General features: G+C 46.4%; 2 long non-coding RNA genes and 1 pseudogene across 8 annotated transcripts; 1 reads left to right on the top strand and 2 right to left on the bottom strand.

The window, feature by feature from the left end:
* Nucleotides 1-6,785: 6,785 nt before the first annotated feature.
* LOC309654024 lies at nt 6,786-28,409 on the bottom strand. Of its 6 annotated transcripts, none has more exons than XR_014259741.1 (5): nt 28,012-28,409; nt 27,516-27,647; nt 26,449-26,670; nt 11,610-11,826; nt 6,786-10,748 (listed from the first exon to the last, which is right to left on the bottom strand). It is a non-coding gene; the product is annotated as an uncharacterized lncRNA (long non-coding RNA). The 6 variants fall into 6 exon arrangements; XR_014259742.1 differs by having other exon boundaries at nt 11,610-12,448; XR_014259743.1 differs by having other exon boundaries at nt 11,610-12,448; nt 27,478-27,647.
* LOC309654023 (dipeptidase 2-like) lies at nt 20,967-25,396 on the top strand (annotated as a pseudogene). Its single transcript has 4 exons — nt 20,967-21,680; nt 21,982-22,051; nt 22,172-22,347; nt 23,467-25,396. The product of its transcript is annotated as a dipeptidase 2-like (transcript).
* A 1,174-nt stretch (nt 28,410-29,583) lies between the features above and the next one.
* On the bottom strand, nt 29,584-32,303 carry LOC309654021. The gene is made up of 2 exons (XR_014259737.1): nt 30,900-32,303; nt 29,584-30,783 (listed from the first exon to the last, which is right to left on the bottom strand). It is a non-coding gene; the product is annotated as an uncharacterized lncRNA (long non-coding RNA).
* Nucleotides 32,304-64,438: the final 32,135 nt, after the last annotated feature.

Here is a 64,438-nt window from a genome sequence, read left to right on the forward strand (position 1 = left end):
AGCCTCAGTAAATTTAAGAAAATTGAAATCATACCAAGCATCTTTTCTGACCACAACGCTATGAGATTAGAAATGAATTACAGGGGAAAAAACGTAAAAAAGACAAACACATGGAGGCTAAACAATACGTTACTAAATAACCAAGAGATCACTGAAGAAATCAAAGAGGAAATAAAAAAATACCTAGAGACAAATGACAATGAAAACACGACGACCCAAAACCTATGGGATGCAGCAAAAGCAGTTCTAAGAGGGAAGTTTATAGCTATACAAGCCTACCTAAAGAAACAAGAAAAATCTCAAGTAAACAATCTAACCTTACACCTAAAGAAACTAGAGAAAGAAGAACAAACAAAACCCAAAGTTAGCAGAAGGAAAGAAATCATAAAGATCAGAGCAGAAATAAATGAAATAGAAACAAAGAAAACAATAGCAAAGATCAATAAAACTAAAAGTTGGTTCTTTGAGAAGATAAACAAAATTGATAAGCCATTAGCCAGACTCATCAAGAAAAAGAGGGAGAGGACTCAAATCAATAAAATCAGAAATGAAAAAGGAGAAGTTACAACAGACACTGCAGAAATACAAAACATCCTAAGAGACTACTATAAGCAACTTTATGCCAATAAAATGGACAACCTGGAAGAAATGGACAAATTCTTAGAAAGGTATAACCTTCCAAGACTGAATCAGGAAGAAACAGAAAATATGAACAGACCAATCACAAGTAATGAAATTGAAACTGTGATTAAAAATCTTCCAACAAACAAAAGTCCAGGACCAGATGGCTTCACAGGTGAATTCTATCAAACATTTAGAGAAGAGCTAACACCCATCCTTCTCAAACTCTTCCAAAAAATTGCAGAGGAAGGAACACTCCCTAACTCATTCTATGAGGCCACCATCACCCTGATACCAAAACCAGACAAAGACACTACAAAAAAAGAAAATTACAGACCAATATCACTGATGAACATAGATGCAAAAATCCTCAACAAAATACTAGCAAACAGAATCCAACAACACATTAAAAGGATCATACACCACGATCAAGTGGGATTTATCCCAGGGATGCAAGGATTCTTCAATATACGCAAATCAATCAATGTGATACACCATATTAACAAATTGAAGAATAAAAACCATATGATCATCTCAATAGATGCAGAAAAAGCTTTTGACAAAATTCAGCACCCATTTCTGATAAAAACTCTCCAGAAAGTGGGCATAGAGGGAACCTACTTCAACATAATAAAGGCCATATATGACAAACCCACAGCAAACATCATTCTCAATGGTGAAAAACTGAAAGCATTTCCTCTAACATCAGGAACGAGACAAGGATGTCCACTCTCACCACTATTATTCAACATAGTTCTGGAAGTCCTAGCCACGGCAATCAGAGAAGAAAAAGAAATAAAAGGAATACAAATTGGAAAAGAGGAAGTAAAACTGTCACTGTTTGCGGGTGACATGATACTATACATAGAGAATCCTAAAACTGCCACCAGAAAACTGCTAGAGCTAATTAATGAATATGGTAAAGTTGCAGGATACAAAATTAATGCACAGAAATCTCTTGCATTCCTATACACTAATGATGAAAAATCTGAAAGAGAAATTATGGAAACACTCCCATTTACCATTGCAACAAAAAGAATAAAATACCTAGGAATAAACCTACCTAGGGAGACAAAAGACCTGTATGCAGAAAACTATAAGACACTGATGAAAGAAATTAAAGATGATACCAACAGATGGAGAGATATACCATGTTCTTGGATTGGAAGAATCAACATTGTGAAAATGAGTATACTACCCAAAGCAATCTACAGATTCAATGCAATCCCTATCAAATTACCAATGGCATTTTTTACGGAGCTAGAACTAATCATCTTAAAATTTGTATGGAGACACAAAAGACCCCGAATAGCCAAAGCAGTCTTGAGGCAAAAAAATGGAGCTGGAGGAATCAGACTCCCTGACTTCAGACTATACTACAAAGCTACAGTAATCAAGACAATATGATACTGGCACAAAAACAGAAACATAGATCAATGGAACAAGATAGAAAGCCCAGAGATTAACCCACGCACCTATGGTCAACTAATCTATGACAAAGGAGGCAAAGATATACAATGGAGAAAAGACAGTCTCTTCAATAAGTGGTGCTGGGAAAACTGGACAGCTACATGTAAAAGAATGAAATTAGAATACTCCCTAACACCATACACAAAAATAAACTCAAAATGGATTAGAGACCTAAATATAAGACTGGACACTATAAAACTCTTAGAGGAAAACATAGGAAGAACACTCTTTGACATAAATCACAGCAAGATCTTTTTTGATCCACCTCCTAGAGTAATGGAAATAAAAGCAAAAATAAACAAGTGGGACCTAATGAAACTTCAAAGCTTTTGCACAGCAAAGGAGACCATAAACAAGACGAAAAGACAACCCTCAGAATGGGAGAAAATATTTGCAAATGAATCAACGGACAAAGGATTAATCTCCAAAATATATAAACAGCTCATTCAGCTCAATATCAAAGAAACAAACACCCCAATCCAAAAATGGGCAGAAGACCTAAATAGACATTTCTCCAAAGAAGACATACAGACGGCCATGAAGCACATGAAAAGATGCTCAACATCACTAATTATTAGAGAAATGCAAATCAAAACTACAATGAGGTATCACCTCACTCCTGTTAGAATGGGCATCATCAGAAAATCTACAAACAACAAATGCTGGAGAGGGTGTGGAGAAAAGGGAACCCTCTTGCACTGTTGGTGGGAATGTAAATTGATACAGCCACTATGGAGAACAATATGGAGGTTCCTTAAAAAACTAAAAATAGAATTACCATATGACCCAGCAATCCCACTACTGGGCATATACCCAGAGAAAACCGTAATTCAAAAAGACACATGCACCCGAATGTTCATTGCAGCGCTATTTACAATAGCCAGGTCATGGAAGCAACCTAAATGCCCCTCAACAGACGAATGGATAAAGAAGATGTGGTACATATATACAATGGAATATTACTCAGCCATAAAAAGGAACGAAATTGAGTCATTTGTTGAGACGTGGATGGATCTAGAGACTGTCATACAGAGTGAAGTAAGTCAGAAAGAGAAAAACAAATATCATATATTAATGCATGTATATGGAACCTAGAAAAATGGTACAGATGAGCCAGTTTGCAGGGCAGAAGTTGAGACACAGATGTAGAGAATGGACATATGGACACCAAGGGGGGAAAACTGCGGTGAGGTGGGGATGGTGGTGTGCTGAATTGGGCGATTGGGATTGACATGTATACACTGATGTGTACAAAATTGATGCCTAATAAGAACCTGCAGTATAAAAAAACAAACAAAACAACTAATACTAAACTTTCATTGGGTTATTTGTATGGAAATATGTTAATATAAATGTTTCAGACATTACATGAAATTTCTAAAAATCTTATATTTGTATTTGTATGGAAATATGTATGGAAATATGTTAATATAAATGTTTCAGACATTACATGAAATTTCTAAAAATCTTATATTTGTATTTGTATGGAAATATGTATGGAAATATGTTAATATAAAAGTTTCAGACATTACATGAAATTTCTAAAAATCTTATATGTTCTGGTATAATGTTATAAGTAATAATCCTAGTTATTACTTTAAAATGTATATCTCAGAAATAACTAATTTTCTTGTCAACTGCATTATTATGAACTTTCATCAAATCTTTAACCGTGGTCATTTTTAAGTCTTTTGTCATTTACAGACAGTTCTGGGTGTACTCTGATGCTTTTGCAAATATGTTCCTATAAAAGGGTTTCATCTTCAAGAAATTCATGGTAAAGACTCTGACAAGTACAGGTTTCTGGTAACTGACTGTACTGCTGAACTGAATGAATAAGCATTTTCAGGACTCTGATGAAAAACTGATGAACTCATAAAAGTGCTAACAAAAGATCAAGATGAAAAAAAACAATTAATTACATGGGACTGAGTGAACTGATGAGGATGAGTATAATTTTTGTGACTTTCTGTCTGAATTAAAAAAAAAAAAAATCCCACAAGGACTCAGAGGCAAAGAATATACAAATCAATTTTCACTGCAAAGTAAAGGAGCTGTTACAGTGGAGGATTACTGGACTGAATGTCAATATTATGACATAGTATGAGTGTGTTTCATGTTTGGTAATTGCAATCATTTTTGCTTTTGTTGTGGTCATCCATGTACTATGCTTGGTGTCAGTCTATTTATCTCTTGTAAAAATAAAATGCAGTGTGTGTGTGTGTGAAAAAAAAATAAAATAAAATAAAATATAGTCAAATAAAAAACAAACAAACAAACAAACAAACAAAAAAAAGAAATAGAAGCTTAAGAAGGAAATAAGTCCTAAAAAGTGAATATATATCGCTGTCTACAGATCTCATTCCAAATGTAAATGACTGCTTATAGATTAACCATAGGTCTAATATAACATGGCATGTCTAATATTCTTAAAATTACAAAAATTCAGTTTTATTACTTTGGAGAGGAAGCATGATGCTACATGAAAGGCATCAAATTTGGTGTTAGAAATCCTATATTTGGGGATAAATGACTTCTGACAAGTCTTTTTTTGTTTCTTTGTTTATGTTTTATTTTTGGCTGCGTTGGGTCATCGTTGCTGCACGTGGGCTTTCTCTAGTTGCGGCGGGCAGGGGTTACTCCTCGTTGCGGTGCACGGGCTTCTCATTGCAGTGGCTTCTCTTGTTGCAGAGCACAGGCTCTAGGCACGTGGGCTCAGTAGTTGTGGCTCGCGGGCTCTAGAGCGCAGGCTCAGTAGTTGTGGCGCATGGGCTCAGTGGCTCCGCGGCATGTGGGATCTTCCCGGACCAGGGCTCGAACCCGTGTCTCCTGAATTGGCAGGCGATTCCTAACCACTATACCACCAGGGAAGTCCAGACATTTTCTTCCTACGTAAAAAAGGAGCAGTAGGGACTTCCCTGGTGGCACAGTGGTTAGGAATCGCCTGCCAGTGCAGGAGACACGGGTTCGAGCCCTGGTCCGGGAAGATCCCACATGCCGCGGAGCCACTGAGCCCATGCGCCACAACTACTGAGCCTGTGTGCCACAGCTACGGAAGCCCGCGCGCCTAGAGCCCGTGCTCCGCAACAAGAGAAGCCAGCGCAACGAGAAGCCCGCGCACCGCAAGAAGAGTAGCCCCCACCCGCCTCAACTAGAGAAAGCCCACGCGCAGCAACGACCCAACGCAGCCAAAAATAAATAAATATAAAATTAATTTATTTTTTTTTTAAAAGGAGCAGTAATTCCCCACAGAGATGTGAGGATCAAAAGGGATCATATTTGTGAAAGTGTTTGGTCAATTATAACTCACTTTTTCAATTATAAGGTGTTAGGACTACTTCGGGGAGTAACACGTTTTATACAAGCTGTTACTAGATGTGCACTGTATTCAAGTTTAGGGTGCATATTAACGTCCAGTGTCATTTATACACAAGAGATGCCTTCTAGGCTCAAGAGACAAAAGTTACAAGTGATAATCAGGCATTCATGACGCTGGGATTTGATAACGTTTCTCCCAGTCTAAATGCAGTGGGAAACATCCAGAACTGAAAGTGGACACAAACTACTTAGTATTTTAGGAAAGCAGGAGAGACACAACAGGATTGGGGAGAAGTATCAAGTCTATCAGAGGCTCTCAGGGACGCCTGGTGTCTACCTACAGAGGCTGCAACCAGCATATTCTTAGGACAAAACCCTAAGGTAGTGGGTGGTTTTTTGTTTGGTTTTTTGTTGCCTGAGAGTGAGCTACTGTCCCGCTATCTCACTCTAAAACCTATAGAAAGAGAAGGGCTGTGTTCCTCCAGCTGTGGCACCTCAGGGTAGGGTCCTCTACCTAAGGCTCTGAAAAAGTAAGGAGGGCACAGTGCTACCTCATAGTACAAAAAGGTACATGAAAGACCTATGTTCTCCTTCCTCTGCTGCTGGCAGGCACTAAGATGAGGAAGAGATGCTCAGAAGGCCATGGCATGGTGATGGAGGAGTCCAGTCTGGCTGCGGCACCTTCACGACCTTAGGAAAACTGTCGGCAAGCTTTCATTAGAGTAGGTTCAGGCCACAACGTGCATATTCATCTTTCATCTGTTTAAACAAGGCACTAAATAGTAGGTGTCACTGGTCACTTCCTATTGAACAAAGCCTACAAGATTTTAGGTAAGCATCAAGACACTGATGTTGGGTCAGGCGAAGATTTCTTAGCTATGACACCAAAAAGTATATTGATAAAAGAAAAAAATAAGCTGGGCTTCATTCAGATAAAAAATAACGCATTTCAAAAGACACCATTAAAAAAGTAAAGACGTGCCATGAACTAGGAAAAAATATTTGAAAATCATATATCCAATAAAGGACTTGTATCCAATAATAACAAGTGTTGGCAAGGATATGGAGAAACTGGAACCCTCATGCATTGCTGGTGGAATTGTCAAATTCGAAACTGCTACTTTGAAACACTGATTCATCATATGACCCAGGTAATTACCCCTAGGTAACCACCCAAGTGAAATTAAAACTACATGCACACATCAGCCAGAGCGGCCAAAACGTGGAAACAAACCAAATGTCCATTAATTGGTGGATGGATAAATAAAATGTAGTATATCCATACTATAGAATATTCTTTGGCAATATGATACAGGCTACTGCATAACCTCAAAAACATTACGCCAGATAAAAGAAGCTAGACACAAGAGACCACATACGGTATGATCCCATTTATATGAAATGTCTACAAAAGGCAAATCTATAGAGGTAAGAAGTAAATTATCGGTTGAATGGGTCTGGGGGTGGGAATGAGAGTGATTCCAAATAGGCACAAGGTTTCTTTTGGAGGGTGATGGAAATGTTCAAAAATTAGATTACATGATAGGTGCATACAACTCTATAAATTCACAGATTTTACTAAAAACCACTGAATTGCATATACTTCAAAAGAGTCAATTGTATGGCATGTGAATTATACATCAATAAAACTGTTTAAAACATAAAGAAATTTAAAAGAGAAGTCAGGGACAGCCCTGACCCCAAACCTCACTATGAAATGTGAACATATTTACACAGAAATCTGCCGCTTATCCTGATGTCGCCCTTCCAGAAACTTGACTCTTAGGATGACAAAGAACACGAACAAAGAGTAAGAGACCTCCAAACAGGGTCTAAGATAGCCGTGGCTCATTTATGCACTTTAGACTACAGGAGAAAATGGAAGTCCTCCCCTCGCCCCTACCCAGCCTGAGATGAAAACTTAATGACTCATAGGTACAAATGCAGGGCACCTAATTTTAAGCTCGATTATCTGGTTTTCCTCAGCAGCTACATTAACTAAGTGACAGTTAATACTGAGGATGGGATCAGAAGCAAACTATCAAAGCACAGGCCTCTGGGTCTGGTCAGCCCCTTACAACTTCACACCACTGAGGGCAGGGCAGCAACGGTACCCTGGTGGCCAAAAATGGTTATGACATCTGTTATCTGAGGCTGGAAAGAGAATCAGTTTCTCAAAATGAGGTCATCAAAATGGCCATGGGTATGCACCCATTTATGATACAGGTTCTCTTGCCTCACTCAAACCAACTGAATCAGAACCTCCAACAATGATACCTAAGAATCTGCATTTTTAACAAGCCCCCTCGATGATTCTTATGTTTTCAATTTTATTGTGCACAAGAGCCCTTTACTTAGAGAATATTAGAGATGGAAGGAACCTTGATGATCATCTAACCCAAAGTTCACCTACTGTAGATGAAAACACCGGGGACCAACGATGTAACATGATTTTCAAAGATCAAATAGTTCTTTAAACTCTTAAAAAAAAAACAAAAACAAAACTATGTCTCTAGTCCTAAAAATTGTCAAGAATACTACTGACAAAAGAGAATATAAAATGTACCTTGGAAATATTTTCTTCAAAGATTGATGAAGATAACATGCTTAATCATTTAAAGGGATATGTTTCTGCTCTCAGGAAAATTCATCCAGAGCACCTCATTACCTGAAGCTGCCAACTAAATGAGTCATCATAACAGTTAAGTTATTTTTTCCTTGTTGGTATGTTCAGTTTAATTATTGCCTTTTTTCCTCAAACCTACCTCCCTTGAGAAAATGCATAGGTTATTTGACCCAAAACACCAACATTCTTACAGATCACAAGCATTAAGTCATCATTTCCGCTGAAGCCACATCTCCAGGGCTGCAAGTCATATTTTTATATTAATGCAGCCTGAATTCTCCTGTGCGTGGGTCCTAAATCATGAGCTAGCAAGAGGGAGGAGATATGGGGATATATGTATATGTATAGCTGATTCACTTTGTTATAAAGCAGAAACTAACACCACTGTAAAGCAATTATACTCCAATAAAGATGTTTAAAAAAAAAAAGATTACATTCTATTGGAGGAAAACAGTCAATAAACAAATATACAAATTAATTAAAAAAAAAAAAAGTGGGTCTGTTTCCAGGGGCCTATTTAGCCAGTGGGTTCATCACCCGAAACCTCAGGCTCCCTTTCATTATTCCTGCTTGATCCTGCCTTTTGATAATTTCCAGTAAAGCACTGTTGTCTTATTTTCTGCTTTAGACAAGCTTAAGGGAGAGTTTCTTAAGTCACTTGACCAAAATATATTTTGGAGCACGGAAAGAACATAGTTTCTTTGTTTTGGGGGGGGTTTTGTTTTCACAAAAGGATTACTTGGATTCAAAATCTTGTTCACTGACTTGTTAATCGTGATGTAGTGACATGACAAATTTCTCAGCCTGTTAGAGGCTTTAATTTCTTTTTCACAAAATGTAAAGAATAACACCTACCTTGCAAGGTTTTTTGCAAAGATTCTAAAAAACACGTAGCACGTAAAGTAGATAATATATGTAACACGAACAGTGTCTATTGTATATATATAATTGTCAATGAAAAAATGTTGCCTGCCATATCAGTAAACAAAGGATGTTGCAGCCATCAAGCCATCACGTTATAGCCGCCCCAAGAGTGAACCCTGAGGAAACTCAGGATGGAAACAGGATGCCCACCATCTAGCAGTCAACCGCCACAGCCTCCCCTGATGGTGCACCCCGAGGGAACTCAGGATGAGAAAGCACAGGATACTGGCCCACATAGCTGAGGTGCATATCAAAGGAAGGACTTCAGTGAGCCCAGACTTTTGCATCTTCCCATACACAGAAAAACACTAAAAATTCATTAACTCGAGATGTCTGGTTTTCTTTAATTAACAAGAATCTTTCGATGTTCCGATTACCTGGTCTTTGTTGCAAAAACTCCTATAGTTGATGGTTCCTCCCTCTCCTTTTTGGATCAGTCCCTCAGAGAGAGCTGAGAGGCTGTGTCCCAGGCTTAAGTCCTCAGTTTTGCCCACCCAATAAAACATATTTCTCAACTTTGAGGTTGTGCATTTTTTTCAGTCAACATCATATATATGTTAAATATACATATATAGAATATATATACACAAATATACATATATATTAGTGTAGGGGGTAAAAACATGGACTTTTCCTTGTTATTTAACCACTCTGAACCTCAGTTGCCATTTCAGCAAAAGAGACATATTAACAGGTCCTAAATCACAGTGTTGTCAGAAGGGCTAAACACACATAAAGCCTGTACCCGCTGTCTGGCAAACAGTAGGAGCTCAACAAATGTTGTCCAATGGCAAGGCAGCCCTCAAGAGACCAGCGGTCAGTACGTGGTGGGTATTATGATTATTGTTCATTTCTTTCAGGGGCAATCTGGAAGCGCAGAGGCAGAGGTCTGGAGGAATTTTAGGGGTCCACACAATACACCCAGGTGGGAACAACACAGATCCCCTGAGTGGGGTTCAGGGAGCACCTCAGCAGCCCTGGCCCTTCCTGCTCTCTCAGTTGGGAGGGTCTCAATGCTGGACTTTGTATTTTCAAAAGATGGCCCGGGCCTTCTTCAGAGAAGAGGAGGTGACAGACAGCATGATGGCGGCTGATGAAGGTGTGGGATGATGAGCGGAGAGTCAGCTTGTACCAGAAACATCAACACTCAACCAATGCCTGGCTCTACTTCCTCACCTGTTGATTGATGACTAGGCTTTATCTAGTTTCAGGACGAGAGTAAAACACAAGGATTCGAAATAGAGTCACAGGTGTAGAAAACAAACTTATGGTTACCAGGGGGGGAAAGTGGGGAGGGGAGCGGGATAAATTGGGAGATTGGGGTTGACACATACACAACACTACCTATAAACTAGATTACTAATCAGGACCTATTGTATAGCACAGGGAACTCTACTCAGTACTCTGTAATGACCTGTATGGGAAAAGAGTCTAAAAAAGAGTGGATTATATGTATATGTATAACTGCTTCACTTTGCTGTACACCCGGAACTAACACAACATTGTAAATCAACTATACTCCAATAAAAATTTTAAAAAAACACACGCAAGGATTCTCCAAAGATCTTATGTTTGGACCTGATTCCTAGATCTTCTTCTGGGAATTGGGGGTGGGAGGAGAGAGAGTAAAGGAAACGGTGGGGTGGGGCGGGGGGACGTGCATAGGGAAATGAGCGCTTCATGGTGGAAGCACTGAAGCACCACAAAAGGAGTTCCATCGATCCTGGAGAAATCCCCTCACGTCCCCTCCAGGAAAACTTCAAAACTCAGGACTGTCGATTCAGCGCACCTGAAAAAAACAAAGCAGATGGACGTCAGGACCCCGTTGGGATCCTGCAGCTCCATGGCTGCGGCCCCAGCAGTTTTGAGGGCAAACAGCTTACTCCAGAGTATTGATCCAGCCACAGCAAGGTGCAATCTGCTTAAAAAAAAAAAAAAAAAAGCCCGTTTGAGAAATAGACCCACAGACACAGAAAACAAAATTTCGGTTACCGAAGGGGAAAGGGTGAGGGGAGGGATAAATTAGGAGTGTGGAATTAACAGAGACACACAGATATATGATATATGTAAAATAGATGAACAACAGGGTCCTACTGTAGAGCACAGTATTACTGTGCTCAATATTACTCAATATCTTGCAATAAACGATAATGAAAAAGAATCTGGAAAAGAATATATATATGTATGTATGTATACGTATGTATGTGTGTATGCATAACTGAATCACTTTGCTGTACACCTGAAACCACCAACAATGTAAATCAACCATTCTTCAGTTTCAAAAAATAATTTAAAAATAATTTTAAAGTCTGTGTATGTACAGCAACCCTACCCCGTCAAGCCGGGAAGACGAACAGCAGTTACGTGTAGACAGAGGCAACCCACCACATTGTCCCCAGCACGCAACTCCAGACATGGTCAGAAACCTTTTACTGCCTGAGAGTTTTAGCACATGAGGGGGAAGCTTTTCAACTCAATTAGCATTCAATGGTCCTGATGCTCAATCACAGGGATCAGCTGGGAAGTTACTAAAGCCATTACCGGGGGCTGGAGTCGCCAGTTGAGTTTGAAATGTCAGTGCCTTTCCCCTGACACCACCTCCCCTCTTCCCACTGTCCCTCCCAAGCAGAGGTCCTGATAATTTGGTAACCTTTCACAACAGCAGGGAGTCACCCTTCAGTCTTGGGATCAGGGACTTTGAAATGCCCAAGGAGTCAATTACAGCTTGGCTCTGTCCCTGGGAAAAGAAAGCAGCATCCGAGAGGTGGAAGGAATTGGGGTCCTGGGCAACGCGGGCAAGTGAGTTCCCAGGCGCCTTCTCCCAGATGCTGCCTGCATCCCACCAAAGCTTCCGAGGAGACCACAGCCTGTAGGGGTAGAAAGAAGAGCCTGGGAAGACCCAGCTCAAGGTTGCTCTAAGCAAAAGAGAATATGAATGGAGAATTGTCTCGAATTAGAGGAGGATTGCAGGAATGTAACCCTTTGTATTCTAAAGATCTGACAGTGAATTGGTAGGTAGGTAGGACCTTGGCTAGTTGTTAATCAATACCCATTGGCCCTTTCCCTTTGCTGCATCCAGATTCCCTTCGACAGCCCCCTTGCCTCTGGGTGAGGCCCTGGGACGAGCCCTGACCAGTGGACCATGCGCAGAAGTGGCTCTGTCCTCTCTGGGCAGAAGAGGCCAAGAGCGTGCGTGCCTTCTCCAAGCTCCCTTCTTCCAGCGTCGGGGCTCTGAGGACCCGAGGAAGGTGACGCCACAATGTTGAAGGACCCTGAGTCCCTCACATCTGCAAAGAACAGAGTCTCCCACTCCAACCCTAGCCAGTAAATCGAGCAAGAAAGAAAACTTGAACCTGTATGGATGAAGAATGTCGCCTGCCCTATCAGTCAACAGAGTGTTGCAGCCATCAAGCCATCATCAGCCATGGCAGCCATCCCCGATGGTGCACCCGGAGGGGATTCAGGATGGAGAAAAGCAGGATGCTGGCTCTAGATAGTTCAAATGCACATCAAAGGAAGGATTCCAATGAGCCCAGACTCCTGCCTCTTCCCATACATAGAAAAATGCTAAATTCATTAACTTGAGATGTCTGGTTTTTCTTTAATTAACAGTAATCCTTTGATCTTCCGACTACCTGGTTGTTTTGGGGTTTAATGTTTTGTTTTGTTTTGTTTTTTGCAAAACTCCTATATGTCCTGGTTCCTCCCTTCCCTCTTCAGTGCAATCTCTCAGAGCGATCTGACACTGCCTCCCGGGCTTAAGTCCTCAGCAAGTCCACCAAAAAAAAGATGATTCTCAACTTTTAGTTGTGCATTTTTTTCAGTCAACACCTGCTAAGCCACTGAGATTTTAGGTTGTTTGTTAGTACAGCTACCATCAGTTATCCTGACTGACAAAATGACATAATCAGAATTACAAACAAAAATATCCATCATATATATATATATATATATATATATATATATATTTATAAACAACAAAATAACGGAATTAACTGTCCAAAAAAGGGAGCTGGTTAAATAAAGGATGGTACACGATACAGCCGTTAAGACACGTCTTTAAAATGATGCTAATGACATAGGGATACGATAAAAAGTGAACTTATTGTTTTTTATACTGCAGAGTAGTAACCAAAAAGTAATTGTAAAATAATTTAAGTACTTTGCTTAGAGTCTTTGAAGGGGATTTATGGATCACAGATTTTTTTTTTAAATTCTCCCTTTCCCGTCTTACCACAGCACTTGCTCCCACACTTCCTTCTTCAAATATTCGTGCACAAAATCCCCGCCACTAGCCTACTTACCTCTAGCCTCCCCTTCCTTTTTTCCCCAATACTGTACCCCCAAAACTAAAGGACAGTCCACCATGCAGAAAAGGAAGAATAGGTGGAAGGAAGGTAAGACTGCTAACAGTCATACATCAACAATGCTCACCCAGAACCTCTGGCAAAAGGAACTTCATTTTCCTACATCTTTCCAGAATCAGAATCTTGCTCACCTCTGGCCCAGGCTCAAAGGGAGCTCTTGTCGTCAGAGAAAAATTAAGGAGTTCTCCACTGCCTGTGAAAGTAACTGAGGATGCTTTCTGATACATTGCAGGCACGGAGAGAGAGCATGTTTAGCTTAGTCAAGGCCTCTTTTATGACATGGAAAGAAAAGAGGTCAAAGTTACATTAAAATGAAGAATCAAAGAGTTCTTTGATTTTTGAAAGAAATCATTAATTGCATGACTTTTGATCAGACTGCATGTCTTATCAAATCTGGAGCTCATACTTGCACGTGGATGAATAATACAAGAGTCCCCACAAGATCCCTCTTCCTCTGCAGCCCCATGTTTTTCTCCCTTTGGCTGGTGACAGTGGTTTTTTTCCTCTACGTTGAGTTGGATGGGTTGGGAATGTGTCACTTTGAAAAGAAGATGCCCTAACACCTGTCCATAAAAAAGGCAGAGTTCTGGTTACCTCAGCCCTCCCATCCATTCTGGGCACCCACTCAGGGCTCCAAAATGATCTTGTTGGCTGGGCCTTCACAGTAGATAGGTGTGAATTAAATGACGAAGCTCTGGGCTGCGTCAGACAGAGGGGGCAAATCATAGTGTCTGATAGGACAGGTATTTTGCCTGTTTTTAAATTTCTACACAATGGGGGGATCCTTTTCTAGGCTGACCCATCTGGAAGTTGCTTTCCCCCCCCCGCCCAGGTATCAAATTCAGCCTCAACAGAACATGGGCCCTCAGAGATGCCACAAACATAGAGACCCCAGAATGAGAAAAAGGAGAGCGCTGTAAACCTGGATCTCAAGGAGGACAGAAACAGGCATTTTACAGACAGCATGAAAGGAAAGCACAGAAAATGACTCCACTTAAAACAGAATTTTGAAAAAAAAAAAAACCCAAAAAACAGAATTTTGAGCTACAACAGCTCCGGGGACTTGAATTCTCTCCAGTTAGTAAATACATAGTTTGCACCATCTTACCGCAGAATAATCTGAGATAAGATGAGAGACAGGGTACTAAAGATCGACAAAACCTAGATTTTGAGTGAGGAGGACTCTGAAATGGGCAAGAATAGAGACATCTGCACTCAATACAAAAAGCTGAGAGTTTTGTCCACCCTTGTGAGGAAGGTATTAAGAACCTCAGTAAAGGGGCTTCCCTGGTGGCGCAGTGGTTGAGAATCTGCCTGCCAATGCAGGGGACACGGGTTCGAGCCCTGGTCTGGGAAGATCCCACATGCCGCGGAGCAACTGGGCCCGTGAGCCACAACTACTGAGCCTGAGCGTCTGGAGCCTCTGCTCCGCAACAAGAGAGGCCGCGATAGTGAGAGGCCCGCGCACCGCGATGAAGAGTGGCCCCCACTCGCCGCAACTGGAGAAAGCCCTCACACAGAAACGAAGACCCAACACAGCCAAAAATAAACATAATAAATAAATAATAAATAAAAATTTTTTACAAAACACCAAAAACATAAAATCTGGAAAAAAGTTGAACACCTATATACGCCCTGCAGACTTTACATTTAGTATTTTGAAGAAAAAAAAAAAAAAACCTCAGTAAAAATTACTTAGAGTCTTCAATTACTCCTTTTCTTAGTAAAAGTGGAGGGAGATATACAACCTTAGTAATCGTTACGGATAATATCCGGACTATGGGTGTGTCACTGGCAATCTCAGAAAGTGGGTCTCTCTTGCCCTCCTGGGGCCCCTGGGGCTGTGCCAGCCCACCGGCACGCCCCACGTGGGGTGTCTGCTAGACTAGGGCATGGGTGGGGAGGCCCAGGTGTGAGGGGCCAGGTAGAGTATCTCTGCCTCCCCCCTGATCTCCTCCACAAAACTGCCCCTCCTCCTGAAGCCTGACCCCCAAGTCACACGTTCCTTATCATGACCTCACTGGGTAGTGATGACCTCACCGGCCTTCTAACAGTTTCCATGGCAGCGTAACTGCCAACGTGCTGCCCTCAGAGAAACTTCCCTGACAGTTCTCCACCAGATACCAATCTCTTTGGTTGTCTGCGAGAGAATGTGTGACTGGATCGTCTATGTTAACTCAGACCTGTGCTCTGTTCCATGGGTGGGCAGTGCGGCAGGTACACCGAGACCGCCCGGAGGCATGGTGTCCACACAACCTCACCTGGCTGCCTCATGTTCCTGTGGGGTTTGCCCACTACGTATACCTGAGCGCGTTCCCAGCTGTAAGTAATACCAGTGACCTGGGACACCTTCAGGGACCCACAGTGCTCACTGCTGAGGACAAGTGAAAGGTCATCCCTGGACAAGTGTGCAGGATGGTCCTGATCTTTATAAATGTAGCTTCCCCTTTGGGCTACAGGATGCTTCCATTCAGACCCTTTCCTGATTGGCCTCTTAGCAAAAGACAAGTGCATTTTTGTTGGCAAATGGTAAATGGAGCAGTTTGAGGAAGAGGGCCACTCTTGAAACACACCTTCAAACCCAGGCACCTCTGTGCTGTCATGGAGACATCTATATCGGTGCCCTCAGACACATCCCATCCTGAGCTGCTGAGTACTAGGGGAGAGGGTGGTGCCATATTGATGGGAAGACCGGAAGAACCAAGAGGGCTGTTGAAGTGCTAATGAGACTGGAGGGCTGAGGAGATGGTGTCCCAGGAGGCTGGGTTGATGTGAGCCTAGACTTGGTACCCAGAACGCGGTTCTCAGTCTCCTGATCACTCTGCCTCAGTACTTCGCCTTGTTCTAATCTACATAAAAGTATCAGAGGGCTAGAGTTCAGTGTGGTGGAAACAGGCAGTATAAATGGGGCCCAAGAGGGGTTGCCAAGGTGGGAGGGGTTCTTCACCAATTTATATTAGATTATTTTTTTCCAAAACTTGAAAGACATTTCCATTAAAGCCTCAGAAGTGACAGACTGCAAGAAATGTTTTCTCTGTTGTGGAAGGGAGAGATGGAGAGGCTCATGATTGCAATGACTTTCGGGTTCTACTGTTTTCCCTGGAAACGGTGAAGAGACTTCCTCATGTGCTGCAGCTGTAGGCTCTAGGAATTGCTTTTGCAGCCAGTGTCCCTTCCCTAGGGACTCATAGAGGTGATGGGCCAAGGCTGTGTTTTGGATGTCAAGTCGATTAAAGGTCTTCAGCCAGAAACTGGGAGAGACATGAGAGAGGGAAATTCTGGCAGGAGACTGTGTACAGCAGAAGTGACTGATCAGTTCTGATTTTCTTTGCAGCAGCAGTGGCTCCCGTTTCTCCTCCGACCCCTGGTCAGTACCATGTCCACTACCGAGGGTGTGGAGAAACGCAGTTGGGCTGGCATGGGGAGACATACTGCCTGGTTGGTGGCTACAGGGCCTACGGGGATGTTCCTTTGGCCACGCCAGCAAAGGTGGAAGCAGAGAAGCCAGTCCCCAGACGTGCTCCCAAGAGAAAGCACGCTCCGGAAGAGTCAGACGAAGACCTGGGTTGCCCCAGACCCAAAATCCGGCGATTGGAGCATTCAAGCAGCTTCGGACTAGAAGGTGCTTTGATTCTCAAGCAGGGTGGCCCAACCTCTGGGCACATCCCCTCTGCAACAGCCCCAGTAAACCAATGTCCCATCCTTACTTTCCCAAGGTCGGCAACAGGGAGTCCCCTCCTAAAGAAGGTTCTCTCGCATTGCCACACTCTCAAAGGCTGCCCCCAGTGCGGTTCCTTCCTGTGGGCCTGATCAGCCTAAGGGCAGAGGTGTCTCTTTCCTTCTCTGAGTCGGACCAAATCGTCTTAGTAACACCTCTTCACAGTGGTGACCATGTGTTTCACGGGGGCTGCTGCTGAGCCTTTATCTCATCCTTTCATGGGGGAGAGAGGGAGGATTATAATGATTTTTACTTCTAGGGGAGAGGGTGGTGCCATATTGATGGGAAGACCGGAAGAACCAAGAGGGCTGTTGAAGTGCTAATGAGACTGGAGGGCTGAGGAGATGGTGTCCCAGGAGGCTGGGTTGATGTGAGCCTAGACTTGGTACCCAGAACGCGGTTCTCAGTCTCTTGATCACTCTGCCTCAGTATTTGGCCTTGTTCTAAGCTACATAAAAGTATCAGAGGGCTAGAGTTCAGTGTGGTGGAAACAGGCAGTATAAATGGGGCCCAAGAGGGGTTGCCAAGGTGGGAGGGGTTCTTCACCAATTTATATTAGATTATTTTTTTCCAAAACTTGAAAGACATTTCCATTAAAGCCTCAGAAGTGACAGACTGCAAGAAATGTTTTCTCTGTTGTGGAAGGGAGAGATGGAGAGGCTCATGGTTGCAATGACTTTCGGGTTCTACTGTTTTCCCTGGAAACGGTGAAGAGACTTCCTCATGTGCTGCAGCCGTAGGCTCTAGGAATTGCTTTTGCAGCCAGTGTCCCTTCTCTAGGGACTCATAGAGGTGATGGGCCAAGGCTGTGTTTTGGATGTCAAGTCGATTAAAGGTCTTCAGCCAGAAACTTGGGAGAGACATGAGAGAGGGAAATTCTGGCAGGAGACTGTACAGCAGAAGTGACTGATCAGTTCTGATTTTCTTTGCAGCAGCAGTTCCTTTGGCCACGCCAGCAAAGGTGGAAGCAGAGAAGCCAGTCCCCAGACGTGCTCCCAAGAGAAAGCACTCTCCGGAAAGGTCGCACAAAGATCTGGGTTGCCCCAGACCCCAAATCCGGCGATTGGAGCATGGTGCCAGGAGGTAGACCCCACAGCATCTTGCTGGCTGAGGCACTCTGAAGAGAGGGCAATGGTTTAACTGCCTAAGGCAGCGAATGCCTCTTCCTGCAGTGACCCACCCCGTCCCCCCACTGCCCACTGCCACAGATCACAACCTGCGTCGTTCTGTTTGAGCCTTCCTCAGCCAGGAGCCTCCTGCCACACTAAATGGCCAAAAGCAAGGAGCCTCAGAAACTGAGGTTTGAAATGACAGTCTGCCCTGAACATCCCAGGGCTGAAGCTGGCCTGGAAGAAAACGTGACGTTCCTCTGCTCAATCCTCAGGGGCCCCTTTGTCAGCTGAAGACAGAAAAGTCTGCACTCTGCGAGCCGAGAAGAATGCAGGAGCAGAGACAGGGTGCAGAGAAGCCTTAGCACTCTACCACATGGGCTCCTGCTCTGAGCCATTGTCAGCGGCCACCACCACAAACCAGGGGGAGCTGGGTTTTTTGAAACTGAAAGCAGCAATCTGTGGCTTCCCAAAGAGCCTCCTGCCTGGGGTCTCAGGAGGCAGGATAGAGAGACCCAGGAAGACCTGCTCCCTGAAGCAAGCACAGGATGGAGAGTCAAGCAGCACGCACCCTGCCCCGAGGTTCACATGCTCCTTTATTCCCAGCCCTTTCTGTCCCCAGGGGGGTCCCTTACTGCTCAATGTTTTTCTGTAACAGACTTCTAGGGTCGCCAGTGCTCACACTTAGGTCACTATCCCTGTGCTAGGCACTCCTGCTACCCAGGAAAGGTTCCAAAGGTGGAACAGCTCCAGGGGGTGCCAGGGATCAGAGCAAAAACTTGAGAGGCTGGGGATGAAGGAGTTTGGGCACAGTCCCTAAAGCATCTCAGTGGTTGAGCTTCTGTGAGAAGGCACATCCCCTCTTTGTGTGTGTGTGTGTGTGTTGGGGGGAGGGGGTCCCCAGAGGAGGCAGCTAGGGGGAGGGCCTGAGGCTGGAAATGGGGAATGGCGTGCGGCCTCTGAGCAAGCACAGGCACTTAGCCCTTGAGGTTTCTGGGAAAGGTAGAGCCACAAGGGCCTCGAGATAAGGCAAGTGTAGCAGCAGAACCCAGGTGCCAGGTCTTTCCTCAGAACCTATACTTCTTCACGAGGCCAGGCCTTCCATGCTGAGGTAGGAGGGATCCTGGCCAGAAGGTCGGCCAGCAGCCCTGGGAGGAAGGTTGCTGCGATGGGGGCTCTGCTGCCATGGAAATGACTTCATTTCCTTCCACTCAAATAGCCTACTGACTGGGTTCCTGCTCTGTTGAGGAAAAGGGTCATTGACTCTCCCCAGAAGGTGTTCAGTTCACATCCCAAAAGTCCCTCTCTTCAGGCCCTGGGGAGGTGTAGCAGCTCCTGAGGGCGCTCTTTCCTGAGGCTGGCTGACAGAAGTGGGGGGGGGGAGGTTTCCTGAGAGTTCCCGGGTGCTGGTTGAAGTCCCCAGAGAATGGTCATGCAGGTTGGGGAGTCAAGTAGGTGGAGAGAGAAGGTCGGGGGCAGAGGGCCCCTTCCTGAATCCAGAGCTCACAAGGTTCCCCCCCCCCCATTTCCAGAAACTCTCTCTTCCCCCACACCAGCCCACATGGCCGCGTACCAGGAAACCGGGAGCCCAGAGCACCTGTGGCCGCAGAGACACTGGCACGCAGCCCTCGGAGTGGGCGGGGCCGGCTGCAGGCAGATGGGGACGCGGTGTGCTCCCGGGAGGCCTCGGGCTGAAGGTGGCCCTCTGAGAGAAGCGGCCCAGCTTGGCCAGGAAGGTTAGAGGCGGGGGAGAGCAGCCTAGGGCGCCCCCTCGGAGCAGTGGGAGTGGGAAGAGGCGCAGGGGCGGAGGGAAGCCGCGACGGGAGGCGAGTGGGCTCTCAGCAGAGGCCAGCGTAGCCCACGGGAGCTGCCTCGGAGCAGGGGGCGGGAGGGCAGTGCCGCCCCGGGGCTTCGCGGATCGCGGCTCTCCGCACACGGCTCGCAGGGCCCTGTGACTCTGTATCCCCTCCCTCACCCCGCCCCCCTCGCGAGGCCGCGCCGCTGGGTGGCCTGTGTGGACGGGCACAACCCCATCGCCCGCCCCTCTCACACCCGCCTCTGCCCACCTGCCTGGCCCTGCGCAGCTTGCGGCCCGGGGGCCTCGAAGGTCTCCGCGCTCTCAGCCAGCGGCCTCTGCTGTGTCTGCTGCTGCTGCTGCTGCGTCTGCTGCTGCGGCCGGGAACCCGCGTCCAGACCACGTCGGGCACCTCCAGCACCCCGAGTCCGCGGGAGCGCACGCGGGCCCTGAGGCGGGACTTCCCGCTTGTGGACGGGGGGCTGCAGTGTGTGCGGGCTGGTGGGGGCCGGTGGGGGCCTAGCCTGGCCCTGGGCAGGGGAGGAGGTCCGGAGCATGCAGAGCTAGCGGGGAGGCTCCCTCACACCACCCCTGGATGGCCTCTCCATCACCTATGGATGCCCCTCCCCTTCTCTGTCATCCCCTCCCTGGTGGGAACCCCTCAGCCCAGGCCTCAGCTGCTCCTAGTATAGTCTGTGTGACAGTGTGAGGTGGGGGACCCCCCGGCTGGCCCAGGCCAGGCAATGTGTCCTGCCTGATCCCAAGACCTAAGGAGCCCACCCATTTGCCTTGACCTCCCTCCAGCCACAACGACATGCCCCTGGTCCTGAGGCAGTTTTACCCACAATGGGCTCCAGGATGTTAATCTGTGCAATTTCAGCCATGGCCAGACCAGCTTGGACAGGCTGAAAGACGGTCTCGTGGGTGCCCAGGTACCAAAGGGACACACAAGGTGCCACCATGGCTGCTGGGGAATGTGGGGCACTTTGGGGGCCTCAGAGACCACAGGTGAGTCACACTGGAGCTAAGTTACCATAGTGGCCTAGAAAGTGCCATGCCATGGATGCTGGGGGCTACAGGGGTCACAGTGAGCCAACCTGACGGGCATCCAAGTACCACAGAAAAAGCAACGCATTCCATGTGACTTCTGGGCACAGTGAGTGCTGTGCCAGCTGAGGAGGCTATGAGAAGCCCAAGGAGTTCCAAAGCCCAAACCAAGCCCTGGCCTTCCCTCAGTTCTGGTCAGCCTACGTCCCATGCCAGACCCACGAACGGGATGCTGTGCGCCTCACCCTGGAGCAAATTGACCTCATCCGCCTCATGTGTGCCTCCTATTCTGAGCTGGAGCTTGTGACCTCACTTAAAGGTAGACGGGGGACTTGCCTGGTAGTCCAGAGGTTAAGACTCTACGCTTCCACTGCAGGGGGCTCGGGTTTGATCCCCGGTGGGGGAACTAAGAGCCCTCATGCTGCGCGGCACGACCAAAAAAAAAAAAAAAAAAGGTAAACAGACTGGTGGTGGTAGGTGCTAGGGACTTCAGTAAGCTACCCCTGCCTCTGAAAATGATCATCTTGACCTACCTGCCCCCAGCTCTCAACAATACCCGGAAGTTGGCTTGCCTCATTGGTGTGGAGGGCGGCCACTCACTGGACAGTAACCTCTCCATCCTGCGTACCTTCTATGCGCTGGGTGTGCGCTACGTGACACTCACCCACACCTGCAACACGCCCTGGTGAGCGCAGTGCAGATGGTAAGGGCCCAGTGAGGCAGGGATCTGCCCAAGATCACGCTGGGGCCCAAAGCAAGTTTACCCCTGGGATCCGGCCCTGAACCTGGGGTGGGGAGGGGAATGGAGGTTCGCAGAACAAGACTGAATCCCCAGAAGGGCCCTCCTACTGCCAGGCACAGCCCAGTTTGGGTCCCTCCTCTTGCACCAGGGAGTTGCAGGTGTAGACGGTTCGACAGAACCTCTTTCTAGGCTCTTGTAGCCAAGTCATGGCCACCAGTCAGACTGCCTCCTGGCCACCCTGCAGGGCACAGAGCTCAGCAAAGGGTATCCACCCCTTCTACAGCAATGTCAGTCGGCTGACCGGCTTGGGCGAGGTAAGGACCCGGGTTCCATACCCTGCCCCACATGAATGTACAGCCCCGCCTGTTCCCTACAGATAAATGCACACAAGGTAAATGCAGCCCTGATGCCCTCTCCCCATCCTGTCCCTGCAGAAGGTGGTGGCAGAAATGAACCGCCTGGGCATGATGGTGGACTTGTCCCATGTCTCGATGCTGTGGCACGGCGAGCCCTAGAAGTGTCACAGGCACCTGTCATCTTCTCCCACTCAGCTGCCCGGGGTGTGTGCAAGAACACTCGGAATGATCCTGATGATATCCTGCAGCTTCTGGTGAGAGACTGCCCTGGCCCTCAAACCTAAAGCAAGAGGTTCAAACCGGGAGCCCTTGAACCTGCGCCTCTTCTCCCTCAATTTCCTCAAACCCCAGGTTAAATATCTTCTGCCCCCAAAACCCACGGTCCACAGCCCCTGAACTCTTGAGCCCTAGGTGGGGGTCTAGGTGGTAAGATGCTCCACCAAACCCGGAAACCCAGGGCCAAGACACCACCCAGACCAGGGCTGCGGCTCCTGCATTCACACAAGCCCAGAGAGGAGACGACTCTGACCTCAACACCTTCCTCACAGGGGCCGAGAGAGTGAACAGGCAGGTGGCTGTGCTGGGGGCCAAGCTGACTGTCCACCGGTCCGCCCCTGCAGAAGAAGAACGGTGGCATCGTGATGGTGCCCTTGTCCGTGCGGGTGCTGCAGTGCAACCCGTTAGCCAACGTGCCTACTGTGGCAGGTGAGCCTCACCCTGGGCTCTCTGAAAACTCTGATTTGGAGCTGAAGCTGGGTCCAGACTTGGGGAGGACTTCAGAAGAGCCCCAGTGGTTTGACCCACCTGTTGGCAATAGGTACAGCTCCCAAAAACCCAATAATGGACGGTACACAGCACCTTGGTGCCATGTGGAACTGGAGCCACGGAATCAAAACTGCGGTACTGATGGGTATCAGGGAGGCTGTCAGACACAGAGCCCGGGTGCTGCCCATCTGTGCCTCTGCAGGGGCTCCTAAAGCGCACTGCCCCTACCTCTGGCCAAGGGACTGGACAGCTCCTTAGGTCTCTGGGGTCTTCATCAGTTGTACTCTTGTTCCTCTCTCATCCTCCACACCCGGGGAAAGGAGCCCCCACAGGTTCTCAAGGAGACTGGGAGGCAGGGTGAATCGTGGGTGGGAAATGGCCCAAACAGGGGGCTCTGGGGTCCACTCCAAATCTGAAGTCCAGTCTAGAGCCAGCTGGGATCACTTCAGATCAAACCTCAGGGCCCTCTAGTTGGTACTCTCGGTGCCAGGCCACGAAGGAACTGGACTGTTTGGCCTACAGGCTGCAAAAAGGGGAATCAACAGAGGCCAGTCATCACCCCCACCCCTGCCCTGGAAGCCCCACACTGCTGACTTCCCATTCTTCAGATCACTTCGACCACATCAGGGCAGTCACTGGATGCAAGTTCATCGGGATTGGCGGAGATTATGACGGGGCTGGCCGGTGAGTGCTTCCCCATGGCTTGTCTCAGGCTGGCTGGGCAGCAGTGGGGCTTTCACAGCCACCGTGCCCACCACACTGTGGTCCTCATGGCCTTGACCATAGCCTCAGGTGTGCTGGCCCAACTGGTATCTCCCCTCTCCCAGGGTCTGCTTCCTGGGCTCTCCTGTCTGTTTGGCCCTACTCTAGGTCATCATATTTGTCTAAAACACCACACAGAGCTCATCTGCCCAGCATCTGCGCCCATCCAGTGCCAGCAGACCCACGGCCTCTGAGCAGACTCTTAGCAAGGTCTGGGCTGGGCTGACCATCTTCTCTGCCTGCAGCTGGGTCTGTGCATGCAGGGGGGGTCAACCCAGTTCTTAAAAAGCTTTTCTTCTCTTTATAAATGGAGGCAAAAATTGCATTCAGTGAAAGGCATAGATCTTAACAGTACAATTCAATGAGTTTTGACGAACAGTCGAGGCGCTTTTGGGGCCTTCCTTTGAAGGATGAAGAGCAGGAGTGAATCATTTACTCTCTCCAAGTCTCCATTTTCCATATCTGACCAGGGCTGGGGTTCAGTGGACCCTGGACACGTAGGGCTTTGGTTCTGACTCAGGACCAGGGAACAGGTCTGAGGCCCAATAGCTGGCTGGCTGGCGGCCACACAGGTTCCCACAGGGGCTGGAGGACGTGTCCATATAGCCGGTACTGATAGAGGAGTTGCTGAGGCGTGGCTGGAGTGACGAAGAGCTCTGGGGTGTGCTTCGAGGAAACGTGCGGCGGGTCTTCAGACAGGTGGAACAGGTATGCTGGGCTGGGCAAACGAGTAGCTCCGAGCAGGTGGTCTGAGCAGGTGTACGTGGGGGTGCTGTGAGAGGTGCTGCCCGCTGACTGCCGCCTCCAGGTACGGGAGGAGAACGAGGGACAGAGTCCCTTGGAGGATGAGTTCCCAGATGAGCAGCTGGGCAGCTCTTGCCGCTCCGTCCTCCCACGTCTGCATCAGAGAGAGGATCTGGCTCCAGACCAGAAACTAACCAGAGCTGCGGTTCGTGGGAATCCCATTTTGTCACCTAAGTGGTCATTCTCAAAATCTTGCCCCCACATGGGCCCAGGCCTCACAGTTATTGCTGCCTTCCCGGTCCTCATTGTTTGGCTCTGGTGATCCAGTTAATCCTGCCAGATGTCACTTTGGCAGCCACAGATACCCCACAAAGTTTCCTTGCATGCGAGCACAAACATTTCCTATGTATTATTCTCTTCTGATAATTCTTTCAACGTATCCCTTCTGGCTTTGTGCAAAGCGATTCTTTGTTTTGTACACGGGGACCACATCTGGGAAAACATCGCCGCACCCTCATAAGTGACAGGGGGAGACCCGAACTGGCCAGGCCATGACAGGAGCTCACCGCTGCTGAGCTCTACAGATCCCGCCCCTTCCACACAGTTCGCCAATTCCGCGGCGAGCTCATCTTTCTTGATGTTCTTCCCTTAGGAGACGTGTACAATGCAGCAGGATTCTCAACCCGTTCCCCGTGGTCACTTGTGCTAGATGGAGCTTTGCAGTGTTCTGTGCCGGCCGTGGGCCGCTGGTGGAACACTGTGTGACAACTGCCTGCACAGGACTTCAGGGTTCATGAAATGTCTGTCTTCCCAGCCTGACGCTGCTGAAAACCACGCTTCCCAGAGAAGGAGAGAGATCCAGCTGGTCCACACCTGCATACACATTTGTTGACACGTGCAGATGACAGCAGGCTCTAGCAGGACCCACATCAGCCTAAATTCAAGAACTCCGGTGCCAGCCCTTGACAGCAGCTGAAGGGGGGTTTACAAGAGACGCAACCTCGAACCATACCCTAGGCTGAATCAGAGGTGCTGTTGGAAGAAATAGGCCGTTGTGTCACTTTCCCGAAGAGTTTGGCCACGAGAAAAGTCCCCCAGAGCCCAGCACTGTGGGAGAGGCCTCACCCACAGAGCAGGGCAAGTGTCCCAGGCAGGGTGCCCCGCGCCCGGCACCCCGCCAACGCAGCAGGAAGGTGCCCCCCCTACGCCCCAGACAACGGGCGCTCTCCCTTCCTGAATAATTGAGCTTCTCATCCAAAAGAGGTTCTCTTCCCACCCAAACATTAGAGCTTCTAAATATTTCAGGATCCCTGGGTTGTAGAGGGTCACTCGCCGTGCCCTTTGGATAAATGAAGCCAACGTCAGCTGCTTCTGGGCTGGCCTTGAACAAAACCATCAAGATGGAAAATCTCTGCTCCTGCCCTTCCTCCCGTCACCCCCCGTCAAGCCTTTCCTGCTGCGTGCAATGACCCGGCTCTTTTGTGAGCAGGTGAAGAACACCCACGGTGCGTGCAGTTCTGTGGTCCCTGCAGAGAGGAGGTGGGTGCGGGGGACCCTCAACCATGCTGGCCTCTGCTGCCATCCCCAGGGCCCTTGATATGGGCTTCAGCACAGCACAGCCAGCCTCAGGAGGCCTGTGGGACCACTGGGGCCCCGGTGGCGATCCCCTGGATGTTCCTGGGAACGCTCCCACGACTCCAAGGCGAGTCCTGCCAGCACCCAACTCCACCAAGCTGGCACTCCTTACTTTTTCCGGATTCCGTTCGCAGCTCCCTCCTCATACGCGTTCTCAAAGCTTCCAAGAGGGGTGACCCCACTTCTCTGCTACAACTCCACCCTGAAGGCAGCCCCCGCCTGACAGCACCGCCCGCCCCCCTGGCAGGGCAGCCCTGAGTAGCTGCCCCTCCACGTGGACTGTCCGTTCCCAGGTCCCACGCCAGCCCGCCGAGGGGTGGAGCCTCCAGGAGAGCCACTGTCCGCTCGCACTGCCCCAGCATCACCACCGCCACTTGCCGCCACTCTGCACTTTCCTCCTGTGTGCTTCCCCACCCCGGTCCCCTGCGTGGGTCCCCCGCTGCGCGTACACAAGCCTGTGCAGAGACAGAGCACAGCCACCAAGTCTGAGCCTCGCCGCTGACGTCTGTGCTTGGAGAGGCTGGAGGAAGCTGCTCCCCAGTCGGCTTCACCGCAGGGTCCTGGTACCCAGTCTGCCTCCAGCAGGGAGGTGATGGGACCCCACGGAAGGATGCCCAGAAGCTCTCCCGGCCTGCGGGGTCTGGGGCTGTTCAGCTCTCTAATGCTGGGTCCTTCGGAGATAAAGTCTTCAGTCACCTGCCTGGGCACCCCATCCCCTCTGAAGATACAAACTAAACCTCCTCCAGGGTCTTGGCCTGGAGGGAGGAGCCGCCCAGGGTCAAAGCCCATCCCTCTCTCTTCCCACCTCTAGACCTGTGGGAAGGGCTCAGGCTAAACTCCCGGTGCCTCTTCTCTCAAACCCTCAAATGATAAGAGAAGAGGTATGTCTGTCCACCTTGCAGGGTCCTTACTCCGCCTGCCAGTAGGTGACATGGTCCTGGAGGTGCTTCTTAAACTGCCAGTCTCACTGTCTTAGCCTCAGAGTTACACACGCCCAGGAAGGACCCCGGGTACACGGCGTCCCGTTACTCCCAACTCTACTCCTGAGCGTCAGGGTTAGCTGACAGCAGGGGACAACCCATTTCAGGGATTTCTCATTTCCAAGGGCTCTTGAATGCAGAAAGAGCCCTAAGAGTCAAAGGAATTTAGCTCCAGTGGTGAAGTTACAAGTCATCCGGCAAACACTTACAGCTGGAGGGCCAACTAAGCACCCCCTTAAATCTCACCACACAGACTCTGCTGATCCGGGCTGGCCGGTGTGGTTCTCCTAAGGTTGCTTGTGCTATCGATCGTCTTGCTGTACCTCCCAGTTAAAGATACAGCCTTAGGAAGACGGCTGGACCCAGACCATGAGGCAGTCATATTTACCCATTGACCTACCCTCTTCCTCCCTCCTTCCTCCCTCACTTTGGAAGCTTTAGCGAGACATATTTCACTTCCCACTTTACAATGAAATCATTAGCCTCTAAATAATGCACCTTGCATGGATAGGAGGGCAGGCAGTCTGCACACACACCTGTGCTGGTCGCTCTGCCCAGTGAAAGGGAGGAGCAGAGTATTCCCCAAGGGGCTTTCTCGGAGCTTCGGAGGCTGAAATTTGAGGGTTGACGGGGTGTACACGTCAGGAAGTGAAAGAGAGAGACTCCAGCTGCGGGAGAGGAGGGGAGAGACTCTCAGTGGTCTTCCTAGGTAGTGAGCTGTCGGAGCGAGTGGCATTCCTCCCCATCTCGCCCATGAAACTGTAAACACAGCACATGTCTCTGTGTCCTTTTCCTAACAATGAATTATTTTTTAAAATATTTTAACTCCGTGTGTTGTTGTACAGGAGGGTCACTGAGGGATATATTTGAGACTAGGACCCCTAACTCCATGAATAGCAAAGTTAGTATCTGATGCAGCCAGGACGTTGCAAAGCCTCTTGGGACCCCAGGCACCCAGGATCGCTGTGCACGGAAGAGCCAGCTGCCCATTCGCTGCTCATCCCCCTGCAGGCTCCCCTGTCGCTTGCTTACCTGGCCTCCTGTCTGTATGTTCCCTGTTGCAGCTCACGGTGCTTGACTAACTGAGCCCGAAGCATTCAGAGCCTCTTCTGCTGGGTGCTCAGAGCACTGATCCCAAGAGCTGCACCACCAAAACAGGATTCTAAGGGTCGACAAAATGGGAAATCTTGCAGTTTATCCTCTGTCTAAGGACCCACTGTACTTTTTGTTAGTAAAGCCTCTTAGATAACCTTTAAGAAAGACACCTGGGTTTTTTTCCAAACTCACTCAACTTTTCCCATAATGAAATTTTTATTAATATCCTGCAGACTTGTGCTTCACAAAAACACTCAGGAAGTCTTTTCCAGAAGCGTATAGGTCGTGTCTGCAACAGTAGTTCTCGTGCAAATGCAGCAGTGAACTTTGCATGACTGTTTCAGGGATGTTTAATGAAAGCCAAGGGCATGATTCCTAAAATGCAATTCAGTGAAGATAATTATAAATAAACTAATATGGTTCAAGTAATTGGCCTTCTGGTAGACCAGTGAGAGGCATCTGCCTCAGACTGCCTACAGGGGTGGATGGGGCGGGGGACCTTGGATGGTCACTCCTAGAGGGCACTCCTCTCCCAGACTTTGTAAGTACTAAACAGCCCACAATTCGAGGTTAGACTCTCAGAGGGAAATCAAAAGCACTGTTATCTTGCTTTAATAATTGAGGATAGGATCTATATGCTTTGGAGAGGAGAAAAGCAAATGGCAGAGATGCCATCCAAGTAGGAAACTTGGTGAGCTAGTCAGTATTCTCCCCTGAATGGAAGTCTCTATCCTCCTCCAGGACTGAGGCAGGGACGGACTTGCCTGAGGTCATATAGTGAGTTGGTAAGAGGAGAAAGTCACATCCAGTTCCCTGACTCTGTTCAGTGATTACTCACCCTACCAACAACCCAAAGACCTCAGCTCTTCTTGAGTATCTTGAACTGAGTTGTGGGCTTGTAAGGTGCCCAGAAGTTTTGTATGGTTTTGTTTTATTTCTAGTAAGTAGCTGGAAGTCTGAGACCACGGTTGATGCACAACCAGAGGAAAGGGAAGGAAAAGAGGAAAAAGTAGATGAAGTGCGTCCTCCTGAACTCTTGCTATTTTGGTTTCAAACTTCACTTCTCCGTACTCTGCCCATGAAAATACCGATGGTCATGGTGATGGCAGTGGCTGTGATTTACTGAGCACCCACTCTGTACTATGTCCCGTCTTAAGCAGGCTCTCTTGATTCTCATGCTGGTTCTGTCTCATTTTTCTGACTTTTAAACCTTGGAATGTCCCACCCACTCCTCTTCTCCATCCTCACTCACTCCCTTGATGATCTCATGCAGCCCCAAGATTGTTAATGAACTACACACTGGTGAGCGTATCCCAGCCCCGGCCTCTCCCGGGGCCCCGGATGCTCACACGCCTCTGTCTACCCATCACCTCCACTTGGGTATCCAAGAGACTACTGCTGCTTAATGCGCCTGAAGCCAAATTCTTGGTTCCTGCACCCCACAACCAAAGGGTTCTCCTTTCACCCAGTTCTCCGTTTCAATATGTGACAACTCCAGTTTACCCATCGTTCAGGACAAAATCTTTTTTTTTATTGCAAAAGTGTTGTTTCTTTTTTCTTAAATTTTTATTGGAGTAGAGTTGATTTACAATGTTGTGTTAGTTTCAGGCTTACAGCAAAGTGAATCAGTTATACAGATACGTATATCTGCTCTTTCTTAGACTCTTTTCCCGTACAGGCCATTATAGAGTATTGAGTAGAGTTCCCTGTGCTATACAGTAGGTCCTTATTAGTTACCTATTTTATACACAGTAGTGTGTATGTGTCAATCCCAATCTCAGGACAAAATCTCGAGGTGTCTCTTTGTGTCTCACTATTCACCCAACCCACCCCTCATACTAGCTCGTCCTACAGGTTCTACCTACAGAATATTTCCAGATTCTGACGGTCACTTATCACCACGACCACTGCTGAAATCCAAGCTCTCTTCCTCTCTCACCTGGAGATGCAGTCACCTGCGACCTGGTCTTTTGGCTTCTCCACTTACAGTGTTGTTGTTGTTTTTATTGGAGTATAATTGCTTTACAATGTTGTGTTAGTTTCTGCTGTACAATGAAGTGAATCAGCTATAGGTATACATATATCCCCTCCCTCTTGGACCTCCCTCCTCCCCCCCATCCCACCCTTCTAGGTGGTCACAGAGCACCGAGCTTACAGTCTTAAAAGCTCCTTTCCACTGAACAACCAGAGTGGTCTTTCTAAAATATACATCAGGTCATTTCTCTGCTCAAGGCCACCAGTTGTTTCCCATCTCACTTAGAGTAACCCTGCCAGGCTGTATGATCCAACCAGCCCCTGCGTGCACACACACACACACACCCTCTCTGCCCTCTTCTCCTTGACCCCCACTTTCCCACCCCTCCAGCCACACAGAGCTTCTTCATGCTCCTTGAACTTGCCAAGCACTCTCCCACTCCAGCACCTTTGAACTAGCTCTTTGCCGTACCTGGACATCTATATGGCACCTCATTTTCTTCCAGGTTCTGTTGAAGTATCATCTTATCAAAGATGCCTTCCTTGACTGTCCTTTAAGAAAAGTCATCCCCACATGCATACACTGTCTCCCCTACCCCTCAGCCCGGCTTTATTTTTCTTCTAAGTATCATAACCACCTGACACAGATGTCATTGCCGTTTTCCATCTTCCCATGTTAGACTATTAACATCCGAAGAGGAGAGACTGTTCTGTTTACTGCTTGATTTCCAGCACCTAGAATACGCCAGAGTATGGATTTATCTGTTTATATTATTTGTTAAATCAATGAGTGCAGGTACCGTGATCCAATTTTACAGATGAAGAAACAGAGACTCTTAGAAGCTGATTACCTGCCAAAGACCAGTAAGCGGTAAGTTCAACCAGTAAGTTCATCAGACACTGGAGTCTTTGCCTTGCTGTCCAGTCCCCTGTGGTGCCACCACGTCCATCACATTCACAACAATAAGGCATCTCCTTCTCCCGACCTCTCTTCTGCTGCTTCCGGGAAACAAACTGCTCTCGGGAGGTGTGGTGGGGAAATGCACAAACCAGCAACAGGCAGAGAGAAGTACAGGGTGTGTGCGGTTTTATTGGTGCCACACACCCGGCCTCTTCTGTCTCTTGTAATCGAGTTGCTGAAATGTGTACGGCTGGCCCAGATTCCAGGGCACCTACTCCAGAGGAAAAGCGGGGCTTGCAAAGGAGGCTGGAGATGCCCACAGCCACTTTGCTGAGCCTCATCACACGCACTGCTCAGGCTTCTGGATTAATCATGAGATGTGGAAAAGAGCAGGAAATCTACCTCCGTAACTGCAGCTCAGCTGGGTTCCTTAGGACATTTCCCAGCAGGCAGAGTGATCCCCGCTTTGCCAGTACTGCAGGCCCATCATTAAGCCCAAGATCCGCCATCCCCTCCTGGGAACAGAGTGCCTGACTCGCCCTCCCACCAAGACCTGCCGGGGGAGCCAGTGGACGCCCCTGACCCAGAGCTGCCAACAGATGCCGCCGCCCACCTGGCTGCCACAGGATGGGGCCGGGAGGGACAGGGCAGCTGGCCCCAGTCCGGCTTCCCGCTCCCCCTCCCCCGCCCCTCCCCCCCAGCGCTGACTCCCCCCAGCTCCTGTCAAACAGAACCAGCTCTGCTACTTACCAACTGTATCACCTTGGGCACGTTATTTAATCCAAGCCTCGGTTTCTGTGTGTAAAGTGGGGGTCAAGATCACGCTTACCTCCTAGGGTGGCTGTGAGACTGACCGAGATGAGGTCTACATTGCAGCCAGCACAGTGCTTGACCCGTAATGGAGCTGGGTAGGTGGTCGCTGTCATCAACACGGACTCAGAGGGCTGGCAGGGGTATCAGAAACCTTTCAGCCAGTGGGAGGCACTGCCAACTACACCCCTGGTAGGCAGGGAGAGCTGGACCAGTTGCCAGCCAGCCCATCCCTCAGTCTCTGGGGCAACTGCAGGGGTTCCTACCAGCCCCTCCCTCCTTCCTGCATCTGATTCCGATGCCATCAGCAGTCAGTGAGCCCAGAGGGACTCTCCAAAGCTCCCCTGGGTTTCCCGTTTCTAATTTCTACCATGATAACCTACCGTGGGTCCAGAGAAAGGCAAACTCTTGGCCACCTGAGGGACAGGGAGGCAAGATACCCAGTCTCGCTGTGGCTGATGGTAGAAAGCACGATGGCAGCTCAGGTTTCTAAGCTTCCAAAGACAGTGGGGCCAGGCATGTGCCTACCAGCTTGGGTGAGTCTATTGCTACACCTTGGGGAACTGTGTTAGCCGCCTGGCATCCTGTTGGTGACATGACCTGGCTCACAGTGAGAGTGTTAACACACAGCAATCAGCAGACGTTGCCAGTCAAGATGCCTCCCTTACCCCTACCCCCAAGAGCTGGTGAACGTTTATCAGCCCACCACCCAGCAAGACTGTTCTCGCTCCCCACCCCTGCCTTGGCTGCTTGTAACTATTCCCCTCACACTACACGCCCATCTCAAGTGTTCCTGAAATAAACCGCCAAGACAGGTGATGAGAAGCCACTGGGGATGCGGGCAGGGGGGCTGACCCCCTGAGCCAGCATTAAGGCTCCGCCTCCCTCCTTTCACTGTCTGTGCTCCTTCTCGGAAGAAAGTTCACCAGCAGGTATTTGGATGCAAAGACTCATCACCAAGATCTTTGCACCAGTGCTCCGAGGTGCATGTGGAGCAAAGAGGCAACCAGAAAAATGACTCAGAGCCCCAGAACTCTGACCTCTAGGGGACCACCTAGGGTCACAGAGACTTGTGGACTCCGCCCAGACCCCATGGAGAGCCTTGTGAGGAAGAGCTTGTGGGGCTGGTGGAAAAGGAGGGCTATCCAGTGTCAGCCAGCATCAGCGAGCTCAGCAGAGACCTCAGCTTCTCTGGGGTCACATCTGCATCGCCCCTTGAGGAAGCGGAAAGGAATCCAGGGCAGCAGCCTTGAGCCTGAGGGAGACGGAGCATCTCTGCCCCCATGCCCTTCACCAAATGGACACTGGCCGTTCTGTTCCATCGGGAGCATCGCTGAGCAGCAGCAGCTTCTCCAAGGACCCGGGGGCCCCGGATACTGGGAGTGGCACCGCGGGATCCCCGATGGGCATCCCCCTCCCTCCCTCTCTCTCCCCCACGGAACCCCTTTCCTCCGCAGCAGTAGGTTTCTCCCTGAACTTTACCCTTAAGGGAATCTGGTGCATTCTCTCCTACAATATTTATGACCCACATCAATTTTTCATTCATCCCATCACTCAGCTTCTCAGGCGAGTTTGGAAACTTTCCCTCTGAGTTCTCCTTCTGCTGAGGGTGAGATGGGGACCGGAGTAAAGCCCCAGGGACCTGCTGCACCATCCGCCCCGCCATCCTCCTGCCCAGAGAGCCGGTGTCTGCCACGTTAACTGCCAGCCCGTCCGCCCCTCTTTCTAAGCCGCTCACAATCTGATTGCACCTCAACGTCCAACCTTACACCCCACCTCTGCGGCCCCTGGCCCCCCACCCCTTCTCACTGTGATCTGCAAACACAAAGCTTCCCCTCCCTCTCTGGGTGGGGAAAGGGGTTCCTATTGCTTCTGACCCTGTCCTTCCTTTGGTGCATCTGGCCCTGCCTCATCCTCCAAGCCCAGACCAATTCCACATCTTCCCCCAAGCCACGTTTCCCCTCATCTAACCCCCATACCATCTCCTTGCTCATCCCTGTTTCACTTCAGCCAGTAATTAATGACTCAGTATTTAGCTGTTCTTTAACTATTCTCTCTGGCTGAAATGTAAGCTCCCTAAAGACAGAGTCTGCACTTTCACACTTCTGTGGCCTGGTTCCCATGGGGCTTACGGTATATAGCACCAGCTACGTAGCAGGTGCTTCATAAATAACTAGATACAGAAATAAATAGCAAAGAATAAAATAACATAATAAAATGATAAATAATAATATAATTATAAATAAATGATTTAATACATAACTTGGTGGAAATCATTCGGACTTTTCTCTAATTTCTACCATGGGTCTTGGTAGAAGACCCATGGTAGAAATTATTATAATTGGGTCTTGTTTTTATCTGGTCTAATCTCAGATGTAATGACGATAATACAGAGATGTTCTTATCTCTGAGAAGTACGATAGTATGTTAATTATATTAATAATAATAACGATTGCTCCAATTTATTGAGCCCTTACTCTGTGCTGGAAGCAGCAAAGTGTTTTGCAGGCACTATCTAGCTGACCTTTCAGGTAAGTGTTGTTATAACCCCCATTTCACAGGTGAAACACAGAGAGGTTGTGACTTGTCCAAGGACACACAGCTAATGCGCGTTAGAGCAAATGCTCAACAGCTGTAGCTCAGACCAGGGCCCATGCTTAAACGTCGCCTCGTTCCTGCCACAGCTAGTATCCCTGCATCCCTACATCCCTGCGCACAGTCTCCAGGAGGGCAGCCTGAGGTGTGGACAATGCAGTAGCCACCAAAGGCCGCTGCAACCAGCCCAGCAAAAGAGGAGAACCTTCAGGTAAATATGGGGAATGAGCATAAACACTTATATCTGCTCCCGCCTGAAATACCAGAAATGTTACGTAAAGGAATAACAAAAGGGTCGCTCCCCAAAGACAGGGAGAGGAGGGGAAGCCACAGCATCAACACGATTCTGGAAGTCAGAGGGTGGGGAGAGGGTGGACCATTAGCGCGCGGGGCCGAGGAAGGACCCGCAGTCCCGGGGTGGAGGCGTTGCGTTCTGGAGAAGATAGGCAAGGGCAGAGGTTGAAAACAGAACTGTCTGGACACTTTCTACAGAATAATCAAGCCCCCAGGTCCCCTCCTCGTACCCTGCACAGGCAAAGAACAACTCCTTTTCCTAGTCAGCTCAGGCTGCTATCACAAAATACCCTAGACTGGGCGCTTCAATGGCAAACATTTCTCTCTCAGTTCTGGAGGCTGGGAAGCCCAAGATCAAGGTGTGGCCAATTCATGGTCCTGTCGCAGATGGCTACCTTCTTGCTCTATCCTCACGTGCCAGGAGGGAGGGAGGCTCTCTGATCTTATAAGGTCACTAATCCCATCATGGGGGTCCACCCTCATCGCCTCATCTAATACTAATCAACACCCAAAGGCCCCACCTCCAAATACCATCACACTGGCATCGGGCTTCAGCCTATGAGTCTGGTGGGGACACAAACCTTCAGTCTGTAGCACCCCTCCCACCCTGCAGGATGGACTTCAGAAAAAGGCACTTGAGGCACATTGGCAGGCGTGGCTGAGCTGTGAGGCTAAGGAAAGAAAATGAATGATGTCTGTCTACAGAGCAAAGAAACCTTCACCCCTCCTCACTCCCCATCACCCCCTTCAAGTCGCAGACTCCAAATGCCAACAACCAGATAGATATATATCCCAAGGCAGGAGGTCAGACAATATTCTCTCAAGAAACAGAATTCTCTGTTAACAAGCAGATAGCCCAGAGTAAATGGAGAGTCTCCCCATGAAAAAGCCCATGACCACCCCCATCCCCTAATAGCACAGCCTGGGAGGCATTGCCCCATCACAGTCAGAGAGCTTCACATCGGCTCAAGTCCTCTATTCTGAAACATTGACAGACAGCCAAGTATCAATAGGCTTTTAAAGAAAGCGTTCAACATAAAGATGAAAAGAAAACAAAAAAAGATTTTTTTAAAATCAGGAAATAGACAAAATATGGAGAACAGAAGAAAATTTCCAAAGACCATCAGTATCTTTAGAGACATAGAACGATACTATTCTCATGAAACAAGAACAGAATGCTCTAATACCAAGATGGGGCAATTAGAGAATAAGACAGCTCTTTAAGAAACAACATTAAAATAATGAATGTTAAAATGTTAAAAAATTTAGTGGAAGATTCAATTAAATCAAGTAAATATCCCAGAAAGTACTTTTAAAAAGCAACAGGAAGAGAAGAAACAAACAAATGAGCTATAGATAAGCTGACAGGAGAATTCAATGAGCAGTTCAGGGCGTCCAATGCTTAACTAGTAGAAGAAGTTCCATAAAACGAAAACAGGGAGGAAATGGATGGGAAGATAATAACATAAAGACATAAAGGAAACAGTATAGGAAAATTTCAATCTGGACAGATTAACAGGGCCCATTTAATAACCAATGCAGGGACTTCCCTGATGGCGCAGTGGTTGGGAATCCGCCTGCCAATGCAGGGGACACGGGTTCGAGCCCTGGTCCGGGAAAATCCCACATGCCGTGGAGCAGCTGAGCCCGTGCGTCACAGCTGCTGAGCCGGTGCTGTAGAGCCCGCGAGCCACAACTGGAGAAAGCCCGTGTGCAGCAGCGAAGACCCAACACAGCCAAAAATACATAAATAAAATAAATAAATTAAAAAAAAAAAAAAAACTAATGCTATGTACAAAAAAAAGGCCCAGAGCAGGAAACCCTAATTATGAAATTTCACAATCAGGATAAAAATGATAGTTGAAGGAAAGGGAGAGAGAGAGAGAGAAAGGAAAAGAATGAGGAGGAAGCAGAGGAGGAGGGAGAGGGAGGGAGAAAGGAAGGTTATATATGATGAAATGAGGATCCGAATGTCATTGGATTTCTCAAGAACAATACCAGATGTTCGAAGGCCTTGGAAGTTCTGGGGGAAAATATGATTTTCAATTGTCAATCAAAATTAAACACGTAACCATCAACCAAGTTTGAGACATTTTCAGGCATGACAGTAAGTGTTCTATCTCCCATGCATTATTTCCTAGGAGGTACCAGAAGAGGAGTTTCAGGAGTAAAGCATATGTGCACACATACACACACACACACACACACACACACACACACACACACACACACACACATATATACATAAAACAAACTCAGGGGAAGAGGGAGGCAGGGAGTAAACCAAGAAAGAAGACCAGATCCAGGAAACCAGTGAGACATCAGAGAAACTGAAAAAAAAGCCCCAAGACAACAGTCAAGTGCCATGCACAAAGAAGGGAGCAGAAAAACAGAAAGCTTCTGGAGAAAGAGATCCAGGAGTAAAAGTAGAACAACAACAACAAAACAACTGTTACAGTTCAGGGAGTCCCCTGGTGGCCTAGTGGTTAGTATTCTGGGCCTTCACTGCCATGGTGAAAAAAACAGAAAATAAAACCGTTGGTTTGCTTTTCTGAGCAAATCCTGATCAATACTAAATAAAGGAAAAGAAAAGAATTTCTAACTCTAGGAAAAACAAAACAAAAGGATGTATAAGAGCAAAAATATAACCAGAGTACAGCATGTCACAGCAACGACTGTGCACAGTCTGAATAGATTTGCATGTGGTTTTTGCCTCCTGACTTTAGTAAACCTCCTCGCTCCTGGGAACGCAAATTAGATTAAACAGCACAAGCGTTTTCAAACACAATAGTTTGGACAGGATGCACACAAAATGCAGAACAGATTTCCCAATCAATTCCTCTCATCATCTTTGAGATGGGGAATGTCAGCCCGATAAGGAAGCACTTGTATAAACAGGGGGAGGAAGGAAGGGAAGAGTGGACAGAAGGTAAACAAGCTGAGGGTGGGAACAGAAAAGGAGCAAACAAACACCATAATTCCCCCAATTTTTCTTTGAAACCTGCCTAATTAGTTCTTCAGCTCTTCCTCAACTTTGGTTCCATGTTGGCTTTTCACCGTGGGAATAGACTGAAAGGAGGTAGAGGGAGGGAAGGGGAGGGATGGAGTTTTTCTTCTCTTTGTACCCTCACTACCTGGCCTGGAGCCTGGTCCGCGGGGCAAGAGTTTACTTTTATTTTTTAATTAAAAAACACAATTGTTAGTGAGCTTTCACATACAATATCTCAGATTAGGGGAAATGCAGTTATTGCCCATACTGCCCTAGAACTCTTGCTGAATTTAGCATGGTGGTGCTGCCAGCTTAACCCCAGGAAGAAAGCTGGGCTCCTTAAAGACAAGCTGGCGAGCGGCAGCTGGGATGCAAATCTGAGGCAGTCTGAGCGATGCTCTTACCAGCCATGCTGTGCTGCATCCATTGCCAGTGCCTGGAGGTCACAGCTCCCAGCCCCTTGGGAGAGAGCAAAGGAAATGAAAGATGAAATGGACAGACTCAAGAGCTGAACTCTGAGCAATTGCCTCCCCAGAGACTCACAATTCTCTGTAATTAACATAGCTAGCTGCAAGGAAAGCAAGTGCATTGCTTTTGAAACTCATCTGGTAAACTTGAATTAAACCAGGGAGAGGGCGCTGGCTGGTAAACCTGGGGAAATGGGTTTCCAGACAACCAGACACTGGGGGTGAGCTAAGGTTGAGAGACACCTGGGCACTGACCCTGCTTTATCTGTCCACACCCACGAGAGTTTGGCCCTGCTGATGAGTTTGGTGCAAGAACCAGGGGAGCCCCACGTTTGCAAACGGTCCTCTAAAGCCGTGGTTCTCTCCTGAATACCTGGAGGGGCTTTAGAAACTATTCATGCCTTGACTTCACTCCCAGAGATACCGATTACACTAATCTGGGATACAGTCTGGGTATCTCTGTTGTTTTCTTCTGTCTTCCTTTTTTTTTAATCTTATTTATTTTTGAAGAGAGATTACATGTGTAAGGCACAGATTTTAAAAGGTACACAAGGACAGTACAGTAAGTCTCCATCCAAGCCCTGTCCTCAGCCACTCACTTCTCTCAGAGGCAACTTCCAGAGATCATTTTAAAACCGACGAGAAATCATATATATTTACACATAAAATGAAAGTGTAGCATGCACTGTTCCCCACCTTGCTTTTGCTGTGTTATCTATATGCCTTGACCCTCCTTGCTTTTTAAAAAGTTTCTGCTATTGGTAACATCTTGCACTAGTGTGGTACATGTGTTACAACTGATGTGCCAATATTGACATGTTACTATTAGCGAAAGTCCACAGTTTACATTAGGGTTCACTCCTGGTGTTGTACATTTCATGGATTTTAACAAGTGTATTAATGACATGTAGCCACCATTCCAGTGTCACACAGAATAGTTCCACTGCTGTAAACATCCCCTGTGCTTCACCTAGTCATCATTCCCTGCCCCCTCACCCCTGGCAACCATAGATCTTTTTATTGTCTTCATAATTTTGTCTGTTCCAGAAAGTCATATCCTTGGAATCATACAGTCTGTAGCCTTTTCAGATTGTCTTCTTACACTTAGCAATATGCATTTAAGATTCTTCCACACCTTTTCATGGCTTGATAGCTCATTTCTTTGTCTAGTTGAATAATATCCTGTTGTATGGCTGTAGAGCAGTTTGTTTACCCATTCACCTATTGAAGGACATCTTGGTTGCTTCCAAGTTTTGGCAACTATGAAGAAAGCTGTTATAAACATCTGTGTACAGGTTTTTGTGTGGACATAAGTTTTGAACGCATTTGGGTGAATTGCAAGGAGTATGACTGCTGGATCGTGTGCTAAGAGTATGTCTCATTTTGTACGCAACTGCCAAACTGTTTTCCAAAGTGGCTGCACCATGTTGCATTCCCACCAGCAATGAATGAGAGTTCCTGTTGCTCCACATCCTTGCCAGCATTTGATGTCGTCAGGGTGTTGGATTTTGGCCATTCCAGTAGGTATATATGCATCTCGTTGTCTTAATTTGCAGCTTCCTCGTGACATAGGATGTTGAGCATCTTTTCATGTTCTTATTTCTCATAAGTACGTAAGTCTTCTTTGGTGAAGTGTGTGTTCAGGTCATTTGCCCATTTTTAAATTGGGTTGCTTGTTTCTTATTGCTGAGTTTTGAAAGTTGTTTGTGTATTTTGGATACTAGCCCATTATCAGATACGTGTTTTGCAAGCATTTTTCTCCCAGTCTGTGGCTTGTTGTTTCATTCTCTGAACAGTATCTTTTGCAGAACAGAAGTTTTTCATTTTAATGAAGTCCAACTTATCATTTTTTCCTTTCGTGGATTGTGCTTTTGGTATTGTATCTAAAAGTCATCACGGAACCTAAGATCACCTAGATTTTTCTCCTGTGTTGCCTTCTAGGACTTTTATAGTGCTGCATTTTACATTTGGGACGATGAGCCATTTTCAGGTAAGTTTTGTGACGGGCACAAGGTCTGTGTGTAGATTCTTTTTTTTAATTTTTTTTTTTTTTGCATGTGTATATCCAGGTGTCCCAACCCCATTTATTGAAAAGACTATCCTTCCTCAGCTGAATTACATTTGCTCCTTTGTCAAAGACCTGTTGACTCTATATACCCAGAAACCTGGGTATTTGGGGGTAGTTACCTCCCACCCCCAGGTGATTCTAATATGTAGCCAGTGTGTGCATTGTTAATATAAGTTCCTCTGGGAAGGTAATGTAAGCCCTGTATATAAAAGGGCAGCGGCTTAAGAAGAATCCACCTGCTTTCTTTTTTTTTTTTTTTTAAAGATTGATTGATTGATTGATTGCTATGTTGGGTCTTCGTTTCTGTGCTAGGGCTTTCTCTAGCTGCGGCAAGTGGGGGCCACTCTTCATCGCGGTGCGTGGGCCTCTCACTATCGCGGCCTCTCTTGTTGCGGAGCACAGGCTCCAGACGCGCAGGCTCAGCAGTTGTGGTTCACGGGCCCAGTTGCTCCGCGGCATGTGGGATCCTCCCAGACCAGGGCTCGAACCCGTGTCCCCTGCATTGGCAGGCAGATTCTCAACCACTGCGCCACCAGGGAAGCCCCCACCCGCTTTCTTAATTCTGGAGGGGAAAGTGTCACCAGCAGCTGCATGTCCTGTTAAAACCCCAGCTCCAAGGAAAAACCACCCCAAGGTGTGTTGCCTCTGCTCCTACATAAACTGCCTTACTTGCTTTAAGAGGAAGATTCCTAATTAAATAGGTTGGGAACGTATAGTGTGTGTGTGTGTGTGTGTGTGTGTGTGTGTGGTTGTGTGTCTGCAGCCTCCTCCTTGCAATCCTTAAACACCTGAGATCTGCACATCTGCACAGGGGTTGAGTATGGCCAGGTGCTCTGCAGGGCATGTGGAAAGCTCAGGCTGGGAGCCAGAAGAGAAGGAGAGGAGGACAAAACGTGGATGGAGAAGGGAGAGGATGCAAACTCTCCCAGACTAGAGAAAGTCCCCAGGGCTGTTTCCAGCTAAGGGCTTCATCAGTTCCTGTCAAATCACCCCCCTTGGCAGGGATAACATGCAGAAGCAAGGCCCTGGTGGTGAGAATGAAGTCAGAGCTTCGATCCTGGGAGGTTAGGAAGACAGAGCAGGAAGAACAGGGCTGGGGAAGCAAGGCAGCCTTGGTGCTGGTGGCAGAGCCGAGGGTCTGTAGCCGGAAGCCTGGTCCAGCCCTTGGGCCACCCAGGCAGGAAGGAGATTACACAGCGGAGAGGGAGCCAATGCCAGGGACTGGGGGAAACTGGGACCAAGGCAGGAGCCAGGTAGGAACCAAAAAAAAAAAAAGGTTGGTCCCTGGCGCCTGGCACACAGCTTTCAGTAAGTGTCTGTGGAAATAATGAGTGAATAAGTGAATGACTTTGAAGATTTAATCACTTTAAATCACCCTTCCTGTGATCATCATCATATAATCTCTCTCCTTTATGGGGTTCACATCCGTGCTAGATGGTTGCCTATAGGGTAAATATTATTCCCATATATTATGGGCTGAATCGTGTCCCCTCAAAAAGAGATGTTGATGTTCTAACCCCCAGGACCTCAGAACGTGAGCTGATTTGGAAACAGGGTCTTTACAGAGGTCATCAAGTTAAAATGAGGTCATTAAGATGGGCCTTAATCCAATATGATTGGTGTCCTTGTAAAAAGAAGTTTGGTCACAGAAACTGATACACACAGAGGGAAGATGATGTGAAGACACACAGGCCATGTGAGTGGAGTGAAGCAGCTACAAGACAAGGAACCCCAAGGACAGCTAGCAAGCTCCAGAAGCTGGGAGAGGCGAGGAAGGATTTTCCCTAGAGCCTTCGGAGGGAGCATCGCCCTGACACACCTTGATTTCAGACTTCCAGGCTCCAGAACTGTGAGACAATAAATTCTGTTGTCTTAAACCACCTACTTTTGGGTACTTTGCTACAGCAGCCCGCAGAAACTAATACACCATGTTAAGGTGAAAAAAATTGAGGCGGAGTGATATTCTGTAAATTGTCCAGGTTCACCCAGGCAGGAAGGGCCACTATTGCTATCTGAAATACAGTCTTATTTCTCCAAATCTTTCTTCCACTCTACTAAGAAAGTGTGATGTGGATCTCAAGAAAAAGATGTTTCCCAGCCATGTTTAACCAGGCCCATGTAGACCCAATTCATCATTTCCATCATGATTCTGCAGTCTAGCATAAAGAGACCCTTCTCAGAGGTCAGTACCTCCATAGAGCATATTCCCATCTGATGAGCTACTCCTTCCTGCTCATATAAAAGGAGATCTTCAGTACGACATTTGACCCAATTTCATTTGGGAATGAAGTACAGAATCAGGACATTTACTGTGACAGTCATTCCAAGGGAATATTCTCTTAAAGGCAAGGTCAAAATGGGGTTAAACTCAGAACTTAAAAACCAAGTCAACAATGTTCCCTGCAAATCACTAGCCTCCAGGGCCTCCCCTAGGGGGACCAGCATGGAATTTGGTTCTAAAGAAGGGATTGACAAATACACACTACTATATGTAAAATAGATAACTAATAAGGACCTACTGCATAGCCCAGGGAACTCTACTCAATACTCTGTAATGACCTAAATGGGAAAAGAACCTTAAAAGAGTGGATATTTGTAAATGTACAAATGATTCACTTTGCTGTACAGCAGAAAGTAACACAACATTGTAACTCAACGATATGCCAATAAAAATTTTTAAAATAAGTAAATAAATGATAAAATACTCCTAAAAAAAAGAAGTAGGGCTGTGTACAGGGGGTCCCCTGAAGTGATGAGGAAGGCGCATGTCTAAAGAATGAGCTCATGGAAAAGTGGTTTTTTTCCAAATACAGAAACCAAGAGTGGGGTGAAATGAGGATAGAGTCAGGTGGAGTGGGGATTAGACTGGGACCCCACAAAGGCAAGGGCAGGAGGGCCCTCAGCCGTTCCTGCCAGCTGCTGGGAGTCTGCGCTGGCTTTAACAGCCGTGCCCATGCTGGGTGGCTGCCCTGGGGGACAATCCTGGCGGCCACTTCCTCACCATCCAAGAGGACTTCCCTCTGGCAAGAGCTGTAAACACCTCCTCCCCATCTGTCCTCACTCGCCCTGACTCCCCTGCAGAGGGGAACAGCACTGAGCAGGCAGGCGCACAGCAGGCATTCACTGAATGAATGATGGCGTGCAATCTGCAAACCATCTAGAATGCGAAAACCACAAAAGCACCAAAATGGCACATCCATCAACGGAGTCTTCCCAGGCTATGTTCCTTTTCACTTGAAGTTGTGAGCAGACAACCACTGTATCCAAAGGGAAAATGAATGAAAAGTGAGCATCATGTAGAGTTTATTGATCAAGTAAAACATAACCAAGAAAATGGCATGCTGCCACCTCTATATAAGTGTTATTATATTGCAGGGTGAATGAGCTGCAATGGTCAGTCATGCTCATAGATGACTTCTATTGGTAATGGTCTTACCCAGAACACCAAGTTTCAGAGTTTTGTTTGCTTGCTGTTCTGCATTACTGAAAATTGACATCAATGATGACTCGTTTCTCTGTATTTCCCAGCTCTCATTTAATCAAATATCCATAGCATCTTGAAGTAGAACTGGAAAATTAGAAGTGTTCTATTTGAGCGTCTACTTAACACAGAAAATTAAACCCCACAATACACACACACACACACACACACACACACACACACACACACACACACACTGTCATCAAGCAGCTGCCACCAGCTCACTTCCCCCAGGTTAGATGCCCTAGGAGAGAGCCCAGATGTCAGAAACTCCAGGTCTCTGGCTGTGGGTACCTGCTTCCAAGGTCATGCTCACCTACAGGGAGAGGAAATGAAGGGGAGGGGAAATGTTACAGGGAGAAACCTTTGGGGGAGAATCTTGGATTTGAGAAATAAGATGAGATGTTTAGAACTGGGGGCGGGGGAGAGGAAGAAGAAAAGAGATGTCTTGATACCCTACTCTTCCTTCTAACCCATCTCTGGCCCCAAACGAACTAAAGCAGATATACATTCCCAGGCAGCCTTGGCAACAGTTAGCTCCGTGGCCAGGAGAATTCTCTCTCCACCTGTCTGAAAATATTATCTTGCTGTTGCCAGATGTTACTCTAACCAGAGACAGAGCAGTCCCAGACCCCAGTTACAGATAAAAGGCTCTTATGAGCAAATACCTGGGAGGCAGAATTTCCTGATGTGAATGAGTTTCTGTCAAAGTGCAAAAAGGATTAGATATCTTTTTGGATAGAGCCAGCCCGATGGCAAAGAATTCAAGCAAGAATAAAACAAAGAGGAAGAAAAGGTCAGGGAGGAAGAACTACAGACTTTGGATTTTCTGATTCAGCATTTGGCTAACAATTGATTCTATTTCCAAAGGCAATTTGAATGTTTTTGTTCTGTGAGTTTTCATGTATTTCTAGCCTCACCACCTTTGTGTCAAAATACCCCCAGCCTGATGGATTCCTTTTCCTTTCTAAGCCATGAGACCCTGTGGATCTATCTGACAGCGTTCCTTGCTGTGTACCTTGTACTGTACTTTGGCCATATTAACCTCCTCTCTTACTAAACCATGAACTCCTTGCAGGCAGGCAGCATCTGTGCCTAGCTTCTGTCTTTTAGGTAATTTTGGGTACAGCAGAGTGGGCAGGAGGGATCTGTTCTCAGGGATCCCCAGGACCACTCTCAGGTTCTGTGTTTCTCTAGAAGGACTCACAGAACTCAGAAAAGCGATGATATTCACAGTTGTGGTTTATGATAGCAAAAGGATACAGGTTACAATCAGACAGGTAAAAGACACATAAGGCAGAGCCCAGAAAAGAGACCACACATGACCTTGTAGTTGTCCTCTCCCCATGCATTTACACAGTGTGGAATTCTCCCAGCAAACAATGTGTGACAACACCATGGAGCATTGCCATCTGGGAAGCTCACCTGAGCCTTGGTGTCCAGCATTTTTACTGGGGGCCAGTCATGTAGGCATGGAGTGTCCACAGCGTTGAATTTGGTTTCTTAGTCTCTGGTCACTCCAGAGGTCAGACTGATAAGGTCCCCACCATAAATCACATTGTTAGCATAAAGAATCTGGCCATGGATCAGGGCCCCAGGTAAACAGAGATACCTGAGATCAGGCAGGATATTTCAAGGGTTTAGAGTATATCTCCCAGCAGCTGTCAAGGAGCAGAACTCCTCTGGAATGTGTAGAGTTTGGACAATCTGGACCTGCTGAGTCAACCTTTTATTGTACAGGATCAAAGGAAGATAAACTCTTCACCACAGGTTCATGTTCTGACCAATCACAGGGGGTTTCTAAGCAGGCCCACCTAGGCTTCCAAATGAGAACCAATTCTGGCTGAGGCTGAAGTCTACCTAAATGAGGACAGAGAGCTTCCTCATGTTGAACTTTCTAAAAGATTCTGTTTAAGAAATGAGCATGTTTGCAAAACAACATCTCTCACCTTTGTTGAAGTTTTTACCTATGAATTTCATGATTCTTGGGCAAACATTAAAAAGGACTTATGTGAGCCCTATGTTTCGATACGCCAGACATACTTGCTTTCTCTAAATGCAGTGGGATTCCACGTAATAAGGGTTGAAAACATAAAATGGAAAAACCTAGATCAAGAAGAGAATTCAAAATACCTCTGAAAGAAAGTGAATGGGAGTTAGTGGATGGATAAAGTAAGCCAAGAAAGAGATGGCCTGGATGAGCAGTTCTCAAAGTGTGGGCTGTCAGTAATGTCATTATTATAGTTTCATGATAATACTAAGATCCTATTGGCCATTTTCATTTGTTGACATTTGCACTGATGGTCCAAAAGCAATGGTGGGTAAAACTGCAGAGGTCTCATCATGAATCCAGGCAGAGGTACCATACTGTCCCAGAAGTCACTGTATTATTCACTCCCATGCACCTGCAGGAAAAAAGTCAATTTCACCTAAGGCTGTTAACAACAATTGTTACAGGTTGAAACAGTAAAGTTACTAATTGTATTCATTTTGACCTTTAAGTTTTGGTGTAGAATAGAATATGTATACAGAATTATCTAGAAAGGCTACTAAAATACTCCTCCTTTTTCCAGCTACATATCTGTGTGAAGTCACACTTTCTCTACTACTTCAACCAAGATTGAATGCAGAAGTAGAAATGAAAACCCAGGGGCCTTTTATTAACCCAGACATTAAAGAGATTTGCAGAAAAATGAAACAAAGCCACCCTTCTCACTAAACTGTTTTGATTCGGAAAATGTAGTTATTGTTCATGAAAAAATATGCTTTTTTCTGTTAACATGCAATGATTTTATTACTGTTATTTTTAAATCAGTGAATACATAATTATTTTTTAAATTTCTCGGTTTTAATTTCTGATTCAGTAAACATTGACAGATACAATCCAGATAAGTAAAAGCTCGCTAGCATCCTCAATAATATTTAAGAATGTAGAGTCCAGAGACCAACATGGTTGAGAACGTCTAGCCTAGATCATGCTTCTGTCTGTCTGTCTGTCTGTCAGTCTACCTGGAGATCTTGAGGGCTGAGTCACCTCGAGGGGTAAGGCTGAGAAATGAAGCTGAAAGCTGAGGATTAAAGACAGGTCTATATGGGGAATGGTTGTATCCCACCCACTCCTTCCCCATGGAGCACAGACAGATCTTTCTAGAACCACTGCCTCACTCTGCCCAGGACTATCCTGGATTTTTACTGAAAGTCCCACCACCTGGGAAATCCCCCCCAGATGTGGAAAGTCCTGGTTTTCCATTGCGAGTGCAGGAGATTGGGGGGAAAGTATAAAACCCATACAGTGACCCCCAAAATAGGGACTGAAGCAGCACTATCTTTAACGTCAAGTGGACGTGGCAGAGATTATTTGCCTTCATAGATGTTGTCATTGTCATTCACCTCTCCTGACCGCTGATGTTGGTGACCACCATTTGTGGTTCACTCATTAGATCCTCTGTGGTTTCATCCCCCGAGCGATGAGATTCCAGTGTGCAATTCAAATGCACTGGAACTTTGACTTTGCCCGTGAAGTAATGGCTGTGCTTTGTATTGGGATAGTGCTTGTTTAACTTTTCACACTGTGAATACTGTGATCGTGTTTTCTAAGAGTTCATGCCATCAAAATGAGAACAATGAACTCACACCCGCATGACCCAGACATCACTGAACGAGACTAAACAGCTGTGTTATTGTAATGACAGACAGAAGGACGCATACAACTGGATCAGGGAAATAAATAACCAAAGCAGGGCACACTGCATGACATGCCAGAAAGAGTTTGGTCATCGTGGAGAAGAGGGCACGAAAGTACTCCTAGAGACTGGACCTCAAACATCTGGGATGAGACAGGCAAGTACTTCTAAATCCATCCAGTTTTTTGTTTCCCCAAAGACACCAATGCTCAGTCAAAAATAGTGACTGCTGAATTATCTTGAGTACACCATGCAAAAAAGCTCAGAGTGTTGTATCCTTCTTTTGATTGCTCCATGAAATTGAGTAAAGTGGTAAAATTACATTTTCTGATTAAGAAGATGCAACTGAAATGACCTGTGGGCAAACAAAAGGGAACATTTTGATAAATTTTGTGTTGGCCCCTAATGCTGTAGCACTCCACTCATTCTGTAAAATCTTACCAGGGATTATGCTTTTTACTGTGTATCAAATGAAGCATCAAATTGTAGCAACTAAAAAATTCTCCCCCTAGTTCTTAGGCACTTTGATTTCAAAAATGGAAATTCAAATCATTTTAATCAACAATCCTGTCCAAAAAAAACTCAGCTTCCCTCCTCTAGCTGCATATTTGGCAGACAACACAAATGTAAATTTTGGCAAATTCCATTTCCTGCGTCAAGTTCTTACCAAAGAAAATGAAAGATCGCAGCTGTCAAATGTCCTTCACACCTCGTACAGAACACTGCTTAAAAAAAAAAGATGTGATTTGCTTACCTGTGTGATACTGAGGCTTTCGTAATGAAAAGTTTTTCATCACTTTCCAGGTTCTTCAGAACATGCGGAAGCACTTAGATTTCTGATACTTTGTAAGGAGGTCTCTTCTTGCTACAAGACGGCTATTTTTGTTGCCAGCCACAGAAATTAAAGTAAAAGATTGTCCTCCCATATAATCATGTTCTCTAAATGTGGGGCAAGAGGAACGTGGAAACACAAGAGTGCTTGGAAACACACTGGGGATGAGAATGGAGAAGAGGATTACAGTAAAACAGAAATGTATGTGCTGTTTCTGCAAAACAGTTTGATGATCTGTAAAGAGGCCATAAGCGTCCTAGAAAAGGTGAGACTCACCGCATCTGAGTTGTTTGATGTGAAACGTAGGTTGCAGTAAAAAGTCACACAGAAAAAAAGAAATGACTCATTTTTGGGAAATACGACTACTTCCAAACTCAAAAATCTGTTACTGGAAAGGAGCAGCCAAGTTAAATAAGAGTTTCTTATTATAACTGTTTTGCAGAAACAGCACATACATTTCTGTTTTACTGTAATCCTCTTCTCCATTCTCATCCCCAGTGTGTTTCCAAGCACTCTTGTGTTTCCACGTTCCTCTTGCCCCACATTTAGAGAACATGATTATATGGGAGGACAATCTTTTACTTTAATTTCTGTGGCTGGCAACAAAAATAGCCGTCTTGTAGCAAGAAGAGACCTCCTTACAAAGTATCAGAAATCTAAGTGCTTCCGCATGTTCTGAAGAACCTGGAAAGTGATGAAAAACTTTTCATTACGAAAGCCTCAGTATCACACAGGTAAGCAAATCACATCTTTTTTTTTTAAGCAGTGTTCTGTACGAGGTGTGAAGGACATTTGACAGCTGCGATCTTTCATTTTCTTTGGTAAGAACTTGACGCAGGAAATGGAATTTGCCAAAATTTACATTTGTGTTGTCTGCCAAATATGCAGCTAGAGGAGGGAAGCTGAGTTTTTTTTGGACAGGATTGTTGATTAAAATGATTTGAATTTCCATTTTTGAAATCAAAGTGCCTAAGAACTAGGGGGAGAATTTTTTAGTTGCTACAATTTGATGCTTCATTTGATACACAGTAAAAAGCATAATCCCTGGTAAGATTTTACAGAATGAGTGGAGTGCTACAGCATTAGGGGCCAACACAAAATTTATCAAAATGTTCCCTTTTGTTTGCCCACAGGTCATTTCAGTTGCATCTTCTTAATCAGAAAATGTAATTTTACCACTTTACTCAATTTCATGGAGCAATCAAAAGAAGGATACAACACTCTGAGCTTTTTTGCATGGTGTACTCAAGATAATTCAGCAGTCACTATTTTTGACTGAGCATTGGTGTCTTTGGGGAAACAAAAAACTGGATGGATTTAGAAGTACTTGCCTGTCTCATCCCAGATGTTTGAGGTCCAGTCTCTAGGAGTACTTTCGTGCCCTCTTCTCCACGATGACCAAACTCTTTCTGGCATGTCATGCAGTGTGCCCTGCTTTGGTTATTTATTTCCCTGATCCAGTTGTATGCGTCCTTCTGTCTGTCATTACAATAACACAGCTGTTTAGTCTCGTTCAGTGATGTCTGGGTCATGCGGGTGTGAGTTCATTGTTCTCATTTTGATGGCATGAACTCTTAGAAAACACGATCACAGTATTCACAGTGTGAAAAGTTAAACAAGCACTATCCCAATACAAAGCACAGCCATTACTTCACGGGCAAAGTCAAAGTTCCAGTGCATTTGAATTGCACACTGGAATCTCATCGCTCGGGGGATGAAACCACAGAGGATCTAATGAGTGAACCACAAATGGTGGTCACCAACATCAGCGGTCAGGAGAGGTGAATGACAATGACAACATCTATGAAGGCAAATAATCTCTGCCACGTCCACTTGACGTTAAAGATAGTGCTGCTTCAGTCCCTATTTTGGGGGTCACTGTATGGGTTTTATACTTTCCCCCCAATCTCCTGCACTCGCAATGGAAAACCAGGACTTTCCACATCTGGGGGGGATTTCCCAGGTGGTGGGACTTTCAGTAAAAATCCAGGATAGTCCTGGGCAGAGTGAGGCAGTGGTTCTAGAAAGATCTGTCTGTGCTCCATGGGGAAGGAGTGGGTGGGATACAACCATTCCCCATATAGACCTGTCTTTAATCCTCAGCTTTCAGCTTCATTTCTCAGCCTTACCCCTCGAGGTGACTCAGCCCTCAAGATCTCCAGGTAGACTGACAGACAGACAGACAGACAGAAGCATGATCTAGGCTAGACGTTCTCAACCATGTTGGTCTCTGGACTCTACATTCTTAAATATTATTGAGGATGCTAGCGAGCTTTTACTTATCTGGATTGTATCTGTCAATGTTTACTGAATCAGAAATTAAAACTGAGAAATTTAAAAAATAATTATGTATTCACTGATTTAAAAATAACAGTAATAAAATCATTGCATGTTAACAGAAAAAAGCATATTTTTTCATGAACAATAACTACATTTTCCGAATCAAAACAGTTTAGTGAGAAGGGTGGCTTTGTTTCATTTTTCTGCAAATCTCTTTAATGTCTGGGTTAATAAAAGGCCCCTGGGTTTTCATTTCTACTTCTGCATTCAATCTTGGTTGAAGTAGTAGAGAAAGTGTGACTTCACACAGATATGTAGCTGGAAAAAGGAGGAGTATTTTAGTAGCCTTTCTAGATAATTCTGTATACATATTCTATTCTACACCAAAACTTAAAGGTCAAAATGAATACAATTAGTAACTTTACTGTTTCAACCTGTAACAATTGTTGTTAACAGCCTTAGGTGAAATTGACTTTTTTCCTGCAGGTGCATGGGAGTGAATAATACAGTGACTTCTGGGACAGTATGGTACCTCTGCCTGGATTCATGATGAGACCTCTGCAGTTTTACCCACCATTGCTTTTGGACCATCAGTGCAAATGTCAACAAATGAAAATGGCCAATAGGATCTTAGTATTATCATGAAACTATAATAATGACATTACTGACAGCCCACACTTTGAGAACTGCTCATCCAGGCCATCTCTTTCTTGGCTTACTTTATCCATCCACTAACTCCCATTCACTTTCTTTCAGAGGTATTTTGAATTCTCTTCTTGATCTAGGTTTTTCCATTTTATGTTTTCAACCCTTATTACGTGGAATCCCACTGCATTTAGAGAAAGCAAGTATGTCTGGCGTATCGAAACATAGGGCTCACATAAGTCCTTTTTAATGTTTGCCCAAGAATCATGAAATTCATAGGTAAAAACTTCAACAAAGGTGAGAGATGTTGTTTTGCAAACATGCTCATTTCTTAAACAGAATCTTTTAGAAAGTTCAACATGAGGAAGCTCTCTGTCCTCATTTAGGTAGACTTCAGCCTCAGCCAGAATTGGTTCTCATTTGGAAGCCTAGGTGGGCCTGCTTAGAAACCCCCTGTGATTGGTCAGAACATGAACCTGTGGTGAAGAGTTTATCTTCCTTTGATCCTGTACAATAAAAGGTTGACTCAGCAGGTCCAGATTGTCCAAACTCTACACATTCCAGAGGAGTTCTGCTCCTTGACAGCTGCTGGGAGATATACTCTAAACCCTTGAAATATCCTGCCTGATCTCAGGTATCTCTGTTTACCTGGGGCCCTGATCCATGGCCAGATTCTTTATGCTAACAATGTGATTTATGGTGGGGACCTTATCAGTCTGACCTCTGGAGTGACCAGAGACTAAGAAACCAAATTCAACGCTGTGGACACTCCATGCCTACATGACTGGCCCCCAGTAAAAATGCTGGACACCAAGGCTCAGGTGAGCTTCCCAGATGGCAATGCTCCATGGTGTTGTCACACATTGTTTGCTGGGAGAATTCCACACTGTGTAAATGCATGGGGAGAGGACAACTACAAGGTCATGTGTGGTCTCTTTTCTGGGCTCTGCCTTATGTGTCTTTTACCTGTCTGATTGTAACCTGTATCCTTTTGCTATCATAAACCACAACTGTGAATATCATCGCTTTTCTGAGTTCTGTGAGTCCTTCTAGAGAAACACAGAACCTGAGAGTGGTCCTGGGGATCCCTGAGAACAGATCCCTCCTGCCCACTCTGCTGTACCCAAAATTACCTAAAAGACAGAAGCTAGGCACAGATGCTGCCTGCCTGCAAGGAGTTCATGGTTTAGTAAGAGAGGAGGTTAATATGGCCAAAGTACAGTACAAGGTACACAGCAAGGAACGCTGTCAGATAGATCCACAGGGTCTCATGGCTTAGAAAGGAAAAGGAATCCATCAGGCTGGGGGTATTTTGACACAAAGGTGGTGAGGCTAGAAATACATGAAAACTCACAGAACAAAAACATTCAAATTGCCTTTGGAAATAGAATCAATTGTTAGCCAAATGCTGAATCAGAAAATCCAAAGTCTGTAGTTCTTCCTCCCTGACCTTTTCTTCCTCTTTGTTTTATTCTTGCTTGAATTCTTTGCCATCGGGCTGGCTCTATCCAAAAAGATATCTAATCCTTTTTGCACTTTGACAGAAACTCATTCACATCAGGAAATTCTGCCTCCCAGGTATTTGCTCATAAGAGCCTTTTATCTGTAACTGGGGTCTGGGACTGCTCTGTCTCTGGTTAGAGTAACATCTGGCAACAGCAAGATAATATTTTCAGACAGGTGGAGAGAGAATTCTCCTGGCCACGGAGCTAACTGTTGCCAAGGCTGCCTGGGAATGTATATCTGCTTTAGTTCGTTTGGGGCCAGAGATGGGTTAGAAGGAAGAGTAGGGTATCAAGACATCTCTTTTCTTCTTCCTCTCCCCCGCCCCCAGTTCTAAACATCTCATCTTATTTCTCAAATCCAAGATTCTCCCCCAAAGGTTTCTCCCTGTAACATTTCCCCTCCCCTTCATTTCCTCTCCCTGTAGGTGAGCATGACCTTGGAAGCAGGTACCCACAGCCAGAGACCTGGAGTTTCTGACATCTGGGCTCTCTCCTAGGGCATCTAACCTGGGGGAAGTGAGCTGGTGGCAGCTGCTTGATGACAGTGTGTGTGTGTGTGTGTGTGTGTGTGTGTGTGTGTGTGTGTGTGTGTATTGTGGGGTTTAATTTTCTGTGTTAAGTAGACGCTCAAATAGAACACTTCTAATTTTCCAGTTCTACTTCAAGATGCTATGGATATTTGATTAAATGAGAGCTGGGAAATACAGAGAAACGAGTCATCATTGATGTCAATTTTCAGTAATGCAGAACAGCAAGCAAACAAAACTCTGAAACTTGGTGTTCTGGGTAAGACCATTACCAATAGAAGTCATCTATGAGCATGACTGACCATTGCAGCTCATTCACCCTGCAATATAATAACACTTATATAGAGGTGGCAGCATGCCATTTTCTTGGTTATGTTTTACTTGATCAATAAACTCTACATGATGCTCACTTTTCATTCATTTTCCCTTTGGATACAGTGGTTGTCTGCTCACAACTTCAAGTGAAAAGGAACATAGCCTGGGAAGACTCCGTTGATGGATGTGCCATTTTGGTGCTTTTGTGGTTTTCGCATTCTAGATGGTTTGCAGATTGCACGCCATCATTCATTCAGTGAATGCCTGCTGTGCGCCTGCCTGCTCAGTGCTGTTCCCCTCTGCAGGGGAGTCAGGGCGAGTGAGGACAGATGGGGAGGAGGTGTTTACAGCTCTTGCCAGAGGGAAGTCCTCTTGGATGGTGAGGAAGTGGCCGCCAGGATTGTCCCCCAGGGCAGCCACCCAGCATGGGCACGGCTGTTAAAGCCAGCGCAGACTCCCAGCAGCTGGCAGGAACGGCTGAGGGCCCTCCTGCCCTTGCCTTTGTGGGGTCCCAGTCTAATCCCCACTCCACCTGACTCTATCCTCATTTCACCCCACTCTTGGTTTCTGTATTTGGAAAAAAACCACTTTTCCATGAGCTCATTCTTTAGACATGCGCCTTCCTCATCACTTCAGGGGACCCCCTGTACACAGCCCTACTTCTTTTTTTTAGGAGTATTTTATCATTTATTTACTTATTTTAAAAATTTTTATTGGCATATCGTTGAGTTACAATGTTGTGTTACTTTCTGCTGTACAGCAAAGTGAATCATTTGTACATTTACAAATATCCACTCTTTTAAGGTTCTTTTCCCATTTAGGTCATTACAGAGTATTGAGTAGAGTTCCCTGGGCTATGCAGTAGGTCCTTATTAGTTATCTATTTTACATATAGTAGTGTGTATTTGTCAATCCCTTCTTTAGAACCAAATTCCATGCTGGTCCCCCTAGGGGAGGCCCTGGAGGCTAGTGATTTGCAGGGAACATTGTTGACTTGGTTTTTAAGTTCTGAGTTTAACCCCATTTTGACCTTGCCTTTAAGAGAATATTCCCTTGGAATGACTGTCACAGTAAATGTCCTGATTCTGTACTTCATTCCCAAATGAAATTGGGTCAAATGTCGTACTGAAGATCTCCTTTTATATGAGCAGGAAGGAGTAGCTCATCAGATGGGAATATGCTCTATGGAGGTACTGACCTCTGAGAAGGGTCTCTTTATGCTAGACTGCAGAATCATGATGGAAATGATGAATTGGGTCTACATGGGCCTGGTTAAACATGGCTGGGAAACATCTTTTTCTTGAGATCCACATCACACTTTCTTAGTAGAGTGGAAGAAAGATTTGGAGAAATAAGACTGTATTTCAGATAGCAATAGTGGCCCTTCCTGCCTGGGTGAACCTGGACAATTTACAGAATATCACTCCGCCTCAATTTTTTTCACCTTAACATGGTGTATTAGTTTCTGCGGGCTGCTGTAGCAAAGTACCCAAAAGTAGGTGGTTTAAGACAACAGAATTTATTGTCTCACAGTTCTGGAGCCTGGAAGTCTGAAATCAAGGTGTGTCAGGGCGATGCTCCCTCCGAAGGCTCTAGGGAAAATCCTTCCTCGCCTCTCCCAGCTTCTGGAGCTTGCTAGCTGTCCTTGGGGTTCCTTGTCTTGTAGCTGCTTCACTCCACTCACATGGCCTGTGTGTCTTCACATCATCTTCCCTCTGTGTGTATCAGTTTCTGTGACCAAACTTCTTTTTACAAGGACACCAATCATATTGGATTAAGGCCCATCTTAATGACCTCATTTTAACTTGATGACCTCTGTAAAGACCCTGTTTCCAAATCAGCTCACGTTCTGAGGTCCTGGGGGTTAGAACATCAACATCTCTTTTTGAGGGGACACGATTCAGCCCATAATATATGGGAATAATATTTACCCTATAGGCAACCATCTAGCACGGATGTGAACCCCATAAAGGAGAGAGATTATATGATGATGATCACAGGAAGGGTGATTTAAAGTGATTAAATCTTCAAAGTCATTCACTTATTCACTCATTATTTCCACAGACACTTACTGAAAGCTGTGTGCCAGGCGCCAGGGACCAACCTTTTTTTTTTTTTGGTTCCTACCTGGCTCCTGCCTTGGTCCCAGTTTCCCCCAGTCCCTGGCATTGGCTCCCTCTCCGCTGTGTAATCTCCTTCCTGCCTGGGTGGCCCAAGGGCTGGACCAGGCTTCCGGCTACAGACCCTCGGCTCTGCCACCAGCACCAAGGCTGCCTTGCTTCCCCAGCCCTGTTCTTCCTGCTCTGTCTTCCTAACCTCCCAGGATCGAAGCTCTGACTTCATTCTCACCACCAGGGCCTTGCTTCTGCATGTTATCCCTGCCAAGGGGGGTGATTTGACAGGAACTGATGAAGCCCTTAGCTGGAAACAGCCCTGGGGACTTTCTCTAGTCTGGGAGAGTTTGCATCCTCTCCCTTCTCCATCCACGTTTTGTCCTCCTCTCCTTCTCTTCTGGCTCCCAGCCTGAGCTTTCCACATGCCCTGCAGAGCACCTGGCCATACTCAACCCCTGTGCAGATGTGCAGATCTCAGGTGTTTAAGGATTGCAAGGAGGAGGCTGCAGACACACAACCACACACACACACACACACACACACACACACACTATACGTTCCCAACCTATTTAATTAGGAATCTTCCTCTTAAAGCAAGTAAGGCAGTTTATGTAGGAGCAGAGGCAACACACCTTGGGGTGGTTTTTCCTTGGAGCTGGGGTTTTAACAGGACATGCAGCTGCTGGTGACACTTTCCCCTCCAGAATTAAGAAAGCGGGTGGGGGCTTCCCTGGTGGCGCAGTGGTTGAGAATCTGCCTGCCAATGCAGGGGACACGGGTTCGAGCCCTGGTCTGGGAGGATCCCACATGCCGCGGAGCAACTGGGCCCGTGAACCACAACTGCTGAGCCTGCGCGTCTGGAGCCTGTGCTCCGCAACAAGAGAGGCCGCGATAGTGAGAGGCCCACGCACCGCGATGAAGAGTGGCCCCCACTTGCCGCAGCTAGAGAAAGCCCTAGCACAGAAACGAAGACCCAACATAGCAATCAATCAATCAATCAATCTTTAAAAAAAAAAAAAAAAGAAAGCAGGTGGATTCTTCTTAAGCCGCTGCCCTTTTATATACAGGGCTTACATTACCTTCCCAGAGGAACTTATATTAACAATGCACACACTGGCTACATATTAGAATCACCTGGGGGTGGGAGGTAACTACCCCCAAATACCCAGGTTTCTGGGTATATAGAGTCAACAGGTCTTTGACAAAGGAGCAAATGTAATTCAGCTGAGGAAGGATAGTCTTTTCAATAAATGGGGTTGGGACACCTGGATATACACATGCAAAAAAAAAAAAAATTAAAAAAAAGAATCTACACACAGACCTTGTGCCCGTCACAAAACTTACCTGAAAATGGCTCATCGTCCCAAATGTAAAATGCAGCACTATAAAAGTCCTAGAAGGCAACACAGGAGAAAAATCTAGGTGATCTTAGGTTCCGTGATGACTTTTAGATACAATACCAAAAGCACAATCCACGAAAGGAAAAAATGATAAGTTGGACTTCATTAAAATGAAAAACTTCTGTTCTGCAAAAGATACTGTTCAGAGAATGAAACAACAAGCCACAGACTGGGAGAAAAATGCTTGCAAAACACGTATCTGATAATGGGCTAGTATCCAAAATACACAAACAACTTTCAAAACTCAGCAATAAGAAACAAGCAACCCAATTTAAAAATGGGCAAATGACCTGAACACACACTTCACCAAAGAAGACTTACGTACTTATGAGAAATAAGAACATGAAAAGATGCTCAACATCCTATGTCACGAGGAAGCTGCAAATTAAGACAACGAGATGCATATATACCTACTGGAATGGCCAAAATCCAACACCCTGACGACATCAAATGCTGGCAAGGATGTGGAGCAACAGGAACTCTCATTCATTGCTGGTGGGAATGCAACATGGTGCAGCCACTTTGGAAAACAGTTTGGCAGTTGCGTACAAAATGAGACATACTCTTAGCACACGATCCAGCAGTCATACTCCTTGCAATTCACCCAAATGCGTTCAAAACTTATGTCCACACAAAAACCTGTACACAGATGTTTATAACAGCTTTCTTCATAGTTGCCAAAACTTGGAAGCAACCAAGATGTCCTTCAATAGGTGAATGGGTAAACAAACTGCTCTACAGCCATACAACAGGATATTATTCAACTAGACAAAGAAATGAGCTATCAAGCCATGAAAAGGTGTGGAAGAATCTTAAATGCATATTGCTAAGTGTAAGAAGACAATCTGAAAAGGCTACAGACTGTATGATTCCAAGGATATGACTTTCTGGAACAGACAAAATTATGAAGACAATAAAAAGATCTATGGTTGCCAGGGGTGAGGGGGCAGGGAATGATGACTAGGTGAAGCACAGGGGATGTTTACAGCAGTGGAACTATTCTGTGTGACACTGGAATGGTGGCTACATGTCATTAATACACTTGTTAAAATCCATGAAATGTACAACACCAGGAGTGAACCCTAATGTAAACTGTGGACTTTCGCTAATAGTAACATGTCAATATTGGCACATCAGTTGTAACACATGTACCACACTAGTGCAAGATGTTACCAATAGCAGAAACTTTTTAAAAAGCAAGGAGGGTCAAGGCATATAGATAACACAGCAAAAGCAAGGTGGGGAACAGTGCATGCTACACTTTCATTTTATGTGTAAATATATATGATTTCTCGTCGGTTTTAAAATGATCTCTGGAAGTTGCCTCTGAGAGAAGTGAGTGGCTGAGGACAGGGCTTGGATGGAGACTTACTGTACTGTCCTTGTGTACCTTTTAAAATCTGTGCCTTACACATGTAATCTCTCTTCAAAAATAAATAAGATTAAAAAAAAAGGAAGACAGAAGAAAACAACAGAGATACCCAGACTGTAACCCAGATTAGTGTAATCGGTATCTCTGGGAGTGAAGTCAAGGCATGAATAGTTTCTAAAGCCCCTCCAGGTATTCAGGAGAGAACCACGGCTTTAGAGGACCGTTTGCAAACGTGGGGCTCCCCTGGTTCTTGCACCAAACTCATCAGCAGGGCCAAACTCTCGTGGGTGTGGACAGATAAAGCAGGGTCAGTGCCCAGGTGTCTCTCAACCTTAGCTCACCCCCAGTGTCTGGTTGTCTGGAAACCCATTTCCCCAGGTTTACCAGCCAGCGCCCTCTCCCTGGTTTAATTCAAGTTTACCAGATGAGTTTCAAAAGCAATGCACTTGCTTTCCTTGCAGCTAGCTATGTTAATTACAGAGAATTGTGAGTCTCTGGGGAGGCAATTGCTCAGAGTTCAGCTCTTGAGTCTGTCCATTTCATCTTTCATTTCCTTTGCTCTCTCCCAAGGGGCTGGGAGCTGTGACCTCCAGGCACTGGCAATGGATGCAGCACAGCATGGCTGGTAAGAGCATCGCTCAGACTGCCTCAGATTTGCATCCCAGCTGCCGCTCGCCAGCTTGTCTTTAAGGAGCCCAGCTTTCTTCCTGGGGTTAAGCTGGCAGCACCACCATGCTAAATTCAGCAAGAGTTCTAGGGCAGTATGGGCAATAACTGCATTTCCCCTAATCTGAGATATTGTATGTGAAAGCTCACTAACAATTGTGTTTTTTAATTAAAAAATAAAAGTAAACTCTTGCCCCGCGGACCAGGCTCCAGGCCAGGTAGTGAGGGTACAAAGAGAAGAAAAACTCCATCCCTCCCCTTCCCTCCCTCTACCTCCTTTCAGTCTATTCCCACGGTGAAAAGCCAACATGGAACCAAAGTTGAGGAAGAGCTGAAGAACTAATTAGGCAGGTTTCAAAGAAAAATTGGGGGAATTATGGTGTTTGTTTGCTCCTTTTCTGTTCCCACCCTCAGCTTGTTTACCTTCTGTCCACTCTTCCCTTCCTTCCTCCCCCTGTTTATACAAGTGCTTCCTTATCGGGCTGACATTCCCCATCTCAAAGATGATGAGAGGAATTGATTGGGAAATCTGTTCTGCATTTTGTGTGCATCCTGTCCAAACTATTGTGTTTGAAAACGCTTGTGCTGTTTAATCTAATTTGCGTTCCCAGGAGCGAGGAGGTTTACTAAAGTCAGGAGGCAAAAACCACATGCAAATCTATTCAGACTGTGCACAGTCGTTGCTGTGACATGCTGTACTCTGGTTATATTTTTGCTCTTATACATCCTTTTGTTTTGTTTTTCCTAGAGTTAGAAATTCTTTTCTTTTCCTTTATTTAGTATTGATCAGGATTTGCTCAGAAAAGCAAACCAACGGTTTTATTTTCTGTTTTTTTCACCATGGCAGTGAAGGCCCAGAATACTAACCACTAGGCCACCAGGGGACTCCCTGAACTGTAACAGTTGTTTTGTTGTTGTTGTTCTACTTTTACTCCTGGATCTCTTTCTCCAGAAGCTTTCTGTTTTTCTGCTCCCTTCTTTGTGCATGGCACTTGACTGTTGTCTTGGGGCTTTTTTTTCAGTTTCTCTGATGTCTCACTGGTTTCCTGGATCTGGTCTTCTTTCTTGGTTTACTCCCTGCCTCCCTCTTCCCCTGAGTTTGTTTTATGTATATATGTGTGTGTGTGTGTGTGTGTGTGTGTGTGTGTGTGTGTGTGTGTGTGTGTGTGTGTATGTGTGCACATATGCTTTACTCCTGAAACTCCTCTTCTGGTACCTCCTAGGAAATAATGCATGGGAGATAGAACACTTACTGTCATGCCTGAAAATGTCTCAAACTTGGTTGATGGTTACGTGTTTAATTTTGATTGACAATTGAAAATCATATTTTCCCCCAGAACTTCCAAGGCCTTCGAACATCTGGTATTGTTCTTGAGAAATCCAATGACATTCGGATCCTCATTTCATCATATATAACCTTCCTTTCTCCCTCCCTCTCCCTCCTCCTCTGCTTCCTCCTCATTCTTTTCCTTTCTCTCTCTCTCTCTCCCTTTCCTTCAACTATCATTTTTATCCTGATTGTGAAATTTCATAATTAGGGTTTCCTGCTCTGGGCCTTTTTTTTGTACATAGCATTAGTTTTTTTTTTTTTTTTAATTTATTTATTTTATTTATGTATTTTTGGCTGTGTTGGGTCTTCGCTGCTGCACACGGGCTTTCTCCAGTTGTGGCTCGCGGGCTCTACAGCACCGGCTCAGCAGCTGTGACGCACGGGCTCAGCTGCTCCACGGCATGTGGGATTTTCCCGGACCAGGGCTCGAACCCGTGTCCCCTGCATTGGCAGGCGGATTCCCAACCACTGCGCCATCAGGGAAGTCCCTGCATTGGTTATTAAATGGGCCCTGTTAATCTGTCCAGATTGAAATTTTCCTATACTGTTTCCTTTATGTCTTTATGTTATTATCTTCCCATCCATTTCCTCCCTGTTTTCGTTTTATGGAACTTCTTCTACTAGTTAAGCATTGGACGCCCTGAACTGCTCATTGAATTCTCCTGTCAGCTTATCTATAGCTCATTTGTTTGTTTCTTCTCTTCCTGTTGCTTTTTAAAAGTACTTTCTGGGATATTTACTTGATTTAATTGAATCTTCCACTAAATTTTTTAACATTTTAACATTCATTATTTTAATGTTGTTTCTTAAAGAGCTGTCTTATTCTCTAATTGCCCCATCTTGGTATTAGAGCATTCTGTTCTTGTTTCATGAGAATAGTATCGTTCTATGTCTCTAAAGATACTGATGGTCTTTGGAAATTTTCTTCTGTTCTCCATATTTTGTCTATTTCCTGATTTTAAAAAAATCTTTTTTTGTTTTCTTTTCATCTTTATGTTGAACGCTTTCTTTAAAAGCCTATTGATACTTGGCTGTCTGTCAATGTTTCAGAATAGAGGACTTGAGCCGATGTGAAGCTCTCTGACTGTGATGGGGCAATGCCTCCCAGGCTGTGCTATTAGGGGATGGGGGTGGTCATGGGCTTTTTCATGGGGAGACTCTCCATTTACTCTGGGCTATCTGCTTGTTAACAGAGAATTCTGTTTCTTGAGAGAATATTGTCTGACCTCCTGCCTTGGGATATATATCTATCTGGTTGTTGGCATTTGGAGTCTGCGACTTGAAGGGGGTGATGGGGAGTGAGGAGGGGTGAAGGTTTCTTTGCTCTGTAGACAGACATCATTCATTTTCTTTCCTTAGCCTCACAGCTCAGCCACGCCTGCCAATGTGCCTCAAGTGCCTTTTTCTGAAGTCCATCCTGCAGGGTGGGAGGGGTGCTACAGACTGAAGGTTTGTGTCCCCACCAGACTCATAGGCTGAAGCCCGATGCCAGTGTGATGGTATTTGGAGGTGGGGCCTTTGGGTGTTGATTAGTATTAGATGAGGCGATGAGGGTGGACCCCCATGATGGGATTAGTGACCTTATAAGATCAGAGAGCCTCCCTCCCTCCTGGCACGTGAGGATAGAGCAAGAAGGTAGCCATCTGCGACAGGACCATGAATTGGCCACACCTTGATCTTGGGCTTCCCAGCCTCCAGAACTGAGAGAGAAATGTTTGCCATTGAAGCGCCCAGTCTAGGGTATTTTGTGATAGCAGCCTGAGCTGACTAGGAAAAGGAGTTGTTCTTTGCCTGTGCAGGGTACGAGGAGGGGACCTGGGGGCTTGATTATTCTGTAGAAAGTGTCCAGACAGTTCTGTTTTCAACCTCTGCCCTTGCCTATCTTCTCCAGAACGCAACGCCTCCACCCCGGGACTGCGGGTCCTTCCTCGGCCCCGCGCGCTAATGGTCCACCCTCTCCCCACCCTCTGACTTCCAGAATCGTGTTGATGCTGTGGCTTCCCCTCCTCTCCCTGTCTTTGGGGAGCGACCCTTTTGTTATTCCTTTACGTAACATTTCTGGTATTTCAGGCGGGAGCAGATATAAGTGTTTATGCTCATTCCCCATATTTACCTGAAGGTTCTCCTCTTTTGCTGGGCTGGTTGCAGCGGCCTTTGGTGGCTACTGCATTGTCCACACCTCAGGCTGCCCTCCTGGAGACTGTGCGCAGGGATGTAGGGATGCAGGGATACTAGCTGTGGCAGGAACGAGGCGACGTTTAAGCATGGGCCCTGGTCTGAGCTACAGCTGTTGAGCATTTGCTCTAACGCGCATTAGCTGTGTGTCCTTGGACAAGTCACAACCTCTCTGTGTTTCACCTGTGAAATGGGGGTTATAACAACACTTACCTGAAAGGTCAGCTAGATAGTGCCTGCAAAACACTTTGCTGCTTCCAGCACAGAGTAAGGGCTCAATAAATTGGAGCAATCGTTATTATTATTAATATAATTAACATACTATCGTACTTCTCAGAGATAAGAACATCTCTGTATTATCGTCATTACATCTGAGATTAGACCAGATAAAAACAAGACCCAATTATAATAATTTCTACCATGGGTCTTCTACCAAGACCCATGGTAGAAATTAGAGAAAAGTCCGAATGATTTCCACCAAGTTATGTATTAAATCATTTATTTATAATTATATTATTATTTATCATTTTATTATGTTATTTTATTCTTTGCTATTTATTTCTGTATCTAGTTATTTATGAAGCACCTGCTACGTAGCTGGTGCTATATACCGTAAGCCCCATGGGAACCAGGCCACAGAAGTGTGAAAGTGCAGACTCTGTCTTTAGGGAGCTTACATTTCAGCCAGAGAGAATAGTTAAAGAACAGCTAAATACTGAGTCATTAATTACTGGCTGAAGTGAAACAGGGATGAGCAAGGAGATGGTATGGGGGTTAGATGAGGGGAAACGTGGCTTGGGGGAAGATGTGGAATTGGTCTGGGCTTGGAGGATGAGGCAGGGCCAGATGCACCAAAGGAAGGACAGGGTCAGAAGCAATAGGAACCCCTTTCCCCACCCAGAGAGGGAGGGGAAGCTTTGTGTTTGCAGATCACAGTGAGAAGGGGTGGGGGGCCAGGGGCCGCAGAGGTGGGGTGTAAGGTTGGACGTTGAGGTGCAATCAGATTGTGAGCGGCTTAGAAAGAGGGGCGGACGGGCTGGCAGTTAACGTGGCAGACACCGGCTCTCTGGGCAGGAGGATGGCGGGGCGGATGGTGCAGCAGGTCCCTGGGGCTTTACTCCGGTCCCCATCTCACCCTCAGCAGAAGGAGAACTCAGAGGGAAAGTTTCCAAACTCGCCTGAGAAGCTGAGTGATGGGATGAATGAAAAATTGATGTGGGTCATAAATATTGTAGGAGAGAATGCACCAGATTCCCTTAAGGGTAAAGTTCAGGGAGAAACCTACTGCTGCGGAGGAAAGGGGTTCCGTGGGGGAGAGAGAGGGAGGGAGGGGGATGCCCATCGGGGATCCCGCGGTGCCACTCCCAGTATCCGGGGCCCCCGGGTCCTTGGAGAAGCTGCTGCTGCTCAGCGATGCTCCCGATGGAACAGAACGGCCAGTGTCCATTTGGTGAAGGGCATGGGGGCAGAGATGCTCCGTCTCCCTCAGGCTCAAGGCTGCTGCCCTGGATTCCTTTCCGCTTCCTCAAGGGGCGATGCAGATGTGACCCCAGAGAAGCTGAGGTCTCTGCTGAGCTCGCTGATGCTGGCTGACACTGGATAGCCCTCCTTTTCCACCAGCCCCACAAGCTCTTCCTCACAAGGCTCTCCATGGGGTCTGGGCGGAGTCCACAAGTCTCTGTGACCCTAGGTGGTCCCCTAGAGGTCAGAGTTCTGGGGCTCTGAGTCATTTTTCTGGTTGCCTCTTTGCTCCACATGCACCTCGGAGCACTGGTGCAAAGATCTTGGTGATGAGTCTTTGCATCCAAATACCTGCTGGTGAACTTTCTTCCGAGAAGGAGCACAGACAGTGAAAGGAGGGAGGCGGAGCCTTAATGCTGGCTCAGGGGGTCAGCCCCCCTGCCCGCATCCCCAGTGGCTTCTCATCACCTGTCTTGGCGG

This window comes from Balaenoptera physalus, assembly GCF_965194825.1.
Source record: "Balaenoptera physalus genome assembly, contig: HAP1_SCAFFOLD_1725, whole genome shotgun sequence".
NCBI lineage: Eukaryota > Metazoa > Chordata > Mammalia > Artiodactyla > Balaenopteridae > Balaenoptera > Balaenoptera physalus.